Raw genomic sequence first — 70855 nt, 5'->3', positions numbered from 1 at the left:
TTCAAAAGGTCTTTTTTTTTTTTACATTGTCCAGTCAATTGGAGTCTATTCTGACAGTAATGCAGAACAGCAGTGTGTCCTCCAGCAGCAAATGGCTCTCTCAGACCCCCGGCTTGACAAGCACTAAATAAATAATAAATATATATATATATATATGGTTTTTATTTATGTTTTACCAAATGTATTTTATGTAGCTTCAACTCAAGAATAAGGGATGGCATGTTTATGCTTCTGTCATTTTAATATGACCCAATTGTATGCTGGCTTTATTGAAATACTCCCTGATTTCAACAACGCTCAAGGAATTTGGCCATTCGCATCGTGTAATTATACTGCATTCAGTCATTTGGTGGGATTGCATGGTTTCTGTTTTGATTTGGGAGTAATTCTCAATTTGAGTACGATGAAATGACAGGGTTTGAGTTTTGGACAGCAGGTCCAAGTTTCTGTATTGTGGTTTTTTAAATGGTGAGGCAGCTGCATTCAAGAGGCAATCGAAAATGATTGTGATTGTTACCTTTAAAATGTATAAAGGGTGGCAAGAGGTCTGCAGACCAGTCAACTGCTTGTTTTGACATCATTTGTCAGTTATAATGTGCGCTAGCCTCTGTTAATTTTTTCTTCTTCATTTTTTTCCGGTTTTTTTTATCTGCGTTCCATCTTCATTAAACTTTAACCAGTAACACATATACTGCTATATACACAGATTAAATACTCTCACAAAGGTTTCTTAATTATAGCACTTTTAATAAAAATTATTCAAATAGCCCTTGTGGTTGAGGAGATTACCCAGTTTTAGTATGGGTATGAAAACATTCCCAATTTTCGCTAGAACACGGCTTGTGTTTAATAAGTTAATGTGTTTGTTCTCTGAGATGAACATGCAGTATTTTTACATTCTCTTTTGATTTTCCGCGATTCATCTCAAGCTAAAAATGTTTTTAAGTTTAGGGTCACGCTTTAAAAGTAATGGCGGTAAGAGTCATGGTTAAGCATAATTGGTAAACATGCTGTTGCCTTTGCCTGAAGCTTTGACTCAAACCAGTCGCACAGCTGGATGAAACTAATGCGTTATTTTACATGCAGAGTTAAGCTGTGTATTTAGTGCAAACAGTGTCTGCTTTCCACCATTCCAGGTACAAGCAGATTACAAATTTCTACATGCAACTTGTAGAGAAATGGCCGAGGAAAGAGATGAAATGCTGTTAAATAGGATTGCTGCTGTTTTCCCCATTTTCATTCTCTCCTACTCTCTCTCCACCTCCCACTTTCAGTCTTTCCTCTCCTCCTTTCATCTACAAACTGAAACTTCCCAGAGCACGCTCGCTATCTAAAGGGAAGATTTGGAGCACTCTTGTTGGCTATTGTCCTGTAGCCCATCAGAATCATTCGATAATCCTAAATTTAACACTCATTGAATTTCCCCAACACAACCGCCCACCATCCTTTCATCCAATTATGACTCAGCATTATGGAGAAACTAAGGACGGGTCTTTAGGTAACGTAGATGGAAAGTTGGAAAGGAATAAGCACAGAAGAGAAACCTTAGCTTAGCTTTTTGGGAGAAAGAAATATGGACTTTCTCAAACATCAAAAAGAGATGCTAATTGCCATGAGTGGAACCCATAAAAAGGTTTTATGGGTCAAAGTGATTCTGTCCACAGCAGGACAACAAAGTGAATAAATTCTTTGTTGAGGTCCATCCACTATATGAATCCACTTTATTTGTGCCTGTGCTCTTTCCTCAGGCCATATAGAGAGCAGAGCAGTTGCAGATGGCTTGTTTCAGGAAACCACGGGCCCAAAAGGGATCCCTCTCTGCTTTGCATTTAGTATACAAACTACAAAGGCAGGCTGCGGTCAGCACACCCTTGTGAAAGGGGCTAAAATAGTGTCAGCAGGATGTCCAACAGACTGCAGGCGAGCAGAGGAGACGGCAGAGCCCAAACCGACATGTGAATCAGAGGGAAACAACTCCTCCCGTCCTTCTTCTATAATGTGTACGGGAATTAAAATGTTAAAATATTGACAAACATCATTCCAATAACTTTAAAGGGGTGAATTGTGATATAACTCACCTGTTTAAATCACTATAAGGCTTAAAGTTAGGAATAATTGGGACAATTTAAGTGACAGGTGGGTGCTGGTTTTACTTACCAAATTAATGTTATGTTAGTTGTGAACAACTTGTGTACTTATGGTCCAAAATACCTCAACTCTCTCAGAGGGATTCACATTGAATTATGTGTGAATTGGTTTGTCAGAAGCGCTGCTCATGAGATCTGTGTTACTCTCCGAAGGCTCAAATTCATCGCTCGTGTTTTGCCAACAACTCCGTCCAGTTGTTGCTGTCTGAGCTTGACTTTGCGAAAGTCCAGCTGTGCAGAAATGTATCTTGCCATTCCTCACTGATTGGAAGCCCGCCCATGTTCGACCACCGTTAGTTGATTGTGTTATGTCTATTTTGGAGAGGCTCAAAACTTTGATTATCGTACTGTAGTGATATTTTCAGATGAGGTATGCACGTTACGTGTGAAAACGGTTACTCTTTCACTGACTAATGTCAAAAACAGAGCCCTGCTCCTCCTACACAAGCAGCAATGCAGCATTCTGCCTCTCCTAACTCGGTAGAATCACATGCTGTTTTTAACTTTTCGCATTGTTTTTGTGTCAACGTTGGCATTCCTGTAATATTAAAACATTCTTTTCCAGCTATGTCCAAGCCCCGACCTCAAAGGATGCGATTAACAATGAGGTGCCACAAGAGACAGATGAATTTGTCCACCATTTTGGCTACTTTGATTCCTCTGTGCCTCCAAAATGCCAGGTGCTTTGTTCTGTTTGTTTGAGGCATTTCTACACATAATAGAGTTCTAGGAGGATATCATATATTAATATATTTATCTAATTCTTTTAAAACTTTAAATGTTTTACTTGATAGACATTGAGTTAGATAAGGATGCTCAAAAGCAGAGATCAGCTAATATTACGTACAGGTATCATGTGTGAATATACTATTTATGAGTTAAAGAGCAAATCACACTATTTAAAAATGTCTGGATTGGATTTGTAAATCGTTGACCCCTCTGACTCAACTACAAAAACAAGAGGTATTAACAGTGCTGTGACTCAGGTGAAGTTACCATCCCAACATTTAACCAGAGGTGTGGCAGAGAATTAAGTCCCATGGGCAACTCAAATGTGGTGAGAATGAACTCCAAACTAATGTGTGAAGATGTGACCTCAGTCGTGGGGACGCCAGCGTTTAAACTGGAGCGAAACCGAACCTCAGGGTGACCCGGGTGGGAGTAAATGTGAAAAACAGGACAGCAGGAGCAGAGTAGATCAAGTGTGAGCAACGCTGGTGGTGTGTGTGTGTGTGTGTGTGTGTGTGTGTGTGTGTGTGTGTGTGTGTGTGTGAGAGTGTGTGTGTGAGTGTGTGTGTGTGAGTGTGTGTGTGTGTGTGTGAGAGAGAGAGAGAGAGAGAGAGAGAGAGAGAGAGAGAGAGAGAGAGAGAGAGAGATAACAGAGACTGGACATTTGTCTTAAATCACACAAGCAGCCGAGCGAAACAGGCCATGGTGGAATATATAAAATGACCCAGAGGCAGAGTAACGTTTCTGCTTTACGACATTTTTTGGAAGTGTGATCCCATTCCAAACATCTTATACATAATATACAGTATAGCTGTGTATCAATAACTAATATTTCCAAGCAGAACAATCCTTTCTACGGTAACCAATTTCCTTCATAGACTGGTGCCCTCACGTTTGTATCTGACTGAGGAATGACTGTTTCCTGGAGATGTAATCTAAAGGAATCCTAGTCATCTGACATGGGATATTTCCTGTACCTCTGAAGCCGTCCATTCCTAAACAGAGACGTACACAGAAAAAGAGGCAAAGAACGGCCAAATGCCCGTGAGCGTGTTTTCTTTTCATGGCAAATCTTCATCAAGAAAACGAGAACTAACAAGTGGAGCATTGATAGAGCTAAGGGTCCAAGTTAATGCTCCAGGAGAATAATAAGTGAATTCACTGCTGACTTGCTGACTGCTGACAAGCACAAGAGTGCACATAACCTGGAGTCGAAGCTCTTCCTCTTCCAGATCCCTTGCTGAACAAACAAACGGACATATGAGTGAAAACATGAGCTGCTTCCAATATTGTTGGACGTGACATGGCTGAGCACCCCGATAGAGTGATCTATTCCTGCTGTTGAGACATGGAAATTAATGTGTTGTATTGATTTCCCCTATTTCATCTGAAATACGCTTTACACTTTAAAAATCAAACAAATATATTGACGTTAAAATGTTGAAGAATGCAACGTCCACTAGATGTTGTGACTTTGAAGGATGTGTTTTGCAAAAAAATAATAAAAAACATATTTAAAGTGCAAGCTGTTGCAAGTTAAGATGATTAAAAACCTGCAACCCACTGAGTAGATTGACACTGAGTAGTTTCTTCCCCAGGCAGACCATATCCCATGGAAGTCAGAGCCATCAAATTGTGCAACCACAGCAATTCTTAACGTGAGACTAATATTGACAGCTTTGTCATATTAAAAGTCATATTTGCAGCATCTATCTGGCAGTATTAAATTAAATGTAGGTGCTATGGCATCCAGGACATGGTAAAACCGTACACCCCAGCCCGTTCCCTTCGCTCTCCTTCTGCCAATCGGCGTGTAGCTCCATCACTGCGAGCTAAACACTCAACAAAGTCACGACTGTTTGCTGTCCGACTATACCTTGAATACAAAAAGTAGAACTTTAGTAGCACTTAAATGACACTTAAGTGCTACTTAAGTGTAATTAAATGTGGCTTCAGCTGCAGGGTCATAGACCCCTGCAGCAAAGCGCACTTCATAGTATTGTCAGGCTTAATAATCATAGTCCCACAAAAACTTTGGCGCGTATCTCCTCCCACAGCGTTGCCAGCACATGCGTAAAAAAATACATCAAAACGTGCGGCCTGATCGGGAATCGTGTGCTATGACTTATCTAAGAGATTCGACCGGCCATTTTCCCGAAAAGTGCGAAAAACGGCGAGAAATTGTCCCATTCACTTGACTGGGGTTTCGGACTGAAGAGAGCAAAAAAACATACATCTTTGTGCCCACAGTGACTCGCCATAATTCATCGTAGAGAAATGATTTAAAGTTTAAAACGTTGTCAAAAGTCTGGAGTTTATTTTCCCAACTGGGCATTTTTTGATAGCTAGCACAGTTTTCATGCAATTATTGTTCAAGTTCAGGAAAATGTGGGAACCATTTCAGAGTTTACAATGGGTGTGTATGGGGCAGGTTAGAGCTGTGATGTCATCGCTGGAGCACGAGTAGCTGTGTCCTAACGAACCTTTTTTTATTTGTATTTTGCAATTCACTCCACAATATTGACTTTTGAGGCATAATTTATGTATGAAAACGTTGGAAATATTGTGCCGGTGGTACACATGCGTCGTGGAATCCAACAAATTTATACTGTTTTGTCAGCAAGCCTGAAAGCGACATGAAGACCGGCCAACTGCTCCATCAACCTCCATGTTAAATCGGACCACAATTTTCTCTCATGACGGAAACGTGAGCACTTTACAAACTGAATTTACGCTCTCATTTATAAATCCTTACAAATATTTAAGTACACGGAAACGTTCTCAGAAGTCTTGTGCTTCTTATGATTGCGTTATTTTTGTGATGGGATCCACGGTTGTCTGTCAAATACAATAGTTTGAAAGGTTGTTTTCTCATTAAATCCACAGTCCAGTCTCCTGCTCTGTGACAGTGTCACAGCTGCTACCAATTAGCCAATCAATCAAGCTGCCACCATGGCAACCGGTGACACGCAGGTCAGGGGGCTTTTATGTCTACCTGTCTGTCTCTCTGTCTTCCCTTTCAACATAAAAGCTCCATGATTTAAGTGTATCTTAACATAAAGCTAAAATGAGGATTATTGTATTAAATAGAAAATAAATAGACAATTGTACACAATATGATGTTATGTAATCACGTAATATGTTGCAGCAAAGTGCTGTCCCATTCATATTTACACCATCAAGCCCTCACAGCTAATGTTGGCATATATATATATATATATATATCCAATCCACACATAGGTGCGCGCGCGTGCACGTGGTAGTACGGTCGCGTGCACTCAGACTCTTGACTTTTGATCATATTTATGCAAAGGAATGAATTAATATATATATGAATATGAATATATATATATATATATATATGTATATATACGTATATATATATATTTTTTTTTAAAGTCAAGGAGTTATTGATTCTTTAGAGATCAAGGACAATAGGGGCTGGTATTCATATGTAATCACGTGATATGTTGCAGCAAAGTGCTGTCCTATTCATATTTACACCATCAAGCCCTCACAGCTAATGTTGGCATATATATATATATAAATAATGTACCTCAATAACACATCTCACTACCGGTAATGTAAATATATTGCGACGTCTTATGGCAGTAGTAGCCACACTTTCAAAATTTCTTGTGAAATTTTCTAGTTTTCTTTGTAGTTTGGCTTTCTTGAAGAGATTGTGCTTTCTTGATTCTTGTTGTTCTAAATTTGTACTCATGGTTGAATGCACTTATTGTAAGTCGCTTTGTATAAAAGCGTCAGCTCAATGTAATGTAATGTATGGCGGTTGCCTTTGAACATCATCTGCGGAAACAGGTTCTTTTAGTTAGTGCAGCTGCATGGAAAATTAATCATGAAACATTCGGTTTGAGAAGAGACGATTGTGGAGGTGACTCCCACGTCGTATTCTCCTTCATGCGTAAACAGTCTCTGTAAGGATCTTTTGCTTGATTGTTGTATACTTTAAATGCTTTCTGCACATTGTATTGTTTTAGATTAGAAAAAAAGTTCCTGTGGTTGAACAGCTATAATCTGTTTCCAGTTCTTTTGGCTGAAAGAAATACGCGTAACTGTATTTCCCACCAGGATTGTCTTGTTTTCCTACAAACAAAAAACTTCAATTTGATTTAAATCCAGTTTCTGTTGCATTATACCTCTAAATGGTGCATTTCAGACTTATGCAGAGACTTATTCCTGTGTGCACATATTTCTGCTGTCAGTCAAAGCCGTCACAGTCATTACTTGGTGCCATTCACCCTGCTGTGTTAAAACCATAAGACGATTATTGATTAATTAAACCAGATTTGGTGAAACATTATTTCTTTGTTGAGTGAAAATCCTAAGTGGCTTCTGAAAGATTACATCGGGACAGACAATGCACTCTAACCAGTGAAACAGACCCTCTGTTTGGCTACAGCAATGGAAATATTCCAGGTGACACTTTTATTTCTTCTTTTTCAATTGTTACAATTGCACAGCAGGGTAACCACCACTTTAGTTTAAATGTTTGTTCTGTTTCACATCTCAATTATATCCCAGCCCACCTGATGATTCAGGATGTGTGACTGCAGCTGAAGACTTAGTAATAGTCTAAATGTACTTTAAATAGCTTGCCTTTTATCCTCCAAACCACCTTTTCTTTATTGCAGGCCTTCCTTGTGGTGGAGCTTCCCCCTCACATCCAGCTGGGGTCATGGTGCAAACTGCTGTGCGCCTGTCAACTATAGTGAGCTCCCTGGCTCCTCTCGGCCCCAGACGACCCATTTACACAGCGGCCCTGCCAGCAGGACCCGGGCCAGCCTATTCTACAAGCCTTGACAGCCACTAAATAGAGTCCTTGACCCAGAACACTAAACTATATCTAATAGGACAAAGGGGTAGATGGAGCAGAGGAGAAACAGTGATGTGTGAGTTGAAGATGTAAAGATTTCTCCGTGCACACAGTTGTCAGATGAAGTGTCAATCAATAGACTACAAAAAGTCATAGGGGGAACAGGCAAAATAGTTCCCCAAAAATATTTTTTGCATTTATTTAGTTTTTATGTCATGAGAAGCTTTCATTTGATGTACAAAGAGTCAATGTCACTTTCAAATGTATGGGAAATTCCACATGAAAACCAAGTCGTGGTGAGAAAGCCCACATGCTTTGGATTAATATGTGGGTCTTCATATCTGAGTAAGCCCGTACCCTTATTAAACATGTCTCTTTGGTACTGCATGAAACAGCTGGAGCGAAAGAACTCAAGGATACGGCCTGTCGTATTCACTGAGGAATTCTTAAATAAATGTGTGTTTTCAGCAGAGGGATACTCTGACTCCCCTTGCAGCCACTCGTTCCTCTTCCCAGCTGTGCTGTGTCCATACAGTCAGGTGGTTAAAGGGTGTCACAACATCTTTTTCTCCACACTTTCCCTTGCAGCTGAGAGTGATTAAGTCATCATGCTGTCCTATCGGTGAGCACAGGGTGCCAAGTGAGCTGACAAGGGGACGTGCTGGGGCCGGGGTAAGACTGCAGAGTGATGACATCAGGACGCTGAGAAACAAGATCACCAGTACACGGAATAATCATCACGGTTAGCCAGACTGGGAGAAGTGGATCGCACACCTCACATCACAGCTACACCCCAACAGTGACCTTTCCCCTCCAACCTCACCCATTACAACCCCTGCCTTCACTAAGTGCACTCAACATAATCATGTTATGAAATAATACATGCCCTTTCTCAAAGCATTTAGTGGAGGGAGATTGACTCACTTAGCTTAGTCTTTTGTAAACAAAGGAGTTTGTGAAATCACTCAGCTTTTTGGAACTGGCCATTGAGGTTGGGTCCCCTTAGTGTGTGTATGTGTGTGTGTGTGTGTGTGTGGCATGCATTACGTCACACTGGTATCCATGCTACGCTACACTAAACCTCTGACTTCTTCCTCCTCCTCTCTCTTTAACCTGGGGTCTGAAGGCATGAAGTCTATTGTTGCCATTCCACAGAAAGCCAAAGAATCTGGGAAGCATTCTGATTTTGGAGGGCCCCGCTGACAGCTGCTACACTACTTGGGTAGAGCCCAGACCGCTATCTTGTGGTCTGTGAAAGCTCCTCCAATGCCCTAATTGCACTTCAGATGTTGAGCGTTGTTTTCACTCAGCTCTCACCCAACGTAAACTTGCCCCGGACCATCCTAAAAGTCCATTTACTCTGTTGAAGCTCTCATCACCTTCTGTCTGCTGTCGGCAATTAGAAGAGTGCAGGCATGTGACATGGCTTGATGTTTGAACACGTGTGCCCATCTGTGTGTGTGTCTCTACGATTGTACGTGTTCATCTGCAGGCCTGAGGGAGACGTGTCTCTGTGTCTCTGGATATTGACCCAATTACTGCTGGTTCCAAGTGGTCCCAGGCTGAAAGACTTAATAAGTCTGCAGCCATAAAAATCATACTTTGCTGCAGGAGGCAGTTGTTACAATAATGCGCACAGACATTTTTTTTTCCACAGACATCGATGGTCGCCACAGAATGCATAGTAATCCATTGGGTGATCCATTAGTGTTTTCATTGAGTGCCATCATCAGCTATAATTTGTGTTTAGAAAAAGAAGAACCAAGAAAGTATCCTTTATTAATCCCCTTGGGGAAATTATTCTCTGCATTTAACCCATCCTAAGTAATTACGGAGCAGTGTGCTGCCGTGAGGCGCCCGGGGATCAACTGGGGGTTCAGTGTCTTGCTCAAGGACACTTCCACATGCAAACTATTGGGAGATCAGGGATCTAACCGGCTACCTTGTGGTTTGAGAACGGCCACCATGATCTACAGCTGCTAAATTAGCTAAATGCTAGCATGCTACCATGTTAAACTAAGATGTTGAACATGGACAAAATTAAACCGGCTCAACATCTGTATAGTCGTCTTGAGCATGTTAGCGTGCTGATTTAGCTTAAAACGCCGTTGTGCTGTACTACAGCCTCCCAGAGCTGCTAGCAGGGCTGTCTGTGATTAAAATGTAACTTCTTGTTTCAATTACATATGACATGTTTTCCACTTCAATATATACAATGTTCCTCTCTAGTGTCCCCCTGTATAGTATCTTCATTTTGTGTTGTACAACACATCCCGCTTCAAGTGGCTCCTTTTACAAAACATGTGTGCACTTTTCAATTCACCACACATTGATGTTGCTGACTTGTAATGAAGACAAGTTCACTGGGCCAAGACAGTGTGCCGATACGGGGGCTGAGGGAGACGTAGAGTAAAACGAGATTTTTTTTAAAGCTCCACAATTAAAGTGCATCTCTTTGAAATCCCAGGCCAGGCTTTGCTACTCCATTCAAGCTTTTCCGCTCCCTAACGGCCTATTATCTGATCTGGAGGGGAAGTGAAGTTTACACTGCTGATAGCTGGTCTGAATGACGCTGCCTGCGCACAACTCAGGAAGGGTGACTCTGATGACCTCGATGACCATCCATTGAGAACACTCACACATACACACTCGCAGCTGTAGTGACTACTCCATTGAGAAACACGGGAAAAGGTCAGTTGACTGAAGATGGCGGCCACATGCTGCAGTGAAAGGAGGAGTCCCTTTTTAACGCACACTCATTGCCATATGTCGGTACTGGCCTTGTGGAGTCAAATGGCCATTCATTGAGGAAGCTTGAAATAGTTATTCTTAGTTTGAAATGAAGGGTGTAACAGCGATACAGTGACTACGACACATTACACTATAACATTTAAGCTAACGGTCCACGTTGTATTTGCTGCACATCACAACACTGCCAAAGGGCAATTTCTCCCAACTGTTTTTACTTACCTATGGCATCTGTGCTGTAAAAAGGTTTAAGGAGAGTTCTGGGAAAGGGGACTAATTGTGAATGAAATGTTGTGTTTAAGGGGTTTGTGACCTACAGCTGCCCATGTTGATGTTTTTGTTGAACCCTAAGGAAGAATTTACAAATAACCAGAGAAATATTAGGGGAAAACCAGCTCCTGTGCAAAGGTAAGCAGATGTAGGAGTTCCTATAAGTGATCATATATAGGTTATTCTGAGGAGAGTGTTGTTCATTATAACAGCTGATCTCAAAAACTAAAATGTTTAATAACTTTAAGATCATATCTGGTTCTATCATACTGGGAAAAACAGTGCAAATTTCAGGGTGGGCCATTGCTGATGTTGCTTTTGTGAACAGTCAAGAGTATAAGACTTGGTATGAAATGTATAGAAATAATGTTCTCTCGTAAAAAAGTGACTCCTTGCAACATCACAGGTCTGCACATGTAATGACCATAATGACAGAGGCAACAGAGCTTTTAGGCCTGTTTTTGCAAAGAATCGTGAGGGCAAACATAATCCTCGCTTTATATTTTTGGATAATGAAAGCAATTCAATTGATGCCTTCGTTTTGGGTATGCACCTGCAAATTCAAGTCAGCCTCTCAAATGGCGGTGTTTGTTGATTGCACACAACAAATGAGCCATAAAGTGCCATCTGTTAGCTTTTATCACCACATGCGGTCTTGTGGGGAAACATCCACTGAAGTGATGTGGCTGTTTTGGTTATGTGCTACTTCTATCATTAGGAACAAGGCTATCTTTGGCTAGCAATGTCTTCTTCATGTTTAATGTTAATGTTACATTCATTCATTCATATTTTCAGACGCACTCATAGCAGGCTATCACTGCATTGGGCAACAGATTTGAACCCTCTTATTCCAGTGTGGGTACCATTAACCACTTAACCTGCTGCCTTATATGTCTGTAGGCTCATGTCATTCAACCAGGTAGTAGCCTACAAAATCAAGCCAAAATTATATAACCTCGGGACTGTGAAGACTTGAAATTGTAAAATGAGTAGCAGTCTACTTATGTTGTATTGATGAAGGAGCTGAAGACTGTTGCAATATAGCTTCTGGCCACTAGTGGCACTCCTGACCGCAATACTGCTAAACGACAGCCAGTGAGCGAGACATTTTCATTTATTTTTATTACATTTATTTGTGATTTATTTTTGTACACCTATATGATTATGTAGCGTCAATTCTGAGTCCCTAAGGAGACTGGTGACCTTCTGGTGAGTTGTCATTTTGTTCATACTGTAACAACTGAGTGACTGAAATTGTTTGTATTTGACGTTATAATTGTCCTTGATCAGATTCAGTTAGCGTCAGCTAACGTTACGTTGTCTGTAACTTCAATTTTGCTAGGCTAATGTTAGCGTGTGTCTCCAGTGTGTCTGTCTGAAGTTAAGTCAGTCCTAAAATGCGTCATTAAGCCCAGTTTAATCTCCAGGAGTAGCTTAAACAGGTGCTAACAGTCAGATATAGTGTTTCTGTGAGAATTAAAACTGAGAGGAATTGACTTTAATCAGTTAAATCAATATTGTTAAACTTTTCCATCAGAAAAAGTTTAAAAGATGAAAAACTAACCAGGATAGTAAACTTTAAATATGAGACTTAATTTACCACAGTTACGTTAGCTTTAAGTGGTTGTTAACTAGATTAGACTTTACTTACTGAGCTGTGGCTGCATTCAATTTAGGCTTTGCAGATACAGGTATTGTTTATGCTCCCACATTAGCCTGGCTTACAGGGGGAACTAAATTGGGATATAGCCATCATTAACAGTCGTCACACATATCCTTTTCCTGTGACAATTCTATGAAAAAGGCCTATTATTCTCGGTCACAACTCAATTAGGCAAGTCGTATTTCCACTGTGCCTAGTTGATTATATTGTTATTATATATATGGGCCAATACACATTTTGTTTAACATAAACACATAATAGAATCCTTTTTCATATAAATACTTTTTTTTTATATAGCTGATACTATTATGTGGACAGGGCGGAACCTTTTGCAGTTGAAAAATAAACTACTCAGTGGTCTCTGGTGGACAAACTATGTAATGGTGACACTGGTCCTAAACTACCTAAAAACTTATTTCAGGCATTTCTGTCCAGTTACTTATCGGATGACATGCAATGATACCGATGTGATGAGCTAATATGTTTATGTTTATTCGATTATTATAACATGTTAGCAGAACATGTTGTATGTTCTGTCATATAGCTCTGTGTGTATGCATAGGGAGGGGGGTTGCATGAATGGGGCAGGAGGCAGACTGGATGCCCCAGTCTTTGATCCTCCACATAACAAAGGCACCTACAAAGGCTTCCATACAGCCTGTAGCATTGTTCAGTTGAGGAGACTATAGCTCATAAAACCATTACCATTATCCCTACACAATACCTTTCCAGCACCTACTTAAGACCTCACATCACTACTGTATATGGTTACTCTGCTTGCCAGTTTGCATTCTGTCACTCTGTGATCCCATGGACTTCTAAGTATACAGCCATGCCCAGATTATCTCGCTTGTGGCCCCAGGGCAGGCATTTCCTATGTGGGGCCCACCTCACTGTCATGGTCACGGATCGGCTTTGCACGCTGTGCAACATGCCCACCCGATTAACCCAAAGCTATTAGACACACGTGAACATTTTGTATGACAGAGCAAATTTGCAATTGAATCACCCCATAAGTATTATGTACTTCATTAAGCCAGTTAATTGAGGCTCTTTATGCTCACTGGGGGCCCACTGCGAGGCTCCTCTATAGGCTGCTGTTAACCTATAAATGCATACAACAGCCCAAGAGACTGGTGAACAACCCAGTCACTGATCACATCGCATCCTCGACGTGTCCACTTGGGTCACTACAGTATATGACGGGAGTGGCTTCACTGTAGCAGCGGTGTACCTTGCCTGGCTGATCCCGCCCCTCGCTGGGGAGAAAGCTGGTGCACACACAGGCTTGCAGCGGAGCCCATCGCAGTCGACTGTTGGAGCAGCCCACCCCTCCTCTGCAGTATGCATGTTCGCCAGGGAATGCGCGAAGCGCTCACGTCCCAGCAGTGTACTTCACCGGCCGGAGACCATCTACTAAAGAGTCGAGGATAATACAATTGGATGTGGCAGGCGGACCGGAGGCGGAGAGCCCGGAGTGACTGGAGGAATACAGTATTACTACAGGAATACAGGCTGCCGCTCTCCTCTGAACGTGGACAATCATGCATGTGCTCTTCTGGGGCTTGGGGTTCCTACTATTCCCTGATTTCTTGAACGTAGTCGCATCTACGGGGAAATTGCTTTTGAATTCAAGCACAGGTAAAGTATGCCGCTCTGACAACCCCCGCATTTCCCCCCTCACGGGGTTATTTTATAACACTGAGTGCAGAGAATGAATGAGTTTTGAACTCAGCCAAGCACATGACTTGCAGCGCTTTCTGGAGAACTGAAGTTCACCGAGTGCCTGTCATTTGCTCGCAATGCTGTAAAACCAGATTTTTCAACAAAAAAAGAGAGAATACAAGTGATATGTTCACCATGATCCATCTATTAACACATCTGGCCTATCTGATTTGTACTGATGCGTATCCTTAATTGCATTGCTATTCCTCTGCCTCCCTACCACCCACACCCCAGTAAAACAGGAGATCGGCGCTTATGAGATTGTAACACCGGTGCGAGTGAATGACGCCGGTGACAAGTTGCCAACCAGTGTGCACTTTAAGAGGAAAAGACGAAGTTTGGACGAGAGCACCGGGAATACTACGGATAACTGGGCCTCACCGAATATCCACTACAGGATATCTGCTTTCGGACAGCACTATCACCTCAACCTCACGCTGGATTCGGGATTTATCGCACCTCTCTACACTGTGACAGTACTTGGAGTGGCCCGAGGAGATAACGGAACGGATTTTGCAACAGATGGGGAGGAGGAGGAGGACACGGAGTTAAGGCACTGCTTCTATAAAGGACTTGTAAATGCACAGGCAGAACACGCCGCGGTCATCAGTTTGTGCTCCGGACTGGTGAGTTTTTACGCACGGTTAGATTCGTCGTGCATGTGATGATGCCTTTACGACTTTACGGTGTTTTACTTGTCCACTATGGGTATGTAGACGCAAGTATTGCCTATATAAGACTTGTGCAGCTGCCTCGCCATTGCCTCAAACAACTTCAAACTGCGATCGTCCAGATAACAAACTTAAGCAGGCATGTATGTGTTATTGCGATTTTAAACATGTCTGTATTTAGGAGAACATTCAAAATGGTTCATATCCCAGGAATGACTAAAACGTTGTGTGAATGTTTTTTGTCACAATGAAATGAAGTTGAAGCTGATTTAAAACTCTCCACATAGCGAACAACTGTGCTGACCTCCAGGACTCCCAAGTCCATTGCCTATAGTCAAGTTTAATGAACACGACTTTACATCTTCCATGTCCGTCTCTGGTCTCCCGGTTGCCTGTGACGTCTTTACGCACGCTAGTAGAGCGGGAGTACGGGTGGTACCGACGTCATCATAAATTGGTCCCTCTCCCAGGCATGCGTTTTGGAGTGGAGCAAAAGTGCACTCTGCATTCAAACATAAAAGACACAGGGAAGTAACGGATATGACTGAAGAAGAGGTCAATTTCCTCCCAAATGACAAATCAAATGAACAAAAGCTCTGAATGCTCTGAGCTTCAGGGAGTTGAGTTGACATTTATGGGGCGTATTTTTATATTTATTTAAGAGCCCAGAGGGGTCATTTGTTTTAAAACAGGCAATACTGCTGATGGCCATCATTTTACTACAATAATGTGTTAGTTGTTTTCTTGCAGGGAAACTTGTAGGGAGATTCTCTCTTTCCTTGCCAACTCTCCAGGTCACTCAAAGTGCACGTCTTAGTGTAGTAAAGGGAACGTAAGGAAGAAAGGAATCTTCTCCTTGTACCCCCGTGCTCAAGAACAAGCCACCCTGCTACATATTACACAAGCAGGATAACTTAATAGTTTTCTAAAGATAATTTTTGTCATACTTTATTATCAGATGTTACAAATATGACTTGTGCCAAATATAATTGTGCAAAACTTGCATCAGCTGGCTTGCTGTTTCTCCACAGCCAGTGACCAAAAAGCAAAATGTGCTTGGGTCGGCATGCACCTTATCTGGAACATCATAGACCTCCAAGTTAGGCAGTCCAACTAATTGTCCATGTGAAATACATATAACAAGGCTTTCAGCAAGCTTGCCAAGAACATATAATCTCACTGCTTTCCTGATAGGCATCACAGATCTCACTATGATGCATTTTCTCCTGCTTTGAGACCATTCTTACATGCGTGCAAATTCCCTTATTTCACCTTTTTATAAAAGCCCTTGAGTCTCTGCATTGCTTACTTTCTCTAATGAATAGTAAATGAGCCACATTCCACTGTTGCTTGCCACAAATGTTTTATAAGAGAAACATACATGCATTAAAGTTAAATGGCGGCTCACTGTTTTGCAAAAATATCTTTGAACTACATATTTCCCTCGGTCCTGTCTGTAGATTCAACAATGTCTACCCCCATGTTTGCATATGTTGTTGCTGTGGAGGAATAAACATTTACAGAAAATGGATGGATTGAGACTAACCGGGATGCATTTCTTTCTGCCATCCAGCTTGGCACTTTCAGGTCTCCAGAAGGGGAGTATTTTGTGGAGCCCCTTCACAGCTATCAAGGAGAACACTATGAAGAGGAACACACAAAACCTCATATTGTATACAGGAAGCATGCATCCAAGAAACAGGCATCTGAGGAGAACTCTGCTTGTGACACTTCAGGTATGGTGTATTACATGACGGGTATTTATGCATGCAATTTACACAGACAAGGTCGTCAGAAATTTGCCCATTCTGGACAACTCAAACAACTCAACTTTAATGCCTCCACGCATTAGCTTGCAAACACAAACGTGCGTAATGCACAACTACTGTATGTGCAACTTGTGCTGATTCAGACCCCGCCACTGAGGTGGCCAATCAGATGACATAAATATCTTCTCCAGCCAACCTTCAAGTAGTGTCCCCTCTTTAGTTAACCAGCACTCGACTACTTCTGAGCATGGTCCTCCAAAGGGCTATATGTAAAACAGTGTGTATGTGGCTGGTTCATGTGCTAGCGAGTATTTTCCACAGGATACATTTCAATTGCAACTGTAGAATTTGCCATTTATTTTGTCTGCATGTGGATGCACTGTGTGACCTTTTAAATCGGTTCCCACAGATTTAAGCAGATATAATCATTACGTTGTCCCCAAAGTCTCTATCAGTTGTAACAGGAACGGATTAGCTAATAGTAACTGAGATTATTGAGCTCTTACAGTTATAGCATAGTACGGTAGAAACACATGTATCCGATCTGGTGAAAACGTAAGAAAACTTTGAGTGTGTCTGGTTATTGAGGTAGATTTTCAAAGGCAAAGATCAAAAAGAAGAAAATGGCTCTGCAGAGCTGGATACTTAACTGTAAAATCCTTGAAAAACAATAACAATGCTATCTATTGTGATATGACAATGAAATATCACTCTGCCATTTGGACATTTTCTCATGAGTCGGCTACAAATAGAAGTGTGTGATGGAATTTAAGTGAAAGTATGATGTGAATCTGTGCCGGCTGACATATCGTGTCTTAGCCTGCCTTCAGCTGCAGCACAGTTGTGCGCAGGCTCTCCAACTTTCACACAGGAAAAATCATTTGGAAGTTCACCCTTGTATCATTCTATCTCAGTTTACTGGCTGCACTTCCTGTTGACTCTTGTACTTCCTCTTCCTCTTTGATAAGAAAGTTGGGTCGACCCACTGCCTTGAACATGTAGTGTAAGTTGTATCGTAGAAAGCTCATGCCACTTGAAACTGTCAAAAGATCGAAACTAAAATACATCTGGGGAGATTTACTCTTTGTGCTGGACATCTTTCTGCAGATGTTTGGTTTCACTCTTTATGTAAATGTGTCTGTGTTCTTGTGCTTTGTATTTTTGTCTGTAATACAATATCTGTATGATGATTTAGCCTGAAGGAACATACATTTAACAAAGAGCTATTTTTGACTGAGGAGGATTCATTCTTGTTAAAAGTCTCATTGTTACTGTGGAAATTTAGAAGATCAAAATTTTGTTTTATTCATGAATTATGTATGCTGGAAGCAGATGCACTGATACGATGTGGTCCAGCCCGCTGTTATTTAGGTGCTGGTGCATTTCTGGTGGTCCAGAAAGGGTGATCTGCATGTGAGCAGTTGTGTTGCCATGCCATGATTAAAATCAGAATCAATTCACCTAAGTGTTGAGAGATTTCACTGCCCAGTTGTTGAACTGCCTTCTTTTGGTGTTTGCACTGCAGTATGTGCTCCATTTTTTTATGGCGGGGCGCCAGGTTTACCTAGTCTGAACTCTTTGCCCTCCTCTCTCCCCTCTTCTGAAAAGAAGGAGGGAGAGAAGGGAAAAAAAGGCATTCCAGGCAGTGTTCATTTGTCAACCCACTCTTTGAGCAACAATAAACAAAAGAGAGAAAGAGGCAGCAACATATTTTAACAATACCCACTTCCAGACAGCAAACTTACCTCGTTTATCTCCACCTTTCAAAGACATAAACCACCACTGTAGCCTCACCGTAAACACATGGTTTCATACCTTGTCTGTGTTTCTGACTGAATGTATTTCCCATTATCCCTCCATCTTTCTATATTTACACATTCCTCCTGACTTCTCTCTCTAGGACACAAACACAGATATAAGAGACACAAGCTTAAGAAAAGGCCAGTGGCTGGGCTGACCACCGTCTCCAATGCAGCCCCTGTGGTCAGCGCTGGCATATTCAATGACTTGGAGTCACTGAGTGCTGGCCTGGCCAGCGGCGCTTTGCTCAGATCGGCGAGCGGCAGCGGCAGCACCAGCGCCAGACCGTCGAACGATAGCAGCGGTGACTCGGGACCTCACAGGAGATCAAAGCGCTTCCTCTCCTACCCGCGCTTCGTTGAAGTCATGCTTGTGGCCGACAGCAAAATGGTGGAGCATCACGGCAGCAACCTGCAGCACTACATACTCACATTAATGTCCATAGTAAGTCTTCATGGCTGCGAGGAGAGAACGTTTGCATGGTGGAGGTGGTCGGTAGGGACACGGAGTTGTTGGTGTGTCTGTACACGATGCATAACGTGTGCATATTTGCGCACGAAATGTATGTACCTGTTCTGCTGTGCGGCAAGTCAGTCAGTCGGCCTTTGGAGGAGGGCCGTAGGAGGGAAAAGGGCAGCCTAGGGCAGGGGTAAACACTACTTTCAAACGGTCAGGGGAAGAGAGGGCAGCTTAAGGTAGAGCCTGCCTGACAGCTTTGATGAATGTTAAAAATAAGTTCAGGTATGTCACATAGACCGCATACTCTCGGCCACTTCAAATACTAGCTTCCGCGGGCGTTCGGGGCCGACAGTCCTCAGGGGGAGGCTGAGTTGACCTATATTCTGTTCTTGGCAAAGCTTGCCTTCTCCACAGGGGCTCAGGCCATTATCAACTTGATCTTCCAATCAACCAAATTTCCCAGTACTTGCTTGAAACTGCAGGAGGGCAGCCTATGATAGAGTTACCAGTAAATTAACTCTGTCACATTTCACCTGGGTTAAGTTCATGAAAATATTGTAACAGTATTAATCCAAATATTAAAAGGGGGTTGTTTCTTGAAAATGTTTTTATTGATGGGATTGAGCTCATGTTTTGTTTCCTTTATGCAGGTATCTTCCATCTACAAGGACCCCAGCATTGGCAATCTGATTAACATCGTGATTGTAAAGTTAGTCATAATAAACAATGAGCTGGTAAGGCCGCTGCATTAGTATTAATCTCCATACTTCCACATTTGCAACAAGTATGTGCTGTACTACTTCTCAAAGAAATGATTCCTCTGATTATTTGTCTTTGTATGTTCTCAGGATGGTCCAGTCATTTCATTCAATGCACAGACCACTTTAAAGAACTTCTGCATTTGGCAGCAGAGCCAGAACATCCTGGATGATAACCATCATTCCCATCACGACACCGCCATCCTGATCACCAGGTGCAGGAAAAACATCAAGTTATCACATTTTGAAAAAACATGTTTTTAGGACTTTTAAACATTGTAACAGGCGTAAATCGGCTGCATTAAAGCCATAGATCAAATGGGTCCCAGATGCCCGATGAATAGAACTGCTGTTTGAAAATGTACTGAGATAAGGAAGACCCTACATCAAGGTTGGGTAATTATTCTTCTTTTTTGTACTGTGCCATTGACCTTGACCCATTGTCTGTGTCTTCACTATAGGCAGGACATATGCAGAGCCAGGGATAAGTGTGACACCTTAGGTAAGTTTAATGTGCTGATAGTCTCACAACCATGAACTCATTCCTACTGTACTTCACAGTGTTGACGGTGGCATGATCACGATGGAGGGAACTGAAAACTGAAGTCTGTCTTGTTTCTCAGGACTTGCAGAGTTGGGCACGGTGTGTGATCCGTACAGAAGCTGCAGTATCAGCGAGGACAACGGACTCAGCACTGCGTTCACTATCGCCCATGAACTTGGCCATGTGTAAGCGCAGCATGTTTCCACTCATCGTTTACCTCAAGTACTGTCATCCATCCTAGTTAGTGAAATGTTTGGTTTCAGGAAGACATTGGTTAGAAATTCAAAAGTCCTTCTAGGAATCCACATGCATTCCTTACCAGCAGATGGGGATCAAGGAAACCTGCATATATGGACAACACACCATCTTGTGTTTTCTGGTGCTTTAGTGTGTTTCTGATCATATGTCCTAATGTTTGACTGCCTTTCCTTCTGAAAGGAAAGAGAAAAGAGTCTGTAAATTGGATTCTCAGATTTGATATCAAACCTGCCATTTAGTCAGCCAGATCTGGGTGAAAGTGGGGTGGTTAGCCTTCTAGAGTGGAGACTGTTACGGTCCTTAACGGCCCTCATCATCTCTAACAAATGCTCCTTCTAACCACTAAACAAAAGGTGGGATTGTTCAATTCCACGTTTATCCGCATCAAGCGGTGACAACATGCTTGTCGACCGCTTAGCCCCAGAGCTCAGTGTCATTTGGTACCTGTCAGGTGGGGAGCTGAGTCGCTCGGAGGGAGGGCCGTGGGCAGTGTGGTGCTGTACCTGTTCACCACCAACAGGGATCTCATTTGTTCTCCCTGCAGGAGCTCCATTGCCTCTCTTAATGCTCACCGTGCTCCATGTCTATCGCCCAGTGTTCATATAATTCAATATTGTGCTGGTTTAATTCCAAACTCCCCACAAGCACGAAATATAAACGCTCTATATTATTTTCAGCTGCTCCCATGAATAGGTTTCCCAGAGCCAATATCACAGTGACACTGTGCGAACAAATGAAAAACATACAACAAATAAAATTCTTCACCGTGAGTCTGTCCTGTCTATTTTGGTTGGCGAAAACACTAACAGATTACGACTTTAAAGTCCCAGTAATAAGAGTATTATAGAGGCATGCATCACCATCAAACTGGCTTTTGCAGCATTTCTCTCAGCCAAACTTTGGTCTTACAGAGCTGTGCATCTCCATGACGTAAACTGTAACATTTATTGTTAACGTATAATATTTAAATGAAATTTAAACATGTGCTTCTGTTTCCTCTCTGCTAGGTTCAACATGCCTCATGACGACAGTAACAAGTGTAAGGAAGATGGCGTTAAGATTCAGCAGCATGTGATGGCTCCCACACTTAACTACAACACAAACCCTTGGATGTGGTCCAAGTGTAGCAGGAAGTACATCACAGAGTTCCTTGAGTATGTCATACTTTTTTCTTCAGGATTGTTGTTTTTCTACAGAGTCTGAACTACTCAAACTGCCAGAAATCAAATAGGATATGCAAGTTATATTTGTAAGAACATTTTTATTTTAAAACTTTGACCAAATAACCTTTAAATACACTGTATTTATCAATGGTACACACACACACACACACACACACACACACACACACACACACACACACAAACACACACACACACACACACACACATACACACACACACACACACACACACACACACACACACACACACACACACACACACACACAAACACAGAGTGCATGCTGTGTGGCGTTTTTTTCACATTTTTAGACTTAAATGCAAATAAACTGTCATAATATTTCAGGGTTGTTGCAGGCTTTAGTCTCCTCTCTTCCAAAGGCTCCTCCGCTTGCTGAGAAAGACCAGTAAACTCCTTCTGTAGAAACGAGTAAATAGGATTATATCTGGAAACTATCCAAAAGCCCTTTACCCCCAGCTATTCAAACTTTGCATCCCCAACTCTTGAGATCCCAAACACTTCCTACATACAGTTATATATGAACAGAATATGAACAGAAACATGTCAAGATACTGAGCAAGCTGTGTGTACAGTAGAGGTTATATATATATATATATATATATATATATATATATATGTATATATATATATATATATATACATATATATACACACAAAATGACTGGCTGTACTGAGTGTGTTTTCTGTCTGTTTGTGTCTCTTGTTTTCCCCTTTTTTCTTTGAAGTCATTTCATTTTTATTTCTTAATAGCACAGGATATGGTGAGTGCTTACTAGATGAGCCCGTGTCTCGGCCGTACAGCCTCTCGCAGCAGCTGCCTGGACGGATATACAGTGTCAATAAACAGTGTGAATTGATATTTGGGCAGGGAACGCAGGTGTGCCCTTATATGGTGAGTTGAGTCGGCGTGCAAATATAAACTGTCATGTTGCACATGTGGTGTCTCTGAGGGAAGCCTCTTGTGTTATGACCGTGTGCTGCAGAGGTTCTCAGCTCAACTGGAATCATTTGATCTTGTATTTAACAGCATGCTTATTGTTCTTTCTGAGACACAAGCAACCAAAAACACTTTTTATTTACATAAACGATATACATTCTGTCTTGTTAAATTTGAAATTATTTCTGCAGAAATGTCTCCATAATAGTTGTGACACGTGTGTGTGTGTGTTTGTGTGTGTGTATGTGTGTGTGTGTGTGTGTGTGTGTGTGTGCGTGCGCGCGCATGTGTCTGTCAGACCCAGTGTCGGAGGTTGTGGTGCACCAGTCCAGAGGGCGCCCAGCGGGGCTGCAGGACCCAACACATGCCGTGGGCAGACGGCACTGACTGCACTCCTGGAAAGGTAACGGTCGTGTTGTGTGGAAATGAAGAATAATACAGATGTGGTTTTGTGTTATGATGTGACAATCCTCACAGCTTTTCCACTGACAAATGGTTCATAGGTGCTTTTACTTCAGAGTGCAAAAATGGTAAAAGAAAACAATTTTCCAAATGCTTAAGAAACATTTTTTTATTGCCATCGACACATATGTTAACGCTAGTAATTGGACATGGCTGGCATGTAAGTAGGTGGCGTGAAGTTGTAAATGATGCACTGTTTTAGTGTAGCTTTTAATTAGGACTTTCTCACTAACCCCTCGCTTCCTGTCACTAAGGCTGGGAGAACATGAAAGCGACATGAAGTCCAAAGACGCTCAGATACACGCACACACACACACACACACACACACACACACACACACACACACACACACACACACACACACACACACACACACACACACAAACACACACAAACACACATCAACCTCTCATCCCATGCCATGCTGTACACCAGACTAAACACTTAAGCTGGAGTCTGTTTGTTGAACAGTGTAAGATTATCCTCCTGCTATGAGCTGAGATGTATTTATTGACTATGTGCGTGACATTTTCTTGTCTTCAGTCCAGCCAGACCCTGCCGTGAAATGTCTTTTTCAGTTCTTATTCTTTCCATTTGCTTCACTGTATAATTTCTCCCAGATTAGCATCAAAGCAGGGGAGAGAAGATAGATGTGTTGCCAGTTCCACGGATGAGATTTCATGTGCTCACTTACTCTGTTCCTCTCCCTTTATGACTCTTTCTTTTTCGTGCTCTGGTTCTTTCCTTTCACCCGTCGACCTCCTTCTCTCTCGCTGCTTCTATCCTCGCTCGCTTCATTCATCTGACTTTCTTTCTTTTATGTTTCTCCCTCATTGTAGCACTGCAAACACGGCCTGTGTATCGCAAAAGAGCACGACGCCACACCCGTGGATGGGGCTTGGGGAGTTTGGAGCCCTTTTGGTACCTGTTCGCGGACATGCGGCGGGGGCATCAAGATCGCCGTGCGCGAATGCAACCGACCCGTGTGAGCAGTCCTTCTCTTTGTAGTCACGCATGCCCACTGGACCATGTCTCCATCTTAGCTGCCAAAGCCAGTGTTCCATAGATCAAGCCTCCTCAAAGGCGTTCTTTTCATAGCTTGTGTTCATCAAGAAAGGCCTCTGATGGCAGATCTTACAGGGTGGTTTAGGATTTGGGCGTGATGAGAATGAGTTTGAACCTGACAACAATGCCAATAATATACTCCAGGTATGCGATGGTGAGCAACATATTGAAAAGAAGAACAGGGAGAGAGAAACATGTTTGAATCTGCGGGAAAAAAATCTGCCTATGAAAGCATGGACTTAAAATATTTACGAAATTAAAACAAAGATTGGTCCATTCACTTCCTCACTTTTTCTTCCAGACCTAGGAATGGAGGAATGTATTGTGTGGGTCGCCGAATGAAGTTTCGTTCCTGTAATTCTGAGCCCTGCTCCAAGCAGAAGAAAGACTTCAGGGAGGAGCAATGTGCGGCTTTCGACGGCAGGCACTTTAATATCAACGGTCTACCTCCCAATGTCCGCTGGGTGCCCAAGTACAGCGGAAGTGAGAATACATCTTTTTTTCAGTCACCGGCATCCTGCTTGCTCCTTTTGCCAACTCTGTTTCACTCTTGCATAATAGACGTACCGTGTGTTTGTCGTTGACATATATTAAGTGTTTGTCTCTGTTTTGCTTCCTCTGTCAGTTCTGATGAAGGACAGGTGTAAGTTGTTCTGCAGGGTGGCAGGCAGCACAGCCTACTATCAGCTCAGGGACCGGGTCATTGATGGCACACCATGCGGTCCCGATACCAATGACATCTGTGTCCAGGGCCTGTGCAGGGTGAGGTCCCGAACTCTCAGTAACTTTACAACTCTCAGCCGCATGGTTCAAATACACACAAACAGCTAGCACAACTATTGATGAGCATTCTTGCACATTTACCGTACGGAGTGGATATCATTTTTTCCACGTCTTTACAGAAAATATTCTCAAAAAACCTCTCAATCCTTTGCCAGACCACTGTGTTTATTGCAACCTGGACAGATGGAGTTGTCTTTGAACACTTGATTACTAACAAACCACACGCATCACAGTGCTTTTGGGAAGAAGCAGAGGGTTGTTCTGTGTGCACTCTCAACCACACACAGTGTTTGGTTAGATTGTGGTTCAGGAAGTTGCCTTGGCAAGTGGATTTTGATGCTGTGGAACTTAAGCTAAGCTCTTCATCCTTTGTAGATCTTTCTAAAACCAATGACAAGCAGAGCTCATGCCATTTCTAGTGTGGTGCTTGAAAGGAAATTTATTACAGATGGGTGTCAGCAATATAGCTATAACTCAATACGTTCATGTGTAACTCATTTAAGGGTCACTGGGTTTGATTTGTTCTTTCAAGTTCAGTATTTCATAAAGAAATATAGAAACAATGGCCAAGTAGAAGGCTATTTATCTGACATGTTAATGGACTTTTGCCAACCAACTGGAATTGAAGAGGAAATTGTTAAGTAATACTGTTTGCAGACCCTTCTCCTTTTTCTCCCTCTTATCCTCCAACTGATCTTCTCTCCTGCCTTTCAACCTTCTCCCTCATTTTGTCCCTTTCCTACTAGTTCCATTTATATTACTCCTGGCATTTTCTCATTTCATATTTCATATATCCCTTATTTCTTCCCTATATCTTCCTTTTCACTGAGCAGCAAGCGGGCTGTGACCATGTATTGAACTCTAAAGCCCGGAGGGACAAGTGTGGCGTGTGCGGAGGTGACAACTCTTCCTGCAAAACTGTGGCAGGCACCTTCAACATCGTCCACTATGGTGAGCTATAGCCTCTTTTATTGCACCATCATTTCACCTTCGGCAAATATAACAGACCTTGTTATATTGTTTGAACATTGTTATATTGCTTAGTACTCTGAATAAACAACACTGAGAGTGGGGCTCACTTGTTAGCACAGGCACAGACCTTGAGTGCAGTAATGATGTAAACATAATACTTATGCTATTTGCAGGCTATAATGAAGTGGTGCGAATACCCAGCGGTGCTACAAATATAGATGTACGTCAACACAGTTACTCAGGGAAACCAGAGGATGACAACTACCTCGGTAAGACATCCAACGTTTTGATGAAAATAAACTGCTTCCGTTGTATTTCCCACATTTCCATCAATATTGTCTCCTGCCCTTTCAAAAGCAATGTGCTGTTGAAAGCCTTTCTGTTTTGTCTCTGCCTGTCTGTCTATGTGAATGTTCAGCTTTTACTGGAAAGTCATGTTCTGCAAACTATGGAGTTGGCATACAGTGTGCATGCTAACACGTTAATGAGCCAGAACTAGCTTTCTAGCAAAGTCAGTTGGTTTTGTTCGTACTGTGTGTGTGTGTGTGTGTGTGTGTGTGTGTGTGTGTGTGTGTGTGTGTGTGTGTGTGTGTGTGTGTGTGTGTGTGTGTGTGTGTGTGTGTTTGCAGTTGCATATTTTCTTTGGTTCAGTAAATGTATGTCTCTCTGTACCAGTCGTCTGTATGTCAGGATATGACTGCTTTGTCAGCTATTAGCGCATGTCTTGTTGGCAAGAGCATGCTAATACTTGAGCTCCGATTGCCCTCTGGCCACCATTCCATCAAGATCAATTAAGTTGTGTGTGTGTATATGTCAGTGCATATTGCAGTTTTCTTTTATTCTGTGTGTGTGTATTTATATGTATTTGTGTATGGGCACAGTCATTAAGGGGCCCAAAGTGGAGATGATTTTGCCGGAATGAGGGCCGCTCTCCACAGTCATATTAGTGTAATGTGTGAAATGGCGAGGAAAGTAAAGGCAGGAAATTAGCTCCATAATCGCATTAGGGTGAAGGAGTGCAGCAGACTGGCGTTTAAACAGAACAGGATGCCCCTGGATGGGACTTCTCCAGGAACAAAGGATTATATTACTGCTGCCTACTGCATGTGCCTTACTGTAAATGAAAACGCTAGCCACGGTGTTGCTATTGTTTTATTTATTTTTACTTTTTACTCGATAGTGTCATAAGAACCATCATTTTCACAAAACATCTCACATTTGTTAATTTCATTTCTGCAGTTTTGTGCCAATCAGATAATTAGATTGTGCGTCAAATACTGCTCAATCTGGCTCTCTGTCCCAGTGGCATCAAGCACAGTAAGTGTTTTCTCTCTCTCTCTCTCTGCAGCCACATCAAATAGCCGTGGAGAGTTCTTGCTTAATGGAGAGTTTGTGGTCAGCATGTTCAAAAGGGAAATCAAAGTAGGAAATATCATCATTGAATACAGTGGCTCTGACCATGTCATTGAGAGGATCAACTGCACTGACCGCATCGAGGAGGAGATCATTGTCCAGGTAAATTGTCCTCATCCTGTTGGCTTGGTATGCCATGCAGGAGATGCAGAGCGAGACAGATTCAGAAGCAGTAAAACGTGTGCTTATATTTTTTATGCAGAAACGTATGTACTTGTACAGGCTTGACCTCCAAAAGTATTACTTTTACTTTGGAAGACATGGACAATCTATGACAATTGATAGATTATATGATAATAATACTTATTTTATATATATATATATATGTATATAAATATATATATATATATATATATATGTATATATATATACATATATATATATATATATATATATATATATATATATATATATATATATATATATATATGTATATATATATACATATATATATATATATATAATACTTACTGTATCTTAATGCATATAACATTGCCTGCATTTACCTCAGGTGCTGTCTGTGGGCAACCTTTACAACCCAGATGTCAGGTACTCCTTTAACATCCCCATAGAAGACAAACCTCAGCAGTTCTTCTGGGATGCTTATGGGCCCTGGCAGGAGTGCAGCCGCCTGTGCCAAGGTGAGGGGGAGGCACAAGGGGTTGGCACACTGGGAGTGATGGGAGTGGTCAAAGATAAATGATGTGGTGAGATGCAACAAAGAGGGGAGACGTGGGAACCACCGAGCCAGAGGCATAGGAGAGGTAGAGATTGTCTGGCTAAACCTGACAGCTTCATGCTAGACATATAGGTTTGGAGCGAGTGATTAAAGTTCAACCTCATAATATGCTGTGTCAGATTACCTTCTTTGACATGACCCTGGATATGTCAGAGTATGTAGGCGTGCAGAGGCGGATCGCAGGTAAACTCGAAAACCTGTTATGTGTTATGACTCAAACACTTTGTCTGAGAATTTCTTTCCCCACTTTTTTCACACTGCCTTGCTTGAACAACCAACAGTAAATTCCAAAGAGAAACCAATGAGTTCACACAGCTGGATAAACGGCTAACATGTAATGCCCTCAGCACCTTTTTTAATTTTCCGATTTATACGGCTTTCCTGGCAGTCTGCGGCACACAAAAGCTCTCATAGCACCGAGCTGCAAAACTTGGTAACATGAGGTACTGATAGAGAATCTATTTCCTGCAGCCACATGAGGTTTAAATCTCTCTCCCCTGCACTGTTGGTGCTCTTTGATTCGGTGCAGCGATGTCAATACGAGAGCCAAGGTGAAGCACATTGCTGCTGGTAGCCGTTGCGATCACATGATGATCTATATCGTGCTTGAGCAAGCTGGTGCGTCGACTCAGACAACCACATGCAGGATCATACAGAAGCTGACGTCAGGCAGTGGAGTTTCATTTGAGGGTGAAGTTATGAAACCCCTAGATTGCAACTCTAGTCATTCGTTTTCGCATATTGCTCTGTGTGTCTTTATCATCAAAGAACAACATGCAAAGGGAGCTAAATACGTTTATTGAAAATCCTAAATATAGGAAACAAAAATAATACATTTGCTTCAACAACAAACACTGTCATGCGTTCAGCATTTCAATGTTAGCTTGGTGCGTAAAGGAAAAATGCAGCCCCTTTAATGTGGATGTCCAATCAGGGTTGATGGTAAATGTAGGCCATTGAAGCAATACATTACTCAGTGCCTGCTATATTTTCCACATTGACAACAGAATGGCATTACAGCTTCGTTCTTTCCATTTTTAACTTTCATTTTTTCAAAGCAGTTCTTGGTTCTCTTTAAATTCCAGTTTATCTTTGTGGATCCTGAAGAAAGTCTCCAGCACCTCAGTTGACCTGAGGAGTAAAACTTGAATACATAGTTAGCACACTGGCTCTCCAACAAAAACTCCCTCCACACTAACATTCATTGCAGCAGAATGATTCACTTTCTGTTGGCATGAGGGCAATTTGAGCAAAGGCTCCACCAGTCGGTGTTTTCTCTCTGCCGCCCTGCCTCTGGAGGGTCCCTGCCGGACATCTCTCCTCGCTGCAGCTCAGGTTTTCTCCAGTAGGATACTCTGGCTCGAATAAACACCGGCTGAATATCCGTGTTAGCTGTAAAATCTATCCTTGTCCATAACATCCGAGCCAAAAAAAGCATTTTTTGCTGTTGGAAACTTAAGTCATTTGCAAAACAAACAGAGAAGAAAGATGATGTTGTTGATTTTTTAAGCGGCATCTAGAGCATGGCACCCCCATGCTGGCATGTATTGCCTAAATCGACTACATCAACACTGATTGGACATCCATACAAAAAGTGACACATTTCTCTGAAGAGAAACTTCATATATTTTGATTTTACCCGCTGTCCAAACATAAATTATTATTTCTTCATAGGAGAACGCAAACGGAAGATTCTCTGTAGCAGAGAGTCGGACAGGGTGGTGGTTTCAGACCAGAGGTGTCACGGTGCAGCCAGACCTGCTGTCATCACTGAGCCCTGTAACACTGAATGTGAACTCAGGTCTGTATTGACAACCAGCCTGCAGTGGCTTTTATCAACCATTAGAGTGTTCTTTTGTCACTTGGTCATTTACAAATACTGGTTTTCTCTCTCACCCTTGATGCAGGTGGCATGTGGCTCGAAAGAGTGAGTGCACGGCTCAGTGCGGCCCGGGATATCGTACCCTGGAAATATACTGTGCCAAAATCAGCCGCGCGGATGGTAAAACCCAGAAGGTCGACGACCGCTACTGTAGCGGTCAGCGCAAACCTGATGACAAGGAAGGCTGCCACGGAGACTGTAACCCGGGCGGATGGGAGTACTCTCCTTGGTCCGAGGTGAGATTGTTTGGTGGAAGCGTGGGGTTTGTGTGTGAGCATAATCCAGATGTTTGTCACAGGGTTGTGTGTCTGTGTTTACGCGGGCTGAAGTTCAAACGTTTGCACTGCAGTGCTCCAAGAGCTGTGGGGGTGGCACCCGCCGTCGAGGCGCAGTGTGTCGAAAGGCAGCCGAGGCCGGCAGCGACGAGAGCAAATGCAGTCAAAGGGACAAGATGACCGTCCAACCCTGCAATGAATTCCTCTGTCCACAATGGAAGACTGGCGACTGGTCTGAGGTCAGTTCAGCTCTTGTTGTATTCCCTTTGCCCTGAGAAGAAGACCAGTTCGATATATACTGGTCACATTTAAGAGATTGAGGCGACGGTAGCATAAAAACACTTAAAGGCAGGATTAATTATCTTCTTTAAAAAAATGTTTTTATATTTTTGTTGAAATGTGTATTACAGCCTGACATCCTGACAACAATAGCTATGTTTGTTGTTTACATATATGTAGAGGAAAAAACATCTATAATGAATGGCATTTGTGAGTTTCTGTCAAGGCATACAGTTTCTTACGGCTTGTGCATATACATTTGTCGTGAGGAAGATTTCAAGCTGACTTTATGAAGCTGGGTTTAGTCGTAAAGAGAAACAGTATAAATACTGTAGATTTGAGCCAGCAGCGATCTGGGTCAAATGTAAATTCCCAGTGTGGATTGTGCATGTCTCAGCTCTGGGAGAGTTACTTCCCTCCTTCCACCATAGTGAGTGTTGGGAAATCAATGATAGCAGGGTGAGATTGTACTTAACTGCTGTACAGTTTGCACATTGTAGAGCAAGCAGCTTGCAAAGCTTTGGGTTGCATTCCAGGAATATTTCAGATATCCCATGTGGTGCTAACAAATACAAACACCTACACTGTGCCGGTTACATATGCACTGTACGCACACATAATTAGACTCTCATAAAACATAGACAATAAGCACTGTCTTTCGGTCCCTTCCAACTGCTATTTGTTTTGTAGTCTGCATATCCTGCTTTCCACACAACCAACTGATCTTCCTCTGTCAGGAACTGAGTTCCAGCAGGCTCAGCAAAATGGTAACAACCACTGTCCATGTTATAAAGTGCCTAAACTTGAAATATTTTCCTTTCAGTGCCTTGTGACATGCGGGAAAGGCTATAAGCACCGTCAGACGTGGTGTCAGTTTGGTGAGGACCGTTTAGACGACCGCTTCTGTGGCTCTTCTAAGCCACAGTCGGTGCAGACGTGCCAGCAGCAGGAGTGTGCCTCTTGGCAGGTCGGCCCTTGGGGACAGGTGAGTGTTAACAGTGGTGTTACTTTAGTTTGTTCAAGATTGTCAAAAGAATGTATCATTTGTGATCCAAAAAAAGATTTGTGAGGAAAGATGGTATGTGCTAATGCAGGGGTATACCTACCTTGCACCGTAAGTTTTAAAGAGAAAAATCAGGTGTTCTTGTCTAAGATTGGGCCATTGACCTCATGAAACAAAATAATCTGGATATGGTACTTCTGTGCTCAATATGTGTTTTCCGAGGCATATATTCCAGATATCCTGATCCACAGTTCACATATTGGTATTATAGAAGTCTCATCAGTTGATGAGAAGCAGCTCAGAGGCTGACGTTTACTTTTACTGTTGCTTCTCTGGTGAGTTCTCCCCAGATGTAAACCAAGGGGAAGACATGGATAAACTAATCCATCAAATAGCACTGTGCCCTTTCTCTCGTCTGTTTTGACACAGAGCACATCCTGCCAATATAAATATACAAAAGCTACGCTTGATGTGGGTTGGCGCGTACTTCTACAAAAGCATTGTATAGGGTTATGCATACAGTATATAATGTCTGTGTTTGCAAGCTCAGTCTCATTTGTGTGAGTGCACAGGGAACTGAACACCCAAAAATGTGAGATATTTTTGTGCCCCCCATCAGAGGATGTGTGCACGTTAAGGTATATTTGAAGCTGTTTAATGGAGCGTTGTCAAATGGTAGTTGAAGGTGCCGCCACACAAGTTTGACCCTGTTTCATTGGAGGCAGTGAGGCAGAAGAGAGAGCGGGGCAGTACCCTATCGGACTCAGCTACAGTGGAAAAAAGACAATGCAAAGGTTCCTTGTGCTTTGGAAACTCTTATCTGGTTGAAACTTGGATCTCAGGATGTTTGTCAGGGAAGTGGAGGGGTGAAGTATTTTTATTTGCTTAGCCTGGTTTACAGTCCTTTTTTTATTTGTTTGTGTGTGGGAGTGTTTTACCTCAGTTGAACTGTCAGATCTTTGCTTGCCTTCCTCGTCTATTTCTTCGTTTTCTCTTTGGCTCACTGTTGCTAATGTTCCCCCACTACTCGTTTTTTTTCCCCTCTTTGAACCCAGTGCACTACTTCATGTGGGCCAGGCTACCAGATGCGAGCGGTGAAGTGTGTAGTTGGCTCTTATGGCGCTGTCATGGATGACACTGAATGTAACGCTGCCACCCGACCCACTCACACCCAGGTAAGGAGGCCATTATCTTCCTTCCTTCCTTGCGTCTTTTCTCCCTCTCGTACGTCTTTCTTTTACTTCTCTCAACTGCACACAATCTCTTTATCGCTGGACGCTGTGCGAGCAACAGTTGTTCCACGGTCCAGTGTCAAACTGATTCATGCTGTGAGGAGAGGAGAAAAGGAAGCATCCACGCTCATGTACACTCAAAACACACACAGACAAACACACACATTTCATTTCCACCTGGTCTCAATAAAGCTATGTTGTCTGATCTAGTCTAGAGGCAAAGACAGAGGGGGAGGTTATACAGGCAGACAAAATCCTCAAAAGAATGCCCAAATGTTTTAGGATAGTTTTTTTCTTCAGAATACTCTTATCTTTATTATTTAAGTGGCAGTAAAGTCTGGCCGAGGACATGTTTGTCTATTTTATAAATTTGTATAAATAAATTTGAATAAAATAAGTTTAAAATATCTATCTAACTACAGACTTAAATAAGTCAGAATTCACAGAAAAATTGGATGTGTAATTTAATAAATGTTCTTCATATCACTAATATTTAAAGCAGGCTGCCACCATTTTAAATGTTTTGCTCCTTTGTCTTCTACTCACTAGCAATGAATGCGTGCAGAGAAAGTGCTCAGGTTTACATGTGGAATTGTTTTTGTTGTCTAAATTTGCTTGTGCTTCTGTTTAAGTGCTCCACACGCACAAAAAGACACAGAAAACCAAAGATGCCGATTTTGAGCTGATTTAGAGTTTTGTTTGGTCAGCGTGGGGCGTAAACCCATTTCAGAGGGCTGAGCATGCAGACTCAGTATGAGGCCCCCTCTGTAGTCGCAGTGGCTCTTAATTCCGGTCCCTGGGCCGACAGAGCCAGTGACCCTGAAGCAGTCGCCCAAACTCGTTGTGATTCTAACCAGCCAGCCATGAAGTGGGCCACCAGCCGCCAGTCCCACCAGCCACCAAACAGGGCTTAGAAAAAGAAGTGCAGATAGATGGAGGGAGGTCTGAGTACAAGGAGGAGAGAGGTGGAGGCAAGTGATGCTTTACTCGATGCTTCCACATAGATTGGATAAAGGCTGGTATATACTAGTATATCATTTATAAAAGCCCTGTAATATTCCCACATGCACACAAACTCACTTGATCACTCCAAATCATATTTGATAAATTTATAAATGTAAATCTGACAGGAAGTGTGCGAATAGCTACTAAAAGCGCTGCCATGAGGACTGTTTGCCTACGTCAGGAGGCCCTGTGTGGAATGTGGAGCCTGCTCAGAGCCGATGCAACCTGACTAAGGCCGTCATTCCTAGAGACTTGGGGTCAGAGGGCATGGTGGGGGGGAGAGGAAAGGGCGGAAGGTGAGGGACAAGGGGGTGGATTAGGGGTGGGGTTTACAACCACGCCAGCATGGGCATTGGAGCTCTGAATACCACTCCACTATGACCTGTTATGACAGGGATCAGGGCTTTATGCTGAGTGGCTTACTGCCACAATCCATAGTTTTAACTGACGGGGCGGACCCTGTTAATGTTGTTTTGGTAAGGTGCGAGGAAAGGGTTGATGGGAAACACAACTACTTTCAAATGTAGAGCTGAAGGAAGACTGTTAATGTATTGGTGTATTGGTTCCATCCCATGTCAGAGGAGCTATCTCTGATATTCATGGTATTTTGTGGTCGGGGACAGATGTTGTTACAGTATATTCATTTTGTTAATCACTGCATGAATGGGTGTATGTGTCCTCCCTTCCACAGGACTGTGAACTGGCGCAGTGTCCCAGCAGCCACCCTGTTCCTCCAGGGACTAAAGTCCCTTCCCACCAGGGCCACAAAACCCAGTGGAGGTTTGGTTCTTGGACCCAGGTTGGTGGTTCCACCATATCTTCAATGACTTTCTTTTTGATGGTTTCCAGCTTCTGAAACCGTTCTCCTCTCCACAACAGTGTAGTGCCAGCTGTGGCAAAGGGACGCGAATGCGCTACGTGAGTTGCCGTGAAAACCAGGGTGGTGTGGCGGAGGAGTCGGCATGCGCCCACCTACCAAAACCCCCTGCCAAAGAAGTGTGCTCAGTAGTGGCCTGTGGACAGTGGAAAGTGCTGGAATGGACAGCGGTAAGAAAACCACCTGTCATCGTTTATTCAGTTGTAACTGACCCAGTTATACATCCATCCATCCATTATCCAAACCGCTTTTCCTATTTAGGAGTCCAGCGGACATTGGTCACCAGTTTATCGCAGGGCACATATAGAGACAGACAACCATTCACGCTCACAATCGCACCTACGGGCAATTTTAAAGTCTCCAATTAATTAGCATGTCTTTGGACGGTCGGAGGAAGCCGGAGAACACGAAGGGAACCCACGCTGACACAATTACAAAGCATTTCTTTTCAGATCTGCATATTGTTATACTATCAGACAGCACTGTTGATTAGCCTCAATCCGTCAACATTGCCATCCAGATTTGTCTTTCAATTTCAATCTACATTGCTTATCACCCACACTGACAATCAGTTTTGTTTGCAAACGCGCTGTCGAGTGTTTGTTTGAACAAAGATCTGTAGACAGGGCGGCAGTAGGCAAGTGTGCATCGAGGCCTCGAGAAGAAGTGTGGGTGAGAGAGAGTGAGAGAATGTTCCTGAGCTGCGAGATCCAAGGGGCTGCAATGAGGGGATCCTGTCTTGTTTACAGATGTTTCTCATCAGAGTCAGAGAGTGATGCAGTAGAGCCAGACTGTAGGTCTGGTCACCATACACACACACCCACAAATGTACCACCAAGCCAAAGACACTCATTGACCCCCTCCCTCCTCACCCCCCAAAAGGAAATAGTTCATCCCATGGCCAAAAACATATTTCAGTTTCCCAGCCACATTCACACTAGATTTACTCACCCGAAGCAAAATAGCCTTATTTGTCCTGCAGTGATAGAACACTCCAATATGCCAGTTTTGTTATTGTTCTTAGGGCCCACAGTATATTATCCAACATCTTTATTTAGTATCACATCATATGCATTGACTCTATGTAAAGCCTTCTTACAGTATCTAAAATCATGTAAAATCCATAACATTGTGTCAGAACAGTATAAACCTCTGGACAGTGTAATCCCAGGCGAGGTTTTAAAGTAGACAGCTGTTGCATAAGTACAATAGATCACTTTATGCAAGACAGAAAGTGGACTGTGCAAGGGAGGAGCGGAGTGAGACGCCATTAGTGCTTGGCTGAAGATCTGCTTCGGCTTATTTTCCTTAAAAGAAACATGTGCGTGTAGTTGGGTCTTTTAAGGAGACACTGCATTGTCAGCCAGGGCCAAAGCCGTGTCCATTTGCCACATGCCATCTTTCACTGGAAGGAGAGCCGTGTCGGCATCGTGACCCCAAGTCAAACTTTCAGTTGGTGTGGGACCCTGGCAAGAATAAGCCTTTTTTTATTTAAGGCCCAGCTGAAGAACGCAGCATTTCCACTTCACTTTAGGTCTGCAAGATCTGTACTGTTTCATGCCCCCTTGTTTGCATCTAGATACAAATGCATTTAAACTCTGGACCAATTTTTTTATTCCTGTGTGTGTGTGTGTGTGTGTGTTTTTTTAGTGCTCAGTTTCCTGTGGCCAGGGAAAGACGACACGGCAGGTACTGTGCGTCAACTACAGTGACCAAGAAGTGACTACTAGTGAGTGTGACCTAGACGATCGTCCTTCCACAGAGCAGGACTGTGCTATGTCTCAATGCCCGTCCCGCTCCAGTGAATCCCGACCTTTCCCGTCCGAACCGAATGGCAGCACCAGGAACAACCTGCCCCGCAGCCAATCCCACCAATGGCGGACTGGACCCTGGGGCGCGGTGAGACAGCTTACACACAGCAGCATTGCACCCAAGCGGTCAACAGACCAATTCTCTGGGGGCTGACCTCTAACATGTTCTGCTTGATCTTGTTCAACCAAACCCTTTAGCTAAAACAATAAAAGTCCAGAGAAGATTTGAGCAAGTGGAAAAATTAGAAATGTAGAAACCACTTTCATGTCTTTCCAGTAGATGTGATGCTGCAGATAACTGATTAAACAAATAGGAGACAACATTGACGATAACATTAATTAGTGAGCTTTAGAGTTCCTTGTCAGAGGATTTTGTTACCTTTGGACATAGCCATGCTAGCTGTTTCCCGTTTTTGTGCTAAGCTAAGTTAGGCTGCTTCCATACAGACATGAGAGTGGTATAGATCTTCACCTGGCTCACAGAATGAAGGCTAAGTGTAGTAAATGTGTCCTCATAATACCATGTATTTTCTGTGTTCCTTGTGTTGGGATGGTTAAATCCCAAATGCTAATCGTTAAGTCCAGAAATCATCATCATACAAAGTAACCTAGTGGTTATAGCTGTCATCCTGTAATCACAACATTGGCAGTTCGATTCCCATACTCCCTACATGTAACAGAAACCTACACACTTAAAATACATAAGAACTGAATTTCACGAATTTCAACATGATAGGTACATAACATAGTTTGAATACCGGCAGGACCCCAAATTGCTCCAGAAGCTGTGCCCCTGGTGCATGAATGAGTGTGAACAATGAGTCCTGCTGGGATGGTGGCACCTTGAATAGGAACCCCCTGCCATGTGTGTGTTTGTTTATCATTGCCAATAGTTTGTGAACTAGTTATTTACTCCCTACCATGCGTTTTGTAACCTGAGGCAGACTTTGACAAAAGCTCATGAAGGCCTTCGCCATTGTGATGTCCCACCAGTATAAAGCAGCAGATACGTTCAGTCATCTGACATGAGATGTAGCGAAGGCCTTTTCTTCATTTTTGTGAGCGTGGGGGCTTTGTGTATCATATGCCTCAAAGTGCACGTTGATTTGTGACGTGTAGTAGTCTTCAAAGACACATTGATTTAAAACTTTGCAGCTGGGTGTTTGTATATTGAAGAAATGTAAAAAGAAAATTGCATTATTTCACCCATAGGACTTATTCACACCTATTTCTCCACTCTCTGTACAACAGTGCTCCAGCACATGTGCAGGAGGTTTCCAGCGGCGTGTGGTAGTGTGCCAGGATGAGAACGGCTACCCTGCCAACAGCTGTGAGGATCGCAGCCGGCCCAATGAGCAACGGTCTTGTGAGTCAGGGCCGTGTCCACAATGGATCTATGGCAACTGGGGAGAGGTAAGCCAGACAGCACTTTACTGATGTTTACATCAGATTACAGTTTACCGAGTCTCCTTGACAGATACTGGTCTAGCTTAGAGAGAACCCGTAAACTGAGGGATGTTCATCTGTGATTGAATAAATACTTTGACTGATGCAGAAGTTGCTTAGGTTTTGAAAATGCATTAGAACTCACATTTCCCATGCCACACACTAGACAGATCTATTTTCACATGGCAAAAATGTCCCTACACACAACCTCTCCTCCTGCTGTCTGCAGTGCACCAAGCCATGCGGAGGCGGGATAAAGACGAGGCTGGTGGTGTGTCAGCGTCCAAACGGCGAGCGCTTCAATGATCTGAGCTGCGAGATCCACGACAAGCCACCAGATCGTGAGCAGTGCAATACTCAGCCGTGCCCGTCTAGCCCCAACTGGAGCACAGACCCATGGAGCTCGGTACGCTCATAAAAAATACTCTATACCTTGTTTTTCAACCTCTCGTGTTTTTTTCAAATACCTGTAGTCTTACAGGGGCTTTGACTTTGGTGCTTCTGCCCTGGAGAAATGACCCTCCTGCTTCTTTACTTTTTACTTTTAACCTCCTCCACTTCCTGCTCCCTCTCTGGTGCCTGCGATTGGTCGACGTTTCCTCAAGACATTCGGAAAGTTAATTTCTGTTGCGCTTAAATGGCAAAGATTCGCTCACTTGCAATATGCCAAAATATTACTGTCAAAATACTTCAGTGACAGCTGTGACCACAAGAACATTTTTGTCAGTCCTAGTTACCATAAACTGTTGTTGAGCCTTGTATTAGTTTTTGAAAAATTCAGGATCACTTTGTATCACAATCAAAGATAGTTTTGTAAAATATTGTTTTTAAAGATAATTTATTAAGATCTTTTTTTCCTTTTTATCTTTTGTATATAGCATTAACTTTTAAAGGTGATTTATTTTGTGTCTTAACTCTTTGTATTCGCACATTTAGCCAATCTTTGTTCATATGCAAATACTGATGAATGTTTTTGTATATCAGGAATATACAGTACGATGCCTTGTTCTTTTATTATCCAAAGAATGGCCCATAATATCCAAATATGTGGTGCTACACAATGTAGTCTGTGTTCTGTTATGAACTGTAAAAGCACCACCTTACATAGGACTGTATTTGGGCTGTGTACTATATATACAACTTTGTACTATACATCTTTGAAATGGCTATTGTATCAAGAATTCAATTTGTCTCAAGGCACATGTGTTTTTTTAGAGAAGTTACTAATCTTATTTAGACACTTTATTTTACAGTTTATGTATCTACCCTACGCTATGAAACAAGCAGTGGTGTTGCCCTAAAACAACATTATAACGCATGAATATGGTGACTCAAAAGTTCCTGAAACGTCCAGAATCAGTAGTAAACACCAGCAAACAGCAGCTGTACTACCACTGTAAAATAAAATGTCTCACTGAGTTTGTGGTAATTAGTACTAATAGCCATTGTATTCCAGTTTGGCAGAGAGTTTTGAACCAGATTTCCTTAGTGTGGTCAAAACAATAGGTTTAAAGCTCTCTGCTCCAAAGGTGCTTGATATGAGTGTATTTATATTGTGTTAGTTCATGTTTTCTTTGTACAGTAAGTACTTGGAGTTGCTAAATATGCTATGCTCAACAATACCTCATTTGGAACAGAACACGACTCAACTAGCCATCAAACTACACTACAGCGGTGCTTTGGCCAAACAAGGGAGATATAAAACATAAATATCAAAAAACGAACCATCATATTTTTTGGGTCGGTTAGGTGTTTATCGTGGCACATTGCTTTTTGATGCTGCTGCCTTTTTTTCTGTACTTTTTATTTCTTTCCATGAGCAGTCAGTGGATTGATTAAAGTGTGTCACAGTTCTGATGAAATAATGTTGAATGGTTCGAACGTCAACCTGCTCAACTCTTTTGAAGAAAGCGAGCTGTTAACATGTTGTACTTTGAACACGTGATACCTGTGACCACAGGGGAAGTTAATAGTGTTTTGTATCTAGCGCTCCCACTCGGAGCCAACCTAATGTGTCTACCTCAGTCTCTGTTATGATTGCCCCCCCGCCGTATCTTTCTCTCCCTTGCACTGGAGGGATTTGTGGCTGGCTAAGATTAAGCATGAGTTGTTGCGACTACCCAGTGCAGTCGATGGTCCTAAACACAGATCCAGGGTGTGTGTTATCTCCCACCTTGTAACACTTAACCATCCTGTTGAGGACAGTGAAAACTGATCAAGAATCTGTGGTTAGGGGCAACTTTTGCCTGCAGCCCACCCAGTTGACTCCTCCTGGTCATAAATGTCTGTATTGACATCACACCTTATTTTAAGGGCCTGTTAACACAGCAGTGAGTACCTTTTTGTTTTGTTTCCTTTACTACACATAATATACTAATGAGAACTATCGCTTGTAATGACTTCCATGTGTGTGATTGTCAGGCGGCATAACATCAAAACCGAGGTTGAATCAGTGAAAGTAGAACACAGTGTAAACACATCCTGTCATTGCTCTTCACTTTTATTTTTCTGCCACAGCAGTTTAACTCCCTGTGGTCGACCTCTGGGTTCATATCGCAGTACAGACCAAACACCATATCAACAGGCTCTTGAAATAAGCATATTGTATGTCTCTTATTCACAAATGGCAGTATTAGTTTGTGTTTCAAGAAGATTTCTGTATATTTATGTAATTACGTGTATTTATTGTTACTTCATATAATGTTATGTCAATATTTAATTTTTTTTATGGATTTGTTGGATTTCTGTTCATTTCCAGAAAAGGTTACGATTAAAGTGAAATAGAGGTACTATTAAAGGCTTTTTTCTTTCTTATTTTAACAATATATTTTGGTAACGCTTTAGATTACGGCGACCGGAGCATACAGTGGAATTATTCCCAAATGACAGTGTAATTGTTACCATTACAGTAGGTTCAAGGGAACGAGATATGCAATTATAAACTATTAAGACCTGTCTTTTCAACACGTCTTTTCTAACAGTAAACTAACATTAAATAATTTACACGTGACTAATTTACAACTGACTAATACCAAATCAATTTTGTCCTTTTATAAATTCCCAGTTTAATAGCTTCTTATTTGCCAGAACTTTACATCTCACTTGTTCACTTGTAATTTACGGTGTAAATTTTGAACAATTATGCTGCATGTTGTGAACCGTAATCTAAAGCGGGATCAACATTTGTTTCCCATGCTGTGAACAGGTCACTGCAAACAAAAAAAGGGGAAAAGAATAACTTGCAACTCACTGACAATTTACACAGACTGGTTGTCCAGATAATAAAAAACTGAAGCAGGTACCAACCACTAACAACGTTCATTACGCTGATAGCTTGTAACATCGTAGTCCTGCTGCCGGCCCCATAGTGGAGAATTTAACTACAGATGACCAACTCCTGCTTGACGGTAATTACAGTGTGTTTGTGGATAAGAAGCTGTCCTATATAATGTATATATAATAGTGTTTTACCTTTGACTTCAGTGTAAAGATACAAAAAGACAGGCCTGGCAAACAGCCTATCAAGCATCCCTCCCTGCCAGTCTATTCAACGGGGTGTTTTTCCTGAATGAAAACGCACAAATCACTGAGCAATATCCTTGTTATTTTAAGCGGTCAGGGCCTCTGCTGACCTCTTTTACCGTCTGTGTCAGGAGTTCAAAGCCCTTTCTATCAAGGTAAATCTCCATCCATCGTGTGACAGTGCCTTAGTTTACCTCCCATTTCACCCACTGTGTTCGTTCACTCTTAATGCCGATCCCGGCTTTTTCCTGGACGCCTGGTGACGCGTGCTTCGCTGTGAAGTTGCCCCTCTGTCAGGCCCCTCTACTCTGGCCTAATGCAAGTTGATGACAGTGTACCAATATGGGGGCCGGGGACAGTGGCTCAAATGAGGGGGGCCGTCAGCAAGACAATGTAGTGGTGAATTGGTGGGTCATGGGTCATGTTTGATCTGGGGAGGGGCCCCTTCCCGGTTCATCCCATCAGCACAGACTTCTTGGAAACCGCTTTGATCCCAGGATGGGAGGGTGGGGAAACCAACAAAACAGAGTTGAATAGGATTCCCAAACACTATGCTGACATTGACAAGTGGTTTATTTAGAGGACGTTTCATTTCACGTTGCGCTTACCGATGCTTCGCTTGTCTGGATGCTTATACCGAAATAGGCATGATTTAAAATATGCATTTTGTATGTGTATTGTAATTATCACCCTTTGAACTCTGTTTGGAAGGCAGGTCAAGCTGATCTAACAGGTGATAGTCGTAGCATGATGGGGAATGCACTTATATATCACGGACGAAGCGCTCGGTTCAGTTGATTCATCACTTTGGCATGAGGACAGGAGGAGTCAGGGATCGGACTACCAACCCTGTGATTAATGGACCACCTGCTCTACCTCCTGCAAAAAAAAACTGATGCAAATAAAATTGTTTGTATAGTGTATTTATTGTATGATGAAGCAGGTAATGTTCATGTATGTGTGAGCAGAGAGGAATCTGCTCTGGATAGTTACAGGAACCTGGCGCATTTGTGGGCAAAGTTAATGGTCACTGCATGGGGGGATCATGTACTAATGCACATGGTGTTTTAATTTGACCCATTTGTTCTGATTCCAAAGGAATTCTGAGGGCATTTCAGCACATTACAACAGCAGGAAAGCCCTTGTAAAAAAAGTATATAAACCTTTGTGGGATGGACTTGATGTTAGAACATAACAGTTTGGAAGACTGCTTAGATTGTAAATGTTTTCCTTGAATGACTTGAACCTTTACTCGGAAGCCTGGTTTCACCTCTGAGACCCACTTACTCTCCACGGTTCATCTCACGCAAATATGTGACCTGATATTGTGTTCATGTCGGGCAATAAGATTAAAAACTACAATACTTTTTGTCAGTGGCGGTACTGATAACCAGTCAGCAACTTGTTACATCAATCATGAAGTCTTCTACTCATGTGCTAAGATTTATCATGAGTGCTATTCCAAAGACGTACAACCAACACAGTCAATGTCATTTTATGTCCAATTGAGTCACAACAAAATCTACATAAAATTCACACAATTGATATGTCTCATTTTCTTTATTTCTCGGCGTAAAAAACAAACTGAATCGTAACTTGTTCATCGTTTTGGATTTACATCACAAACAACATGAGTCATTCCAATAATCAAGCACATTCAAACTCAAATTGGGATGGGAGGGTTGCCCATGTTTGAAAATGGGAATAAGCACTTTATTAGCCCCTCCTTTTGTGAGCCTTGCTCCCCCTGAATGAGGTGAGAGGTCGCAGCATGTTCCTGTCTCCGACAGTCCCTCGCTGGTCAGGACAGCACCACACGCTGCGCCGCATACTCGTTCAACTCTGAGCCTGTCGCTTCCCATCCATCCTCGCATGCAACGCCCCCTGTGATTATCCGAGCACAGTCCAGCCCTCCTCCACTCCCTCTTGTAAATAGTGTGTGTGTGTGTGTCTGCGGCTGCCTGTCACACCGAGTTAAACTCCCAGTAACTCCGTGAACCCGGAGGTGAAACAAACTGCTGCCGGGGTGATTGGGCACGCTTTGCCATTGGACTAGTTAACCACGTGGAACTGGGTCTCATATCACTTGTCAGAAAACATCTAAAAAAGGGATTTTCCCGATTGATAAATACTTGGCTTGTTTTTATTTATAGCTGTGCAGTCATCTACTTTTTATCAGACAGCCAACTAATTATGTGCATTATGAATCCCAATAATGCTCTTTGACTTCAATAATACCGCCCCCAAAAAAAAATCTGAATTTATTCGCCTTGTAGTGTGCTCCCCCCTTTTTTTTTTTTTGCAGTTGCACTTTTAACACAAAACATACCTTTTGATTTCAATTTTCACTTGTTCTTTCCTTTGGCATCTTGCAGTGCTCCGCCTCTTGTGGAAGAGGGTTCAAGTCCCGTAAGGTGGGCTGTGCGACCGAGTCAGGCCGCCTTGTCCCAGAGGAAGACTGCCAACATCTGGCCCCCAAACCCAGCAAGCAGAGGCGCTGCAGGGGTGGCCGATGTCCCAAGTGGAAGACCGGCAACTGGGGAGAGGTTAGGACTCTTCGACCCCGCTATAAAACACTCCTCTACCACTCCTGTTCTCACGCCGCCACACATGTAATCTCTCTTTCCACTTTAATGCTCACCAGCTTGCTGCAGATGTGTGAAAACATCTGCAGCAGACGTTGTTTATGCAGCATGCCAGGTTACTAACTAAGGCAGGGTGCTTTTACACATCACATGGTGGTTTGCAGCACAGGCCTGGGGGAGGCTGCTAACAGGGGTTTTGCGGTAGCGTATGCTGGGGCTGCAACTTCACAGTACCGTAAGTGTGACAGCAGCAGGGATGTGCACTCCTCTCCTTGATCTAATCTTAACTGATGTCAAGTCAAGCCAATTTCAATCTACCCTTCTCATCTCTATATTTTCTCTTCTTACTAACCCTTTTATCGTCCCTCTAACTGTTGCTCTTTCCCCCGCGGATCGCTTTTCAGATCGCCTCTTTCTCTCTTTCACTTTTTTCTCTTGATTTTCTGCCTCCCCAATGGGAACCACATGTTAGTCTTTCCTTTGAATGCCCTACTAAACATGCCAGACACGCTCACATCGTGCACCTGGGCTGCTGGAGAGACCGTCTGATGCCTGTTCGCTTTCCCTCCCTTCACTCTCTATTTTCTCGCTGTCTTTTTTTCCTCATGTCCTCTTTTCCTGAACTCTTGCCACTGGCTAAGAGTCCAAGCACAGAGCCACATCTGAGCTCCACACGTCAGAGAGGATGTGCGTCGGCTGTAAACAGCTGTGGAGCTGGACACATGCCAGGAGAGATTAATACTCCACACAGGCTCCAAGTAAAGCATGGTTACCCATGATGCAGCAGGCTGTCTAGTGGTTCGACTGCAACTGCAACGGCATGGCAGATAATACACAGTGAAATATGTATAGTTGTGGCACATATGAATGGACATGTGAATATGTCTGTATTTGTATAGATTGGTGAAGGAACCTCAGCTCGATCATCGAGCATATGTGTATCACTTGCTGCTCCCTTAACCTCCAAAAATATGACTACTTTTGATGCTGCTCTCCATCTAACTCATGTTCAAATGCACAGAAACGCAAACATTGTGTCAGTCATACTCTTTGTGATGTTGTAGCCCCTCCAAAAGAACCTTCTCTTTAAAGTTATCAATTATTATGTATGTATATATGATGCCATTATTTAGCTTCACAGCAACATCAGTGCAGCGCAGGTCGCTCAGAATCATCTGTTGAAAAGCGACACAAGATAGTTACTGTTTAATGTTAACTCCAAACGCATGAAAACAAAGTTTTTAGCTGAAAAAGGAAAATGAATGCATTGCTTTTGCCATATGGTTTTCTAGGTTAATGGAATATGTGGACACAAACCAGATTGCCATTCTTTGTGGTTTTTCTGTAGAAATGTACTATAGCTAAACAGACTCTATCTTTCACAAACACATCCACTCTCTAGGTTCCAACTTGAATTTCTTCACATTTCTGTAAAAAAAACAAAAAATAAACATCAGTTAATATAAAACATATACCTTATTAAATATGAGCACGGAGGCGGTGTTGCAGCTATTTAATGATTACATAGTATTTCCCTGTGTGTAATGCATTGTGTCATTAAAGTAAGAGTTGGAATGCCAATGTCTCCTTATTTGGTGAGAAAATAAGACGCAGATGCATTTGCATCTTCAAACATCACATCATCGAGAACAGAACGTGCATAATTACTTGAGGAGTCCTAAAAAAAACAAAGGTGAAGGTGAAGGAACACAAAGTGACAATGAACACAAATCGATAGCCACAATACATTTAAATATATTAGCTTACATAAATGCTATGGCCAATATTCATGTAACAAAAAACAAATATCCCATAGATAGCAAACAAATGAGAAATAACCTTCCATGAACTAGACAGCTCACAAGGTGTCATGGATATCGCGATAGTCAAACTATTAGAGGACACCAAGGCGATTATTTGATATAAAACAATAAACTCGCACTGAGTAGTAAAGGTTGATATTAACGTGTTTAAAGTACTCATCTGTCCTGCTTCCAGTGCTCAGCATCGTGTGGCGACGGCATCCAGCAACGGGAGGTGCTCTGCCCGCTGGAGACCGCCTGCTCCCGGCGCTCCCGACCGCCGTCCAGCCAGAGCTGCCGGGCCGCTGACTGCGTCTCCCGGTACCGGTGGAGAGAAGGCGACTGGAAGACGGTAAGAAGAGCTGCGCGCGCCGGAGAGCATGGCGACCTGTGCGCCGGAGAAAATATAGCTTCAGCATTCCGTGTCCCCCCCGGGCTAGGACGCATATCTGCCCAGTCACGTCTCCGGAGCGAGTCGCTGCTGCAGTCAGGAGGCACCGCCGTCGGGAGGCCAGAAGGGAGGAGGGGAGGAGGCGAGGAGCTGCTGCATGGCCCTTATGAAAATCAGATGATTAGGGGCGGTCGAGACAGCCGAAAGCTCGGTGTAAAAATACTTAATTCCTGACTTAATGCTGATTGGCTAGTTCGCTTTTTTTGATGAAGTTGAAAAGTCTGAAAAGTGAATGTAAGTCGGCTCCATGGAAAGTGAACGCACACGTGCTATCTAGACATGAACGAGCCTTCTGCATGCTGACACCTAAAGATTAGATCAAAGGCCCCTCAGAGAGCCTGCTTAGTCAGCATCTTATTGTGAGTGATGTGGAACTACATGAGCACACACGTTGTGCCACAGTTGCAACAGATTCTGTTATTTTCTTATGAGAGATTGGTATGTATATATCTAATTCAATGTATTATTTATTTTAGAAAAATCCAGCTTTACACTAGTTTGAAGTGGGTGGTTCTCAGTTGAAAATAAGTGATGTGGCATACATCTGTGCAGGACTCAGGATTTAGCTATGTGTTGACAGTTTTGAGGTTATTTGCTTATGTGTCTTGATCACTTTCAATTAAATCTACTCAAACCCCACCCAAACAGTCCTGGTGAAACCTAATAGCTGGATTTTCTTATAATTTTAACTCTTATTAATAGTACCTCAATCCTTTTCCCTGCAAACTTTTGATTGCATGATTATTCTGTCAAGAGAATTTAATGTTATTGAGAAATTGAGATTTACAGGGAGGGACTTTACAGGGACTTACATTCTATTCTATCTTTTATCTGCTCTCAACTCAAAGTTAACTAGTATTGTTGCTTGATATAAATTGCAATCTAAGCTATAATTAATGGGTACTGGTACATATCTGCTGATCAACACTCAGTTATTTATAAGCTTGAGGCAACAGATCCTTGTTGAGAGTTGGGACTATTAGAACAGGCCGCTGCAGCAGAAGTTTCTTCTTGTGTTCAAGTGATGTTGAATCTGGGTCAGCAGAGTCTAATTAATCTGGAGCTAATTAATCTGGAGCTCTCTGCCTGGGTGTTCCAATTACCAGCTGGATGTAATTACAACAGTTCACCTGGCACATGTTAACATGCCTATATGTTTTATACACTTTATATGCTGTGGAGTCAATCCTTAGACTTTTTTATAAGAACTGTATGTAGTCATACTGTCAGTGACTGCTGTTTTATAGCCCTGAGTTAAGCATTTTGGTCCTTGGCCTTTAGGCTTTTTGCAACCAGAAGAGACAAGAAGGGGTTGAAAATGTACAACTGAACGCTGAACTGAACGCTGAATAAGATATATTGAGGCAAAAGGGTTATGATTAACTTTCATGAACTGAAAACACACTGTGAAATGGTTAAAGTTAGAAGTAAAAAAACAACGATAACTCCCAGACAGGACAACGCTGTGGTAGCGAACAGTCAATCAAAAGGTAGCGACTCCCTAAAAGCATACCCTGCTTTATCCTATATTTTACTCTAAATGGGACAGTCATTTATTAAATGAACATCGAGATGTACGGAAGAAGACTTGAAACTAGAGATTGAGACCTAAACTCATGTTGGCAATCTTTACTGACGGAATAAATCAAGTGAGGAGTAGGGTCATTTTCTCATAGATTTTTATACAACTAGAGGAGTCGCCCCCTGGTGGCCATTAGAAATAAAGCATGTTTAAGGCATTTCATCATTTGCTTCCCTTTTCAGATCCAGAGTCAATCTTCTCAAATATCTTCTTTCTACAAACCTATCCTCTCTAGAATTAAATATTTTTGCTTATCGCTTTGTCTACCAAAACATACTGAAACTCAGGCAGCCGCCATGCAGGCTAAGTTTCATCCGTGCATAGTACAGCAGCACAGCTCACAATAGCAGTTCCAGGTATTTCAGTTGTTTGACAGTGTTGAAGATATTAAGAGTGATGAAGACCAGCTGGAGTCGGCTACATCAGAGTGTTTCTGACGCACGTGGAAGCCTCTCTAAAATGTTTAATTCTTAACTCACGTCTGTTGCAGATTGAATGGTGTAATAGTTGAGTGACTAAATGGACCTGGATGAAGTAAGACACGCAGGCTCCAGGTGGTTCTATGTGGCTTTGAACTTGCAGTCAAGTACACTTCATTTTAGGATACCACTGTCACAGCAGCAGTGTTAAAATATATGTGTCCTCGCCTTCTTGCCGATGTTGATAGGTCAACGATCTCACGGTGTGACTCTTTGCTCGTATTATTTAGTTCTCATGTAAACATGTGCAGTGGCAATCACCAGAGAAAACTCGCCAGGAAGATGGCCACGGCGCTGCGTCTGGCTGCTTGTTGTTCCCGTTGCTGCTCCTCTTCGTCCTGGCTCTATTTGTCCTGCATGACATGTAAGCCGCTCTGATCTATGATGCTATGCCAAAGACACAAAGCTTTATCTGCCCCCGAAACCAAACGACCGGTCCAGTCTAGTCGGTCTCAGACCTCCTTACCCGTTAACCGTCACCAGGTCTCTCAGGTCAGCTGACTTCTCCCTTTAGCATTTGAATCCTCCTGATGTGGCTGATTCTTAACTTGTGCTATTGGTTGATTTAAACTGTCCGATCTGAGCTGGAAACATGTCTCGTATGGGTCGATGTTTGGTGTGAAATGGTGAACACACACATTTCTGTAATTACTATTAGATTATTGCAACCTCACAGTAGATCGTTTCTGCTTCCAACCCCTTTCAACCATGTGTTCTGCTCTTGTTAGTCACGGACAAATTAGCCTCGGGACTATGTTTTGCATATCTTTCCAGAAGCAGCTAGAAAATGTGCAGTGTTTAATTTAGTAGGTCTGATCTAATTTGTAGTTAAGCTTTGATGTGAGAGACTGATATGATTGGGTCAAACTCAGGTGTACTGCACAAGTTTTATCACTTTATGTCTGACTCTTAGTAAAAAGCTCATTAATTTGTCAGAAGCATTGACCATATTGTGATATTCTTCTCTTTTGGGACTCTGACCTTTCATCCGGTGCGTTGTTGGTGTAGTAAACTGTTTCGGGAGTTAGTAGTTGTGAAATATCTTCTTGGCACTTGACCGCGTGCTCAGCTCAGGTTCTTCTGCTCATCAGCCATGCGTTTGCCTCCCAACTGTTATCTACTGTTTTGACATCTTCACGCTGTCGTCCCATGTGGTGAAGGCCCTGCTTCACAGGAAGACACAGATCTCAAAGTGTTCCTCCTTTGCTCTTCCTTTGCAGCGATACCTACATTGATGATTTTTGAGACTCCCTACTTCAAATCCTTGCACATGCAGCTTTGTGCATACAGTAATTAGGTCCACTTTAATAAAACATTACATTTAAATACATTATATTTATATAAAGGGATGTCCTGATGCTTCTCCTAATACCACTCAGCATGATTTGCCATTTCCGTAAAAGGCTAATGTCTTCTCGTGTCCATTACAGTGCAGTGAGTCGTGTGGAGCGGGCCAACGGCGCCGGGCCTTGCAGTGTGTGGACCACAACCAGCAGGAGGTCCATGAGATGTACTGTGTGAACCAGATCAGACCTCCAGACGTGGAGAGCTGTAACACCCACGCCTGTGAATTGATCTGGATCACAGGGGAATGGACTGAGGTGAGCAATGACATCGTCCCACTAAAGGCTTTGAGACCTGTAAAAAGTCAGTCGTCTTTGATTAGGAAATAATTTACTCTTCAAAAAGATCATCATCTTCAAATCCAGTGTTGCGGAAATGACAGAAATCACCCATGTTTCCTGTGTGGAGTACTGTGATTATTTCATGCCGGTGATTTATTCTCTCCTCCAGTGCTCAGCCAGCTGTGGACAGAGCTACCGCCGGCGTCTGATCTCCTGCAGCGAGGTGCATGTGGAGAATGACAACTATGAGTATGGCCATCAGTCTCTGTCTAACTGCCCCGGGACCCCCCCTGAGAGCCACATGCCTTGTAATTTGGACCTGTGCCCGCCGCCACAGGAGTGGAGGATAGGAATCTGGGGACCGGTGAGCGAGTCCATGGTTCTTAATGTTGTCCAGTCATTTATCAGCGTGTTGTCAAAGCAGGTTTATCATCTTAGTTTCCTCAAATATAACCGTTAAAGAAATGGATTAAGTTGTGATTTATCAAAGACTGATTGCCACAATAATCAAACATGTCTGCTCTTAGTATTTTTTAACTAATTGTAACTATTTGTTACAGTTATATAGTGTATGTAGTTATATAGTATATTAGTTGTCAAACTTATTTTGTTTACAGTCAACTTCTAATATCACAATATTGGATGGAAATGTGCATTCATTTTCGTTTTCATTTCCATAAATTTAAATTATAAAATTGCTCAAAATGTTAACTTTAAATCTTGATTACAATCTTTAATTTCATAAAGCGACCATTTATGCATTCACATTTTTCCATACATCAGGTTTCATGGTTTTCTTTTACATTACATGACTTTTGCCCGACATTAAGAACGTCGTACCTTTGGCCTTAACCTATGTTATAACCAAAAGGTTTACTATCTTTATCCAAAGGACAAAAATATACAGGACATGAACATACGTTTGTTTGTCTTTTAACGGGGCGGCTTTGAAGATAATAACTGCTGACATGACTGTCATCTGTAAGTTTTATTTTCCCACTGTCGTGGTTCTCCTCCTGCCCGCCAGTGTTCAGCGAGCTGTGGTGACGGTGTGATGGAGAGGACGGTGCAGTGTGTGTCAGCAGATGGTCACCAAAGCAACAGCTGTTCTCCAGGCGCCATGCCAGAGGCCAGAGAAGTCTGCAGAAACCCGAGCTGTGAGTACCGCGAGGCTAACAGGCTACCTGAAGGTGTATGGCTTGTCTTCATCCAGTCATCTCAGAGATTTGGCCTTGAGTGAAATATTTGTGGTCCGAGGCAAGCATCAAAGATTCACTTATTTACTTCACTTCGGAGAGATGAGGCACCGCAGAGGGAGTTCATTTGAGTTTTCTTTGATTTGATGGTATGATTTTCCCCATTTCACTTTTGAAATATGCGTGTGCATGCTTGCACACGTGTGTGTGCATAAAGCCTGATTTCCTGTTCTGTTTTAATTATTTGCTGTCATAATGCACTGTTACACCTGTTTGTTTCTACTTCTTTTGTGTCTCCAAGGCCATTTGCCTTCAAGCTGTCAAGACGTGCAGAGCATTACCGGCCCGCTCCCAGACAGCGAACACTTAGTCAATATTCAAGGAAAGGCCCTCAAGGTAAGATTATATGATAATGACCGACAAAGGCACAAAGAAGACATAGACGGTTTTATTTAGGGGGGGGGGGGGGGGGGGCAGTTGACATTCTGTTGTGACTGTGTATGTGCCTGCATTGGAGTACACAGTACTTCAACTGAATCTCTACTCGCTTGCGTTTGAGCTTGAGCTTGGTGTACAAGGTTGCAAAGCGATGCAGCATATCTCACGACACACAGTTAAGAGCGAATTCTCTGACTGCTTTCAAAATGACTTTGACGGATTAGGTCATCTGTAGGGATTGTCAGCACTGTAACATCTTCTCCTCTGCTCATTTTTCTCACCTCCTCCAACATTATTGTTTTTCCATTCCCATTCTGCACTTCTTCGCCTCTTTTCTACTGTTTCTTTACCATCCTGCCACCGCCACCCCTTTCCTTCACCCTCGGTTCACTACTTCTCCCTCCGGATGCCACCTCTCCTTTTCCTCCTCCGCCCTTTTCCGTCTCAGGTCTACTGTGCAGGAATGCAGACAGAGACTCCACAGGAGTACATCACCTTGACGACAGTAGAAGGGGAGAATTTTTCGGAGATCTTTGGCTTCAGGTAAACAGCTAACAGGATAACAATGGGAATAGCCTGTTTCATTACAACGTCCAGCTGACTCCTGGCAATGGTTTTTTTTGTCAGTAAATGAACAAATACCATGGAAGTGCTAAGTTGAGCTAAGGTATTTTGTGTGTGTGTTTGTGTGTGTTTCCCAGACTCAATGACCCCACCCAGTGTCCAGCCAACGACTCCAGAAGAGAGGACTGTGACTGTCGGAGAGACTACATCGCCGCTGGCATCACCACCTTCTCCAAAGTCCGCCTGGACCTCACTAAGCTGGACATCATCAGTGAGTGGGTCTTTCACACACACACACACACACACACACACACACACACACACACACACACACACACACACACACACACACACACACACACACACAACTTAGCATCCTGTGCCAGCGTTAACTCTACATTACTCTCAAATAAGAACTTCCTTTGCCATTTAATTATGTCCATGCTCACGCGGGTTAATGGGCTCAAGATGTCACAATTACAAGGCTCACAGAATTAAATGGGACTGCTCTAAGTAGATGAAATTATACTGATATTGCCATTAGGCTGAGCCCAAAACTAAGGCTAGATTTAGACCAGTTAAATGTCATTATGACAAATGTAAGCTCTCATTATAAAAGTTCACCTGAGGTCCTGACACAATATTTGTCTCATCATAATAAATTAGCTTGTTTATCTTGTTACTCAGCTACAGATTGGAAGTTTGCTGTCACCCTTGAGGGCAACAGTATTCCATTCGCTACAGCTGGAGACTGCTACAGCGCCGCACGCTGTCCACAGGTGAGAACAACAGCAGCTGTCCAGTAAATGACGGAAGGGGAAATCCAACCGCAGACTGTAGAGTTAGTCATAGGAAGTTGTTAGACTAGTAACATTTGTGATAACTCAGGTCTTTTTAAGTGTCTTAGTAAGCCATTCCCCTGGAACAGACTTAAATGCTTTGCAGTCGTTATTGGTGTTTTTGTTTCAGATTATTCTTATTATCTAATTCTGGAATACGTTCCATGAAAATGTCCCAAATTGTCATTAATTGATAAACAATATATGTTTTCCTTTCCATTCTCGTGTATTATTTGACAATGCTGTGACACATTTTTATGGGATAACTCATTTACATATCCTCTTCTTTATCTGTCTCTTCTTTCAGGGGCGGTTCAGGATCAACCTCTCAGGAACAGGTTTTAAGGTGGCTGAGGACTCCGCATGGATCTCTCAGGGCAACTATGCAGAGGCTGATGTACAAAAATCACAGGTATTGGCACGGCGTTACATATGTACACGTCCACATTCTGTGACAACTCCCAAAATTACAGAAAACTTCAACTAAGCGTCTTTACGAATTTGAGGACACTCTTTAAAAATGTGAAAGAAGAATAACTCTAATGATATTCATTCATGATGACATTACTAATATATATCCGGTTGAGTCACTTGGCTTGTTGAAAAGGTTTCATAGTAACATACATTGTTCTGTAACTCTCTTTATTTGCCTGCCTCTTCCTCTCTGTTCTGTTGAGCTACCTCTTGTACTCCGGCCCTCCCTCCACTATTTGTCCTCTCTGTATGGCCTCTTGGCTTCAGAGCTCTTAGTGGGCATAGTCCCAAATTAATTCTGTATTCACAGCTCCACTTCTCCCCATGAACTCGCTGAGAAAGGACCCTTATTGGGCAGCTGCTCTCTCAAGTACCCCCCTCCACACTCCTCTTTTGAAATGGAGCTCAAGAAGGAGAGTGCATTTTGCTAAGATGAAAACAGGAGGCAGTCGTGATGCCAAAAAGTGTTCACAGTTTGATATATCCATCGTCAGCCGGCCCGCTGTGTGCACTAGAGGCAGCTTAAATAAAGCCAGGTTGTGAGAGCGGGACGTGGAGAGCACTCCAGAGGAGATCTGTCCAACCACTCGCTGCACGCTGGGGCTTTCATGGCGTGGGATCGTGCTTTAGACGTACTCGTCTGATGCAATTTCTTTTTTTGGTCCTAGATGTTTGGACGGAACCGTCCATCAAGCTGCATGTGATTACCCCAATGCAATCCTGCCGACAACCTGCCTGGTGGGCCTCAGTGCTTGTGTGCCTTTTGAAAAGGGAAAGCTAATTTTAGAGCCACCAAAACAACCCTACCGCAAAAAAGAAAATTCAAAGTGATGTTGTTGTTTTGTTTCACACTGACAGTTCAGATCAGTGATAGGGGGACATGCTCTCACAAAACTCTTCTTCAACACAGGAGAGAGAAATGCAAGCAATCTGTGATCCTACAAAAAATCTCCATATGCACATACACACTTTGTATATGTTTTTCTCATATTCTTCATCACAGCAGAGCAGCAGAATCGCACAGAGCTGATGCCATTCCTCTTGTGTTCACAGGATGGCAGCAGAGTGTCAGGAATGTGCGGAGGCTACTGCGGTAAATGCACACCGTCCTCTGGCTCCAGTCTGCCTGTCACAGTGGAGTAGTTCTAAAACCATCAAACAGGTGTGGGATCCATTTTTAATACGACATCAACACTTATACAATTATAAGAGACACAATCTGTAATTCAAATAAAGACAAGATCGACAAAATTAAAAACATGTGAGAGGAGCTTGCTGTAACTCCCAAACAGATGAGGCCAGATGCACACAACTCCTCAACTACAGTATATAGTATTTATGTTATTAATGTTTTTAATGCTCATCAGGTGAATCTACAGCAGTAATGCTTGTAAAACAAAGGAATAAACCAGGATATGTTCTGTCTTAAAAAATAACCCACTTAAGTTATATTCATGAATTAATCTGTAACTTATATGCTTAAAAATAACAACTGAATATCAATTATTTCATGTTAAAGAACTGTAGTCTGCAATGAGCTACTAACTGAGTGTTAATGTAGTTTGAATGCATTTTTTTCTCAGCATCTACTTCCATTCATCCTCGGCATTCCTCCTCATATTCATTGTGACAAGACGTCCCTCCTCTTTGGTGCTACAGGTCAAGCTCTGACCTCTTTTACGCACATGTGTTTATAATAATGTAAATTAATCCGGTGTAAGTATTGTACATAGCAGGGTAGAAATGTCTTATTTATTGTACTCTCTCCATTTATTTTTGTATTGTAATATAATGTGTTTTTGTTGCCAGAAGCGAACTCCACACAGTTGCCATTTATCCGATTTTTTTGCCAGAATGTGCCTTCCAAATTGTATATTTGCCCTTTGGACTTTTTAGTACTGACACTACTCCATACTGCCTGTGTTACAGCCATGCGTTTCTTTTTAGATCGATTCATTATGTTGAAGTATTTCAATAATGTTAATGTTGTCACTGGACCTGTTCATATTCAGTGAGGTGTCTCCAATCAGTGGGTCTTTTTGTAAAACCTTCATCCCTTCAGAGGATAAATAATTGGACACATGCACAAGTGTCCAGTTTAACTAGAGGCTGTTGTGGGAATGTATCATCTAGCTCTTTTTAGATAGATTTTCATAGCATGTAGCATTAAGCAGCTCCTTCAGAGGACTGCATTTTCCCAGTCCGATGTTACCAGTAGGTCCAGCGATCCTTCCATTTCAAAGATGTGGGCAATTGTTGCTGTAAATTCGTCCACTTACTAGGCTGCTGTCCTCTCTGGCAGTCTACAGCACGGAGCGCCTCACTCATCAGCACACTTCTCGTCCCGGTACTTTTGAGGAATCCTAGTTGTAGAAAATCTTATCAACAAGCAGGTATTATGGACCATTGGCTGTGATCCAGCTGCCCCACATGCACCCCTCCAGCTGGTAATTGCAGCTGTAAGTCTTGGTCCAGCTGGGCATGAGAGAGGAAAGTGCAATAAACTACAACACAAAGCCAGATGTTGCTGCCACGTTGTATACACCCAAGTCAATTCAATCTCCCTTAATTTAGTACAAAGTATGAAGTGAAAACGTTGTTATGCCAATGAATGCCAAAGTCAGCATCAACATCAACATCAGTATCAGTCTAAATTTTTTTTCAGATAAAAAAAAAACATCCATTGATACTTTTTTAGTTAGCTGAAAGTAAAATAAGATGGAACCACTTTGCAGTAGGAGGTGAGCAACTGTGAGGCAGTCGAAGGGTGTAATATTAATAATAATAAAAACGTATGTTCATAGAATGAAGTGTGTGTATGTCAAGAAAGAGTTTGTGTGGGGGTGGAGATCTAAAGGGAGGAGGTGACCCATACACAAACACACTGTAGTAGCCTCTAACACAAACACACTGGAACACACTACCGGTTACAAGAGCCGTGGAGATTATGTTGCCAGACATCAGAGAGAACCAAATTCCTCTGTGTTGCTGAGTATCTCTCAGGTAGCGTGCAGTGACCAGGGAGAGCCATTAGCCTTTAGCTTTTACGGAGCAGACAGGTTATCTTATCTGGAGGAACTTGAAAGAAAGACTTCACCTCGGGCCAATAAAATTCCAGTAGATACTCCGGGGATGTAATGCACTGGTCTGGCCCTGGAGACACCTCTCAAACTGCTGAGCCCACTGGCCCTGCAGCGTGATTTCTGTCCAGATGCTGCCTGTAAACCATTGCCTTCTGTACCTCACATTCCTCTCTCCGTCTTTGTTTTCAAAGTCAATCCAAGCTGTTCTTACCGATGTGCTCCTGTTTAGAGCATTCCGACTTGTTGTTTTTGTGACAATATCAGGGTACTTTTTGTGTATATGTTTGTTTTTGCATCTCTTTGGCCAGGTTTATGCAGTTGTATGAGCTTTTTTTTTCAGACACATTAAATGACAGGAGAGATTCAGACAACTTAGAAGAAAATAAGAAAGGAAACACTTTCTCTGTGTATGGTAGATATGCAGGGTGCATACTTTATGTGCAACTGATTAAGAAGCCATACATTATGCTATTTCTGTGCCTTACTGTACGTGATAATGTGCACACTTCAGCCAAAGGGAATTTCAGTGTTAATCTGCCTCTATACATGACATTATTTGTACAGACACAGGGAAGTAAACATGTTGTGTCTTGCTGACAGTTTTTGTGAATGTCAGAATTTAGTTCAGTCCATACAGTTCTCAGGTGTCATAAATGAAGGGATTATTATGATATATAATTGTATTTTATCGTATTTTTTGCATTTGTCACATGTTTATCAAGTAACTGAAAATGTATCAATGAAATCCGACAAAGTAAAGTATTATTAAATATGCTTTATTTTATATGCAAATATTTATTTAACTTTTTCTTTATATGAATGTATATCGGCATTGACCGTGAATGACTATGAATTGCCATTCAGTATTGCCATAAACGGATCCGTCTGGCGACACGTTTCCTTTTTTTTTAAAATAAAATGTATTTGTGTATGCTGCATACATTGTACTAGCAGAGTTTGGTGCTGCCAAATGAAAAGCATGATTTATGTATGAGATCAAATAAGCAATGATAAGAACGAAATAAAATGCCCGATGCATACCAACCCTGCCTGTCTGCTTCTCACAATGATATATTGTTTTTACCCCACTTTGTCCTTGAACCTTCATCCAACTACAACATTGTAAACATCCTGATTGCGCAATAGTCAGATGAATGCTGGTGTCGTAAAATTCTCGCTCCATTGTGCTTCTGCTTCATTAAACGATTACACATAACAGTCTGGCTTGTGACCTGACAAGTGTGTTTTATGGATCTAATCTGGTCTCTGTCTGCATGCACAGCAGTACACTAACAGGCCATATACCAGATGTCAACACTGGTCTTTCCAAATGATTATAATTCATTGCTGAGCAGATTTCAGAATACAAAGAAGCAAACAGGGAATGACCTTTTTCCTTCCACCCCTCATAAAAAAAACCTTGCTCAGCCGTTTTGCTTCCACAGTGGTCTGCTATATGACCAGTAGCTTATGGTGGTTTATGTGAGCAAACTTTAGATAGATGTTAACGAAACAGATGCTAATGAGTCAGTTCACTGGCATTATTCTCTTCTTGTGCTCATATTACGTTTTAGTAGTTGCCAGGAGCCCATAATCGTCAGTTGTGGCCACAGTGGCCACTGTGCAACAACCGTCATCTGGTGCAGCTTTCTCTGTAAAATATTGGTTTGAGTGAATTTAACTTCATAAACATTTTAGGTGGGGAATAAAATCCTACAAATGACTCATGGGGCAGAATGATTATGAATATTCAATGTTCTCTGGTAGAATAATCTACAAATGCTGACACATGTTGACTCAGGTGAACCATAGTTTGGAAGATATATTCATGTTTTCTATTGCAAGAAATAATGTGTCACCGTCCCTGGTCAAGACTCTGATACGTCAGATTTTTTTCTTTGTGTGCAAATACTGATGCTGATGCACGAATGAGTTAGTGCACTGTGTCTACTAAGATTGGAATCACAAGCGCCTCATGATCAGTGGAATACACTCAGAAAAGGGCACGTCAAATAGCGTTAGATGCAACTTGAATGTGTATTTGACATCCTCGTGTTTGCTCATGTGAGTTTGTGTGGGTTGTCCAGGGTTTCCTTCTCCATGGCAACCTCACAGGGGCGGGTTCTGTTTGACACCAGCCATCAGCGTGCAGGCTGGGCAGGTGGTTCAAAGCAGAAACACAACAAATACTCATGTAATTATCTCTGTATTGATGTCCATAGTGCATCGGTATGGAAGCAAATGATATATATGACATTGGGCTCCGAAAATCTAATCGTGAAATATAATCACATCTGCAGAGTTCTCCATTTAACTTCCATTCAAACTTGATTTCCCTTGGTTATCTCGACATTCAGATCAGAATTTTTGTGTCTGAATTTGACCTTTTGAGCAACTTTCTTTTACATGACTTGCATTTTTATATATGTATTGAAAATACATACGTTCGTTCACCAAAGAAAAATAAAAAAAGGGCCACCATATCTCATTATTAGGATTTATGAGATCAGGTTCTTATAACTTCAAGTTGTCTCTCAATTAGAAGATTTTTTCTCCTAATTATGAGATAGCAAATCATAATTAGGCGATAATGCCTCTATATTTATATTTAATGCATTGAGTATTCCGTGAGTACATTTTACAAAGATAAAAATCTTTATAGCCTTTATTTCCTTTTGTACACAAATGCTTATTAAGAGTTTGACATATTTGAACACATGTAATCCACACAGTATATCCACACAGTGGTCTCCAGAGTGGAATCCACTCTTATAGCTGTAGAAAAGTGAGCAGATCCATTGTTTTAATGGGACCCCTGCTTCACCTCAGTGTTCTCGTTGGTAGTCTTCACTGGCCTGCAGTTCTTCCTCTGCTCCTCTGGGTCCTTTACAGTGATCTGATATTGCAGCTAAATGACACAAACCACTGCCATCATTTTACCTCCACTCGGGAGGAAACAGGAGAGGGTGAATTATGCAGAAAAAGGTCACTTAATCCGTTTTGGCTGACCGCTTTTGAACGGTGCAAGAGGTTGCTGTCGTCTCTAAATGTTAGGTATGAGGAAGTGTGTCTCGAGGTGCATATCTGTGGGAAAGGATAGAATCGGGTGAGTGGGTAAGGGAGAACAATGGACATCTGACACCAGTGTTGACAACAACAGCTCAGCAAACTGAGACGGGGAAAAAAGGGTGCTGATGATGCATAGTTATGATGAATACCATAAACACACACAAAAACCCATAGAAACGGCTGCCTCCCTGTGCATTTCCATAAGTGATGAGTACAGTGTGCAGTCACAGTATGAGTCTCCCATACCTTCCCACAAGGATTACAGCAGTGACCTAAGCAGCTGTAGGCTTCAGGCTGTTCGAGACTTTCTCAACACTTCTGAACGTCATGCCTGCCACCTTGCAAGCAGTCGCTCATTGAAGCCAAATCAGCCTTGACAGACTTCTGCAGGTCTAAAGTTCACTGGCAAGGTATTTGAGATAATGCGAGGAGAAATGCACGGCATCAGAAATCCCAGATTATGAAGGCCGTTATCCACAATGACAGCAGGAAAAATAAGAAAATAAAGCCTAATATCCGCTATATGCTGACACTCTCTCCGTCCTGGTGACTGTACAACCAAAGAAGGAGATTTTGCTCCTAATAGCATGCAATCTGTTTTGGATTCTGCCAACAGTGTTTAGGCTCTTAATTTAAGTCTTAATCTTAAGGGGAGTTTTAAAGTCATGAGTCCCCATAGTCGGCTCCCTCTACCATCCTTATCATCATCATTCCTCAAGGTAATCTAGGATGGCTTTGAACTGAGGCTCAGTAGTACAGTAAGCCTCAGGCCCACATGCACACACTGAAAATGTGGATGCTGATAAAGTACGTGTTTATCTGTATCAAGAATGACTGCATTTGTCTTCTGTTCATTCCTCTCTGTTTCTATCTCACTCTCATCACTACTGCTGATATGTGACAAGGATGTGTCCTTACTTTATCCACCAGTGTCTCAGGGTTGCCGGTCCGTCCTTGAGAACTTGCTGCTTCTCTTTCGAAATAAAATTACGTACAGAATAATTTTAACGCATCAATACCTGCCGCTGCCTTTCTGCTTTTTCTTGCTCCAAAAAATGGGAAAGAAGATGAAAGAGCAAGAAAGAGAGTAGCACCTCCCTTTTGCTTTTGATGGATTGACAGATATAAGCGTTTAAAGATATTCCAACTTCTGATATTAATAGTATGTCATCTCTCATATGATGAGAATCAATCAAAGACAGAAAGTATGTTAGAACATATTCATATTAAAGAACCACATACATCTGTTGCATTCAAATCAGGGAATTTTCATATATACACAGTGAGTGCCATTTTGAGCATTACTTTTTCAATAGTCAGTAAATTGGAGTTAAGTTAGTCATGTTGGTTTCAAAGCAGCTATAATCCATATGTTCATGTAGACAATGCAACACATTAATACTTGCAAGTGAAGCAGTGAATGCTTACTTCTCTCTGAATGTGTAAACGGGCAATAATATTATTATATATGCAATCGAAAAAGATGCAGAGAGGACCTTGTGGTGGGATGGTTGGAGTGTGGAGAGACCTTCACATTGCATCTGTAGTCCAGGGTTCACAGTCATTACACTCAAGCACGTTTTGATTTCAAGCTTTGAATATCTGTGGTTATTGACTAGAAACATTTCTGTCTTTGCAGATTAAATGGAAGGTACTAAAAAAACACTTTTATATTAGGGACAACATGAATATTCGTTCCTCCTGTTCCCAATCATGACAATATTCTCCTGTACCTACCCTCTGAGCATTTCCTAAATCACCGTTGTTCATTCCTAACCTCTATTCATGTCACAAGAAGTGTTTGCTTCCGCATTTTTTCTTCCCGGTGGTCTGACAGTGTTGCCTGTCTCCAGCAAGTGCCTACTATTCATCACCAGAGAAAAGGGCTTCAGCGGCACAGCCTCAGTGTGAGAGTGCTCTGACTCGGGCATTCTTCTGGCAAGATGTGCTGAAACTATATTATCATTTCTAGACACATATGTTGCTCAAGGCTCTGCTCTATTATGCAGCTCTGTCAGCCTCTCTAAAGTGTAGGTATGCTCAATGTTGTGGGCGGAATGCCATGAACAGTTGAGGACGGATTTATTTCTATTAGACACACTATTTATTTTATTCTTATTTTTTCTTTCTTTTTAAATGGAGTGGCAATAAGATTGCATGAACGCTAAAGATGCCGATTGAAAACCATAAGTATACTATAGAATAATTATAATACAAAAGAAGCAATCACACAATCTAACAGTGTATTTTTACAGAAATTAAACAGTGGATAGATGAGTCAGGGTTGCATTAGGTTACACTGTGACTGAGCAGTATTTTTTGTAATATATATTCATCTTTTCTAACTGAATCCTTTGGCACAATGAAATTTATCTCTGACCTTGGAACTCATAATGCATAATAAGGTGGTTATATGAAAATAAGGTGTTTGAAAGCATAAAACATGCATTTCCTCAAAGATTACAGGTCTGCTATTTGCATTGAGATCTTCTCAGGCTGGACGTCAGCCCTCGCCCACACTGGCATTTACCACTTGCATCACTGGTTTTGTACGAAGTTTAATTATAGTGTGTTGGCTTCTTTTTTTTCTTTTTTTTCAAAAGTCATTTTCTAGTCCTCTATTGGCTGTGAGGAAACAGGGTGGAGCTGCAATCCGGAATAGCTCCATTCATTAATGAAGGGGGTTAATAGCAGAGCACCGCAGGCTGGGCTCCGTGCGTTTGGAAAAGTCGTGAGGACATTTTAACAACTGTGCGCTGATCTCCGGTACCCTCGGTGCGCCATTTGTTGTCGCCAGTAGCCGACTGCGCCTTCACTGACCTGCGATAAACCTGTCATGTTCAGTCGCAGCTATAAAAGGAGAGATTCTGGCAGATCGGTAGGTACCCGAAACAAAGTTAGAGGTTTGGTGGTTTCCATTAGCGCATGTGTTAATAATACATTTTAAAAAAGAAAAAAATCCATGCGACTTATTTTTGTTTGATGTAAAGTTTTCCTTGTTTTCTGCTCTGTCCTGTTGCTAAGGGTATAAGTTACATCTGTTATGAACGTCTCATTACCAACACAGCGTGAGACATGATAAAGAAGACCAGTCTTTCAACCAGTGGCTTGTTATGTTGAATATAGGACATTAAATGCCTTCCCGTCACACATTTTTATTTAACTTATGAGGATCCAAAATGTGTTGTTGTTGTATGTGTCACTGTAATGAATGCAGATGACTTGAATAACTCCACTTCTAAAATGAGTTAAGTTGCACATAATACTGTTTCTTTGGAAACAATTTAGGTTTTGTAGGGATGCTGCAGGTGAAGTAACTCGCATAAGTACTCCCCACTTAGCCGATGACAGTCTGACATTTAGAGCCACAGGCAGTGTTGTTGTCTAGATGGATAAAGCAAGAGCCAACTATGACCCGTCATCTCCTGTTCCTGTTCCTCCACAGCTGATCCCTGCAGATGAGTCACAGAGAGGACAGCCCTGCATCACCTGTGGAGAACAGTGTCCAGGCTTTGCCCTGCACAAATGGAGGTAACAGCATCAATTTACTGCATGCGCATACACATCACAACGATGGCCACACTGTGCATACACTTCCATGCCGAAGACGTGCATTTGATATCAAACCACTCTTGCAGACTGATGTGAATTTGTAATCAGCTGAAGTGTTCTTATTAGTACACAATGAGAATGATTTGCTGCCCTGCAAAAGTGGCATGTAACCCAGCTGTTAAACCCCGCATTAGTAAATAAACAACAACTCAAGGGTTTCTTCTTTGAGGAGCCCTTTCAGATCTCTGGTGCTCTGAATAGAATCAGCCATCCATATTACTGTGAATAAACCATTGTTCTGTCCCTGTATGCTCTAAGATAATAGTTTTTACTGTAGAGGCCATTCATGCAGCAGGGAGGATTCAAGCCTGCTGCCTTCCGCAGTCACTCTGTCACAACTGGGAGGAGGTACAATGTCTTGTGCTCTGAAAAGAACGGTATACTGTCATAAGAAGTGATCCTGCTGTGAAGTGCAAGTGGTTTAGGTCAGTGTGTAAAAGAGTGTGACCAATGTGTGCAACTTCTTCTGGGGAATGGAGTACCAATAACATTACATACATTCGAGGAGAGCACTGAACATTGTTAGTTTATCAGCTAATTCTGATAAACACCAATCACTCAGTAACAAAGTCCCTCTATGGGCAGTGCTGACATCATAGAGATGTTCTGAGCGTGGCATCTTCGTTTTGTTTAGTGGCCGCTGACACTGCAGTTTGCAGAATCGACAAAACTCAAAGGCACATTATGTTCTGATTACAAATCCTACATTGTAATCGTGGAACACAATAAGCTGCTTGACTTGGTCCAAGACACACCTGCTTTATTCTGTAGCACACCAGTTCTCCTCATAAACAATGAGCAAATGGCATACAACTACAGTATCTTGGCAAAAGAAAGGTCAACTAGGTTGGAGCCAGCTAATTCAAATTGTATATGGCAGCCATGAATTCTTAAGGCAGTTTCTCTCTTACTAGTAGTCCACAATAGAATGGGAGGGTCTGAATCATAAAGACCATCATGCCTCCTTTGCTGTAAAGTAAACAACTACAGGGGCAACAGCGGGCCCAGGAATGCAGCCCTTTAATTGCCTGTCTTTGCACTCTCACAATAAAAAGTACAGTTTTTTCCCCTCCGACAGACTGGAGTAAAACACAGACTAAAAGGAGCCTGATGGACAGTTTTATAGCTCTAACAAGGCTTTGTTCCTGCATAGAAGAATTTCCTGTTTTTTCTCTGAAGGAAAAATAAATGTGTTTTAATGCTAATTTCAGAAGATATGGTACAGTAGTAATGTGTTTTGGAATGTGGTGGACTTTAAGCGACCCTGAGGTCAGCGATGGAGAGATGAAGGAGACAGGTGTGCACATACCGTCTCCTCTGGTCACGTACCAGATGCTGTTTTGACTCAGGAAAACAGTTTCAAAACAAATTGTTATTTCTAATGTAAATATAAAGAGTTATTATGATGAAATCATTCAGACTGGCTTTTCAGCTAAAGCAAATCAGTACAAAAGAAGAGAAACGAAAGTGTGGAAAGCATCTGATAATTCCAATATCTAAATATTTTCAAAATGACATGTAAAAAGCTAACTGTTGAGTGAGAGAGTTGTGTGAAAATGTTCGGCAAACGCTGCTTTGTTTCTTGTATGTATAATAATGGCTTGTATATCAGCAGTGTTATGACTTCTGGTTTCACTTTTTGAATGATGAATGCATAACTATCTCAACCTGATGGTATAGAGAGTTATTTACTCTCATGCTAGTTGGTCGTTGGCTGCAGCTTCGTCTTTGCGATGTGTTCAAGTGCAATGTTTTGTCCAATACTCAACACAACTCTTTTTTGTATCCTGTTTTGTATCCGGTTTGTCTGAGTCGTAAGAACGGCCTCTTAGAGCTAAACAGAAGCATACACATTTGATGGACAGAGTATATGTGTATAATGAAATCTCTATCAAGCTCTTGGAAGTATGTATTTCCATACCATTATTTTTTTTGTTTATGCATATTGTTGTTTATCGAGCTCACAGATAATTAATTTTAAAAGAAAGTTACAGTGAATGGCACTCGGCTTCACTGCACTGTCCTAACGTTCGCCACACGTTCAACATGTGAATTCACTGAAATATTGATGATTCTCTAAATATTCAATAGATAAATATATAGTAAAAGCACTGCGTTTCTGTCTTTTTTATTTCTTCTTCTTCTTCCTCTCTGTTTAAGATGTTCCCACCAAGCTAAACTCCTGGGGGGTTTCAGCCTGGTCTTTTATAGTAAGTTGACTGAGTGTGTTGAGGCATTTCCCATTCAGAGTAAAGAGAAGACCCAGTCTAGTGTTGGGTATTTAAAATCACCCAGGCCTACCAAAACATTGGCGTCAGGAATTTGCAGTCGGTGTTATTTGACTCAAGTGTGAATGTTAAACACAGTGACCCGTGTCTGCAAACATAGTGGTCCAAAAAGTTCTTTCCTTGTGACTTAAAAAACACAATTGTAGAAAGTGTTTTATGGTGCTGCTGATTGTTTCCAAGAACAGATACTTCACAGTTGATGGATCTGGACGGCTCTCAGCGTGTGGAGGCCCAACATTTAAAATCCTGGTCGCAAGACTTGGGACAGCCTTCCTTGAGATCTCTCTGGATAAGGTGGCGGGAGTTGCAGTGGAAAATGACACCCAGGCTGCTCTGCCCACCCTGCTGTGGCTAAACATATATATATATATATATATATATATATATATATATATATATATACATATATATATATATATATATATATATATATATATATATATATATATATATATATATATGTATATATATAAAAGAAAAAAGAATGGACGAATGAAAGAGGAGCTTCTGTTACCTGGCTGCTTGTCTGCCTGTGTAAGCTGAGCTGCTCTGGGCAGGTTGAGCATGTGAGGAGATTCTCCTTGCACAACATGCACCTTCTGAATTATTAATGATTGCCTTTTGGCTTGATTGATTTTCCTTGTGCTAATGAGACTCATTACCAGGCCTATTACCATGTGCTCTGAGTGTAAATGTGCTACCTGATCGACCCGATCACATGACCCTCTTCTGCACGATGCCGACGTGCTTTAGAGCTGCGTCTAATGTGTGCTTAAAAGGTTACACTTGACCCGTTGGTTGGGTTAGGTCAGTCCAGACATGAATCAGACTGCAAAGGATATGTGCCATGAGATCTTGCCATTTGCTATTCCTTCATTTCCTCCGGCCAGCAGCACAACATACAACTTCATTCGTTGCCAGAGCTGACTGGCGCTGGACAAAGCCTCTCCTTGTGTCCAAAAGGGCCTGAGCAGAAACGTTAGCTGGCTAAAAGCAGCAGTGAGAGAGAAAAAAAGAGGAGAAAAGATGCTTGCAGTAGAACAAGAGGGACTGGGGTTGAGTTTTAACCCAGCCCTGAATGGCTTTCTGACGTCTGTCCCCTCGGTAACCCGGTCTGATCTGCATAACACAGACCGGCCCCGCTATTCACTGTGTTAACAAGACTGCCTGGCAAATAAAACTGTCAGCTCGCATCGGCATATGAAAGGGCTTTGGCTATTTCGGCAAAGAAGTAGAAGAATCAGTATGAGGTGAGGGGAGGGAGCAAGGAAAAAAGAAGCCATTGGTGGTCAGGGCCACACAATAGAGGCTCGGTTGATTTATCACTTGAGCTAGTTTAGTTGAGATAGTTTCCAGAGTTGGAAAACACTCCCTACCCTGCTGTCTTATTCCCCTCCATGGGCTCGTAGAGCAGCAGCCACATCTGTGATGGCACTCGTGTGGGTCAGGAGGCAAATGACTTGTCAAGCTGGGCTTTTTATTGTGTAAATGGTGTGTTTTGTCTTTGTCATTAGGAGGAAATTCATTCGGAAGGGGTTATACTTTGACAGGTCTGCGGGGTCATGTGATGTATGACTGATGTTCACAGATAATGCAAACGCAGAGAGCTGTGGAGCCCTGATATAAATCATAGTTTGACCTTTGGGTTCACAGACAGCGCTGGGCTGAACTTGTCACTTTCCATCCCTCTTCTCTCTCCTAGTCTCCTGGTCTTCCTTCTACTGCTGTTTTCTCTCCCCCCCCCCCCTGCTTCCTGTTTGCCATTTCCCCTTGTTTTTTTTCATTCTACCTACATATTATTTAACTGTAACGCAATAGACTCTGTGCAGATCAAGCATGGCTGATCACTACACATGCAGCTGGCTGAGATCCCGAGGGGCCTGTCGATCAGCTGCTGAATTCCAATGAAATCACAGCATCAAAATTCAAGAGCCAGGCTGATATGACACAAAAAAACATGCACAAAGGTCAAAGCTAGAGAGGGCACCTCAGCAGAATTCCAACAGTATTCTTCATTTCCTCTCTCCCAGTGGTTTAGATTGACTGGGGTTTTAATAATGAGCACAGGTAAAGACCCATTTGTTATAAGCGAGCACGCAATCCCAATATATTGTCTGATTTGTCCTTTTGAATGCACACATTGTTTCACGACCGTCGGCAAGAGAGTGCACTGATTCCTTGATATGATTTTATTTGGTTTTCTGAATGTATTCTCAGCCATTGATGATGATTTCATTTTTTTGCCTTTTTCAGTTGTAGTAGTTTACGCCTCTCTTCTGTTTGATTTGGTGCGACATAGCGGTATTGTGTTGGCTGTTTTATTGGCTGGTTGTGTATTTGTAGACCCTATCAGGAGAGAGGAAATGATCCCTCTCATCTTGGTTCAGATGCAGCTTGTAATTATACACATGTGACACCTCAGGAGCTGGAGATGCAGAGAGCGAGCGAGTGCGGTTTGAGGCTTTTAACTAACTTCATGTCTGAAACAAAGATGGACGTGTCAGCAGTGAGCTGAAAGGCATAACAGCGGGTCGTGTCATCTCATCCACCAAGTGGGTTCCTAACGTGTAACAGGAGATCCGTCGAGGTGTTTGGTTGCTCTACGCTTGTAGTAATTGCTTTTGTAACAATCTGTGGCTTCTGTATTGTTGGTGTTGCATGACATTGTTTGACTGAAACTATTTGTAGGGTGCAATGCTGTTGTGCATTCGGTGGAATATATATAGATGCATTTTCTTTTAATTTGTCTTGTTTTGTCTATGGAAGAAACTGTCTTGTTTTGTCCCTGAACAGCGGCGCCTCATGAGGTTAAAGAGATGCCAGAGTGAAGGCCCTTTTCTCACCTTGTTATCTCAGACCTACATGTTGACTGTTCCCTCACCACTGGGACTCCTCCTCTTTATATTGAAGCTGAGCTATTTAAAGGTCAGGGTGTCCGCTCAATAATTATCAGTCATTTAGACTACGGCAGCTATGTGTTGTTGTTTTCTTGCTGTATATTTATATCTCCAGCATCATGTTTGTATGTCTTGTTTGTAGATACTAGAGGTATACACTGTAAAAGAGAGGAGCTATGATATTTATAGTGAAGCATTGTGAAGGCAGGAGATGCTATTTTGATGTGAAATGAAAAATACTCTGTTTATCTTTTCAGATTACAATCCTCTAATCCAACTGCCTTTCTATCTCTGATTGATAATATTTTCATGATTAAAAAAAAAGCTAGCTGGTATAAAGAAGTTCTTCTCTTCAGTTCTCAACTGTTTTTCCTCTCTGGTGGCGAAGTGCACTAAACTGACCAGTAGGAGGCAAACATAACAAAATGTGGCTCACTGAAATCCAGTAGTCCCTCTGTTGAGTCCAAGATGAGAACTGTCACACAAGAGACCCGCAATTTAATTCAATTTGATTCCATCGTCGTGTTTTTAAGTATTGTCTAAAGTAAACAATAACTGTGCAGCATATGATGCAAAAAAAAGAGAAATGCAAAACTAAGTATTTGAATAATGAGCTGCATTGGCATACATAACGGCTCAGCCATCCTCTTTCAATGATGTGGTGGCAACAGAGATACTGACATATTTGTCAACAGAAAAACATTTAAGGATGAACCGAAACACTAAGCCACATCATATGACTTCAGCTGTCTAAGCAGCCAAAAGACTAGACTAAGCGTCCAGATTACGATCCACGATCAAATATACAATAACTTATAAATTTGCATCAGGTGCGCCGCTGTACTTGAATAATTTACTTATCTAATCAGACCCAACAGACTCTTTCATATAGTCTTAGAGCTTTATCGTATAGGACAGCTGTGTAATGTTTGCTGGCAAATTCTGCAATAAGGCAGTAGCTTTACTCTGATCCACAGCTCCAGTATTTCCCCTGCTTCTCTTATCAAGGTCATCTCTAACAGGTGCTCATGCATTTGAATTAAGACTGATAGGCATCAGAAAAGTCATTTTAGACCTCACAGAATATAGTGTGTGTGTGTGTGTGTGTGTGTGTGTGTGTGTGTGTGTGTGTGTGTGTGTGTGTGTGTGTGTGTTTGTGCGTGTGTGTATATATATATATATATATATATATATATATATATATATATATATATATATATATATATATATAGCTGCCTTACTTACCTCACTTTGCATTTTTAAAGGTGTATTTCCTGCCTTACTTACCTCACTTTGCATTTTAATATATATATATATATATATATATATATATATATATATGAGATTAACAGTGACTGTTATGTCTCACCTAAACATTTTTTTTTAAAAACCCTTCAAACTGCTATACAAAACTGAACTGGTGCAGGTCAATATCAGTGTTTAGTGATGTTGTAAATCCCACATTTAAGCAGGAGGAAAGTAACACTGGTCCTGGTAAAATGATAGAAAGTTGTGCTACCTTACAAATGCCTGTGAGAGAAACATATAACTTGAACTTGGGTGTAAAAACAATGAATTTAAACACTCTACAATTATACTACGACGTGGTTGTAACCTTGTACCGCTTGGAGCTAGTTTTCATTATTCTCACATTAGCAAACCCCCGTTTTTCTCCCTGACCTGTGTGCTACCGATGCTAATTCACTCAGATGTTTTCCCTGGTGCTGATACATGCCTTAATGAAGGCTTAATGAAGGCTAAGCTGCCTTTGAACTGTCTCCGGCAATAAAGGGAGGCCGGCTCACTGCCGTCATATGCACAGCAAGTGAGCATTTACTGTGCTCAAGCTGACAATTTCCACCCGCCCACCGCGGTAGAGAGTTCACTCATGTCATCCTGATCGCTTCTGCTGTTCATTACTTCATGCAATTTGGCTGGTGAAATGTTCAGCTTTGGACCAGCAAGCTGATATCATTGCTCTCCTAAAGCTCGTCTTTGTGCTTTGAACAAAAGCCAATCTTCCATTAATTATGTAGTTCAGGCATTAATTTACTGTATGTTACTTAAACATTTGATGCAAGCAATGATAACGCACACTAACACTCTTCACCCTATTTTTCAGTTTTTCTGATGCCAGTTTGCATTCATGCCCATGTTGTGTTCGCTCCATCTATGGTCGCCCAAGTCTTAACAGCTTGTAACCCTGTAGTTTCTTGAAAACACACTTAGTGGATTTGTTATAGTGGCGAAGAGTGGGGCTGCAACTAACTATTATTGATTGAAATTAAGTCTGTAAAAAAATTAAAAGGAACAACATGTATATATATCACAGATATAATAAACTCATGTTTATAATGTTTAATGTAATACATCAAGGGAGAAGTAGAGTCATTTTCTCATAGACTTCTTTCCAATTATACTTATTTTTGCAACCAGAGGAGTCGCCCCCTGCTGGCCATCCGAGTGAAAAGCACTTCAATGTTGGCTACTCTTTTCAGAGGGCCTCGTTTCCAACAAATGTCATGGCAATCCATCCAGTAGAGTGTAAGATATTTCAGTAAAAAAAAAAAAAAGTCTACCTGCTCG

At 42.0% G+C, this 70855-nt stretch overlaps 2 protein-coding genes across 2 annotated transcripts in view; both read left to right on the top strand.

Moving 5' to 3' along the window:
* Positions 1-13938: 13938 nt before the first annotated feature.
* Positions 13939-38181, top strand: adamts9 (ADAM metallopeptidase with thrombospondin type 1 motif, 9; the record flags this gene model as incomplete). Its single annotated transcript, XM_079218369.1, has 28 exons — positions 13939-14035; positions 14354-14745; positions 16364-16526; positions 18460-18803; positions 19469-19552; positions 19667-19791; positions 20038-20078; positions 20200-20305; positions 21386-21532; positions 22332-22473; positions 22817-22921; positions 23821-23966; positions 24348-24529; positions 24672-24808; positions 25663-25780; positions 25975-26070; positions 27150-27316; positions 27726-27855; positions 29628-29754; positions 29861-30071; positions 30185-30349; positions 31213-31374; positions 32448-32567; positions 34321-34428; positions 34509-34676; positions 36157-36405; positions 37569-37730; positions 37993-38181. The coding sequence occupies 28 exons, from the start codon at positions 13939-13941 to the stop codon at positions 38179-38181; spliced, it is 4383 nt and encodes a 1460-aa protein (XP_079074495.1).
* Positions 38182-62308: 24127 nt separating this feature from the next.
* The window catches only part of prickle2b (prickle homolog 2b), a gene marked incomplete at its 5' end in the record, with an annotated part of 78633 nt that continues 70086 nt past the window's right edge, over positions 62309-70855 (top strand). The window contains 2 exons of the mRNA XM_079218578.1: positions 62309-62350; positions 62918-63003. Coding sequence (XP_079074704.1) covers positions 62309-62350; positions 62918-63003 — 128 coding nt within the window. The remainder of the gene's footprint in view (positions 62351-62917; positions 63004-70855) is intronic.

Source organism: Taurulus bubalis (assembly GCF_910589615.1).
Source record: "Taurulus bubalis genome assembly, chromosome: 5".
Classification (NCBI taxonomy): Eukaryota; Metazoa; Chordata; class Actinopteri; order Perciformes; family Cottidae; genus Taurulus; species Taurulus bubalis.
The sequence above is the reverse complement of the archived record's forward strand: the minus strand, read 5'-3'. Positions and strand labels throughout refer to the sequence as shown.